This window comes from Sorex fumeus, unplaced genomic scaffold (assembly GCF_029834395.1).
Source record: "Sorex fumeus unplaced genomic scaffold, SorFum_2.1 ptg000178l, whole genome shotgun sequence".
Taxonomy (NCBI): Eukaryota; Metazoa; Chordata; class Mammalia; order Eulipotyphla; family Soricidae; genus Sorex; species Sorex fumeus.
Window position 1 is genome coordinate 1,897,186 of NW_026606235.1, and position 72,089 is coordinate 1,969,274.

A 72,089-nucleotide genomic window follows, 5' to 3' on the forward strand; every position below is an offset into this window, starting at 1 on the left:
TGCCTGGGTCTCTACAGCCCTGTGACCCTGTGATGCCACTTGGCCAGGCCCTTCAGGGATGGGGGAGCCCCAGCGCTGACTGCCACCCACAGACCAGGCCAATTGTCAAAGCCTCTAAAGGATGCTAACTGCCGGGCACCCTGGTCGCTGGGCTCCCCACTTCACAGCTGGGCAGCCGTGTCCAAGAGGCTCCACTCTCCAGCTCACTCTCCTCTCCTGTGGCTTGGCTGTCCCCTCCCTCAGACATCCTGTCCCTTGTCCCTTCAGACTCTACTTCCAGGTGTTCCAGGCTCACCCCCTCACTTCCTTCCTTCCAGCCTTTGTCAGGTGTTGTCACCTTCTCTGAGATTCCTCCCGTATCATCCTATAAAAGTTAAGGGGACTGGAGCAATCGCACCGTTGGGTAGGGCACTTGCCTTGCACATGGCCAACCTAGGTGTGATCCTCGGCACCCCATATGGTTCCCTGAGCCCCACCAGGAGTGATCCTTGATCACAGAACCAGAATTAAGCCTCAAATTCTGAAGGTATTCTCTCCCCACCCCCACCCTCCAAAATAATAAAAGATGGCAGAGCCCTAACGCCCCTTTCTCCCTCACTTGGAGTACTGTACTGAGCATTTTTCAGCTCCTGACATTGACTTATTCATTATTTATTGTCACAATCCCCCCACAATCCCCTAAAATGTAAACACAGAGATAGGAGGGGCCTCAAAGGGCCTAAGTTCTTATTTTACCTACAGGAGCCCAGGCATTGCATGGTCCTTTGGAGCACTGCTGGGAATGAACCTCATGCACCAAGCTGGGGGTAGACCCTGAGCACTGCCAGTGTGGCCCCCAAATCAAATATATATAAAGCTAAAATAAGTGCCACCAGGATGGGAGAGATAGTACAGTGGGTAAGGTGCTTGCCTTGCACTGGCCTACCCTGGTTTGATCACCAGCACTCTGTATGGTTCCCAGGAGTGATCCTTGAGCACAGAGCCAGGAATAAGCCCTGAGTACCAATAGGTGTATTCTCCCACCACCAAAAAAAGGAAAAAAAGAGTGTCTGAGGGCAAAATATGCCTGATTGTCCTGCATTCTTATCCCAAGGAATAAGAAAAGAGCAGACACTAGGACCAGAGAGATAGAATACAGCAGGTGGGACGTTTGCCTTGCACGCAGTCAATCAGGATTCAATCCCCGGCATCCCATATGGTCCCCCAAGCACTGCCAGGAGTAATTCCTGAGTGCAGAACCAGGAATAAGACCTGAGTATGGCCAGATGTGGGCCCCCCCCCAATCAAAACAAAACAAAGAGAGAAAGAGGGCAGATACTTAGAGGCCCTCAAATTTTTCTGAGAATCATTTAATTAAAAAAAAAAAAGAATCATTGAATAAACAAGCCCAAAATGTACTAGGCATCAGTTATATACCCATTAAGTCAGTAGACTCCATTTCAGTCATCAGGAAGCAAAGGTAAGTGGTGCTGTGTGAGCCAGAGACAAGGGGCTTCCCTGGGATGGGAGATGAGGATGGCTCTCTCGAGCAGTGAGGCCATTTAAGATGGGAAGGATGAGTAGGAGGCAGGCAGGTAGCCAGCAGAGGGGCCGGCCTGGGCAGAGGCCCTGGAGCTGCAGGGAATGTGGTGAGTGTGAAGGCTGATGGGAACATGGAGGATTTCTGGGCCCTGGACAGGCTGGGTACCGCAGCACTGCAGTATCGGAGAGCTTGCCCTCGCCCCTCTGAGACTGATGAGCGTGAGGAACGATTCAAAAAATAATAATAATAATAACCTTGTCCTCTTTGCATGAAAATTTGACCTCTGGTCAACTAGCTCTGTTTCCTTGGAAACAGATAAATATGTGTTCACTATGTTACCAGGCAACGTTGCAATGATCAAGAATGACACTCCACCCCCACCCCCGCTCCTGCTCCCCCAGGAGGAAGCCTGCGTGATCTTCCCGGTAATGAATGAGAAGAGGAGATCACAGAATGGGTTACTGTTGAGCTTCATGAAGATGCAGAGGATCACATGGAGAAATATTTATAGGCATGAGTATACACACGGGTTAGTATCCACACTTATGTTTCCTTTCTCTCAGCTCCAAGGCCGTAGAAGCAATGGCGCTGCAGAGCACCGAGCACTCCTGGCACTCTTGGTTTCTGAACCATTGTTCAATCGGAGGAACCAGGCAGACACGGCAGACCCAGGACTGGTGCTGGAAGTAGGCAAGGCGAGCCTGGAGTCTCCTGCAGTGCCAGGGAGTGAGGCGATGCTTAAATAAGTGAATGAAACACACAGAGAATAGTGGTGTGTCAGAGGACACAGGGGCCCAGGGAAAGAGAGCCCCATGGCAAATGGTAACGTTTGCTAGGCAAGAGAAATAAAGTCCGAGTGGGACTGTTACCTAAAATATGGTGAACAAAAATAAGGGGAGAAAAGATTGTCTTCAGTGCAAATTCCCCACCCAGAGCGACCCCCTTCTGAAAGAGGCAGGGCCTCATCCCCCAGTTCTTAGGTGTGGGCTGAGCACAGAGGTTTTCAGAGTTCAGGATGGGAGGCGGAGTGGAGAGGTGGCAGTGATGCTTCACAGTCGGGAGCCCGACAGAGCTGAGGTTATTCTCAACAGCCAGAGCACACTGATAGTAGGGCCTCTGGATCTGATGAAAGCCTACCTCGGCGGCCCTTCTCCCAGGACCCATAATCGCAGACTAACCATGAGCTAAACATCAGACAAATCCCAACAGCGGGGCGTTTTCCAAAAAGAACCTGAGCAGCACTGCTCACCAACGCCAAGTACATAAAAATTACCAAGTGCACTGAAGAGAAGGAAGGCGTGGGGAACTGCCACAGCTCAGGGGAGTGTTAAAGAGAGATGTAACAAGTAGGGCCAGGAGATGATGCAAGCACACAAGCACACATCCTGAGCATTATGAGCCCTGGGTTTGGTGCCTGGAACCACATGCCCCCACTCCAGCATCAGCAGGCTATGGGCCCAGGCACCATGCCTCTGGATGAGAGAAATTGGGAAGGATCCTCCTCCTCCCTGGTGACCCCTATTTTTTAATATTTATTTATTATTGAATCACCATAAGAACAGTTACAAAGCTTTCAGGTTTAAGTCTTGGTCATACAACGATCAAACACCCATCCCTTCACCAGTGCACATTTTCCACTACCAAGAACCCCAATATGCCCCCATCCCACCCCTCCCCCTGCCTGTGAGGCAGATGATTTTCACTTAACTCTCTCTCTACTTTGATTACATTCATGCTCGAGCGGGCCCAGTAACGTCTCCATTGGAGACTTGACAAAAGATGCACCATTATTATTTGGAATTTTCCCCCAATAATCAGACCTGCTGAAAAGGCATCATTAAATAATTTGTTTTCTATTGCTGGTTATTATAAAGAGTATATGACATATCTGGAGCAATAGCACAGCGGGTAGGGCGTTCGCCTTACACGCGGCCAACATGGCCGACCCGAGTTTGATTCCTCCGCCCCTCTCAGAGAGCCTGGCAAGCTACCGAGAGTATTCGATATGCCAGACACAGTAACAACAAAGTCTCCCATGGAGACGTTACTGGGCCCGCTCGAGCAAATCGACGATCAACGGGAGGGGCCTTTATATGACATATCACGGCCACACAACTTTGGATTTCTGATATTTTACTAATTAAATAAGGAGGGATTTCTGCCCAAAGCCATGGGTTCTGAATTGGGTCTGTGTACCTCTGGGGCCATGGCCATGCCGGAGAGCTGCTGGGGGTGGGGGCAACTCATGATCTCAATGGGGCGAAGGATGGGCTGGTTCCACCCCCCCCCCCCCCATCCCATGAGGCCACAGTTACCCCGTCACTGCTGGCTCATACCTGGCTGTTCAATAGGCTCTGAGGCGGTGGCCACTGTGCCACCGGGAGGGGGGGGGGGTTGGGGCGGGAGGGCAAGGCGGAAGGGACAAACACCCTTTCCCACCCAGTGGGTCATGGCACCATAGCTTAATGCATACTCCAGTCACATTTCTGCCAGAAGCCGCTAGGTTCTGAATTGGGTCCGTGTGCCTCTGGGGCCATGGCCGTGCTGGAGAGCCACTCGTGGGGGACAAGGTGACCCCTATTTTTCAAGTGTTTTGCATTTATTGACAGAACAACTAAATGTAGTTTGATATCTTAGACCACAAAAGGACATTTGGCCAACACTAAGGAAATCTGAATAAGATATGGTCTTTAATAATAATGAATCAATCTGGGCTTACCAGTTGTCTCAAGTATACCTTAGTTAAGTTTTAATATTAGCTATAGAAGAAATTGGATATGGGCCTGATGGGTCCCTTCTGTGCAGGAAAAAAAAAACACCTGATTTTTCTATTCATCAAAAATGATACCTGTAGGGCCTGGAACAACAGTACAGTAGGTAGGATGTTTGCTTTGTACAAGGCCAACCTGGAATCAATTCCCAGCATCCCATGTGGTCCCCTGAGCACCACTTGATCACTTGACATCCTGTTACTCATTGATTTGCTCGAGTGGGCGCCAGCAACGTCTCCATTCGTCCCTGTCGAGTGCTAGTGTAGCCCAGTGGCATCTGCTCATTCTAGGAACACGAAGAGCCTCAAATGATCGTTCAGGGTCTTGACGAAGAAGTCTGACCATCTTCTAGGTGGGCAGCCGCGCGATCTTTTGACATCCCGTGGAATCCAGTCGGTAATGGCTCTAGTCCAGCGGTCGTCTCCAAATCTCATTACATGTCCAGCCCTGAGCACCACTGGGAGTAATTCCTGAGTGCAGAGCCAGGAGTAACTCCTGAACATCACTGGACATGACCCAAAAAGCCAAAATAAAATAAAATCATTCCTTTAAAAAATTAAGTCATTTTTAAGACCGTAATTGGTACATTTCATGTGCACTGGAAGAAACTATAAATACATGCTGGGAAATCATAAATTGGATTTTCTGAGCCTGGTGACTCACGTTACTGGGCATGGCTGAAGAGAACGTTCCCTTGGACTGGAGCTTTTAAGCCACAATGACTTGGGCACCCACTAGGGAATCTCTGCTCCTGCGCCCACCCACCGTGCCGGCTGGCAGCCTGGTCCTGAGCAAAAGGAGCGGCTGGGGCTGGATTCACCTAGGAGCGTATTGACTTAACCATCCTGCTCCCTTCCCAACAGGTTGATGCTGTGTCTTCTCTGTTGAATCAGAGTTTGTGCTTGAGCCTAAAACCCTGTGTGCACTCTGCCAGTGACATGATTCGATGAACACTTTGAATACATTCTTCCTTTGGCTTCTCCTGGGTATAGCACACATGAGAGAACATAGAGACCACAAGGGAAAGTGTGTATAGTTGTGTGAGCATGCACGACATTTTCAGTTCATTTGTCACATATTCGTAGAAATGAATATGGGTCTGCAAAGGAGAGAATGGGGATGTCTAATTTTTGTTTTGTTTTGGTTTGATTTGGTCTGGGGCCACACCTGGCTGTACTCAGGACTTACTCCTGTTTCTACGCAATCATTCCTGGAACAATAATATGGCATGCTGGGGATCAAACCCAGTTCTAGTCACATGCAAAAGGTAAGCACCTTATCCACTATACAATCTCTCCAGCCCCAGAATGAAAACTTCTTATAGAACACTAGAACATCTTCCAGAATTTTCCAAAACATGGTGATTCATAACACAATTTTAGGTGTCTAGCGGGGGAAAATATGTTTTTATTATCTATTGCTGCATTACAATCCCTACTAAAATTTAATAGCTGAAAAGAAAATCCTCATGTATTGCAGTTTTGCCCCTTAGACTGAACTCAGCAGGGACAGCTAAGTCTGTTCTCCCAGGCACTAGTCAGGGTGAATGAATAGTTGGGAGCTGATGGGGAGCACTGAGCCCTACCCTGTGTCCTAGGATGTGGCTCTCACTATCAGGGTTTTCCTGTTCTCTATTACCTGTATTCTCCAAGTGGCTAGCTTGGACTTCACATGATGGTAGTTTCAGGTTGTCAGATCTTGATATGGCCCTGACCTTTCCCCCAGAGTATAAAAGAAGTCACTCTGCCTGAGCATTGGAACAGGCATTTCTGTTTTCTGTTGCTTTAATGCAGGCAATAGCCAGATAAGATGGAAGGGATAGTAGAGGCACATAGTAGAGGCACATATACAGGGGGATGGTAAAAGTCTCCCAACTCCTATAGTTTTCTATACACACAGACATATAATAGATAGATAGATAGATGCAAGGTTCCGTCCCAGTGGAAAACCAGCAGGACCGTACTACTGTTCAAGAAGGGAGACATCCATGACATTGGCAACTATCGCCCGATCTGCCTATTGTCTGTCATCTACAAGTTGTTCACTCAAGTCATCCTAAATAGGATTGGCAGAACACTAGATGAAGGACAACCATGCGAGCAAGCCGGGTTCCGCAAAGGATTCAGCACCATCGACCATTTCCACACGATAACCAAGCTCATTGAGGTTTCTCGGGAGTTCAAGATGCCGCTCTGTTTAACGTTCATTGATTTAAAGAAGGCCTTTGATTCTGTTGAGATGGAAGCGGTCATTGAAGCCCTAGCCAATCAGGGCATTCAAGCTCCTCCCTGAGCTGTATTGCGGATTCACTACCAGGATCTCACCATTCTACAAAGAAGTGATCATCGATGTCAAGAGAGGGGTTCGGCAGGGTGATACCATTTCACCGAAACTCTTCAGTGCCACCCTCGAGAACATCATGTGATGACTGGAATGGGAAGGAATGGGAGCGAAGATAGATGGCCGGCAACTACACCACCTCCGCTTTGCTGATGACATTGTTTTAATAACACCAAACATCAGCCAAGCGGCACAAATGCTGGCCGACTTTGACCGTGAGTGTGGAAAGGTAGGACTACAGCTGAATCTTACAAAGACAATGTTTATGAGAAACAGCCTCATTCCTGATGCCCCATTCGCTCTCAACGGAATGACCATCTCCGAATGCAACAGCTATGTGTACCTAGGTCGAGAAGTCAACATGACAAATGACCTGGCACCCGAGCTGCGCAGGAGGAAGAGAGCGGCTTGGAACGCCTTCAAGAACGTGGAAGAAATAGCTAAGAGGAAGAAGAACCTCCGGCTCCGGGCACATCTCTGTGATTCCACTGTTCTTCCTGCATTAACATATGCCTCAGAGACCTGGGCCCTACGCAAACAGGATGAGAACGCTATTCAGGTCTCCCAAAGAAGAATAGAAAGAGCTATGCTTGGAATATCACGTCTCACTCAAATGAGAGAAAGAATCCGGAGTTCTGACATCCGTCGACGATCAAGAATCAGGGACGCTGTCTCATTTGCCAAGGTGTCAAAAATCAGATGGGCTGGTCACGTAATGAGATTTAAAGACAACCGCTGGACTAGAGCTGTTACCGACTGGATTCCACGGGATGTCAAAAGACTGCATGGCCACCCACCTACCAGATGATCAGACTTCTTCATCAAGATCATGAACGATCGGTTTGAGGCTCTTCATGTTCCCAGAGTGAACAGATGCCATTGAGCTACACTAGCACGCGACAGGGACAAATGGAGACGTTACTGGCGCCTGCTCGAGCAAATCGCCGACTAACGGGAAGTTAAGTGATTAAGTGATTAAGATAGTAGGTAGATAGATAGATAGATAGATAGATAGATAGAGGGAGGGAGAGAGAGGTGTATTCATTTTAATAGCTGGTTTCCTTTTGTTTCTTTTTTGGGGCCACAACTGGAGGTGCTCAGGGGTTATGCCTAGCAGTACACAGGGGACCATATGAGATGCCGGGTATAACCCAGGTCAACGGGGCCCAGGTTGGTCACATGCAAGGCAAGCACCCTACCTGCTGTACTATTGCTTTGGCCCCTAATGACTGGTTCTTTATTTGAATGTGTTTTTGAAAAAAAATCTAACTCACTCATAAAGCCAGAAATAATATTGGTTAAAGTAGGGACTAAAAAATATGAATCTATATAAAGTTAAGAGAGCATAATCTGCTGGTTTTCTTCCACATTTAGTCTCCCTTTCTCCCACTGGGATAAAATCCTGTCACGCTGCACTCAGAATAAGAATTCTATATCTGAGGGCCAGAGCAATAGTAGAGCAAGTAGGGCACTTGCCTTGCACATGGGCAACTTGGGTTCAATCCCCAACGTCCCTAGAGTTCCCTGAGCCTGCCATGAATGATCCCTGAGTGCAGAGCACAGAATAAGCCCTGAGCACCACTGGATGTCATCCAAAGAAAGGAAAACAGACAAAAGAATTCTGTGTTTGACTCTCACTTTCAGGTCAATATACCCAAATGAAGAGTAAAGTCATCATAATGTTGGAGGAGAGAGGCCAGAGCAATGGTACAGAGGGGAGGGCGTTTGCCTTGCACACAGTCAACCTGATTTTAATCCCCAGCATCCCATATGGTTCCTGATCACCATCAGGAGTGATTCTGGAGTGTAGAGCCAGGAATGAGCCCTGAACATCACTGGGTGTGACCCCAAAACAAAGCAAACAACAACAAAAAAAAAAACAACAATGAAGGAGGGACCAGAAGGCAGTATGGGAAGGTGTGTGCCAAACAGAGGCCAACCAGGGTTGATACCCTGCACCATATGCCCTCCCCCGCCCCCAAGCACTGCTGAGTGTAGAGGTCCCCAACACTCTGGGATAATCTTCAGCATCATGTCACAACAACTGAGAGTCACAGATGCTGACCCACCCTGCCCCACTACCTCAATTCCCCCGACCCCCGCCAAATGTCACAACAGGTGGTGTGGCCAAGTGGATTTCTTCCTCCTCCTCCTCCTCCTCCTCCTCCTCCTCCTCCTCCTCCTCCTCCTTCTCCTCCTCCTCCTCCTCCTCTTCCTCCTCCTTCTTCTTCTTCTTCTTCTTCTTCTTCTTCTTCTTCTTCTTCTTCTTCTTCTTCTTCTTCTTCTTCTTCTCCTCCTTCTTCTTCTTCTTCTCCTCCTTCTTCTTCTCCTTCTCCTCCTCCTCCTCCTCCTCCTCCTCCTTCCTCCTCCTCCTCTTCCCCTTCTTCCCCTTCTTTTTCTCCTTCTTCTTCCCCTTCCCCTTCCCCTTCTCCTCCTCCTTCTCCTCCTTCTCCTCCCCCTCCCTGTCCCCCCCTCCTCCTTCTTCTTCTCCTTCTCTTTCTTCTTCTATTTACAATTTTTAAAAAATCTTAGGGAAACAATATGAGGTTCCAGGGACTGAGCCAGGTAAGTGTGTGCCAGGCAACTGCCTGCTCTTCTGTACCATCTCTCTTGACATTCTTGTGTCAGGATGCAAACCTGGAGGCTGGAAGCTGAGTAGTCATCATGAAGCATGAAGCCAGGACTCTGTTAGAATGGGGAGTGCAAAATAGAAGAAATCTGGGTTCCAGGTCATCATGAAATGGGGACAGTCTCCCATACTTGATCTATAAGAGAAATTTATACTTCTCCCCTGTATATGCTGCTATCTTGTGGGGCTTTGGAGCATGCAAATGAACTATTCCTATTGATCATGGTATGTCAAAGACAAATATAAACAGAGCAAAGTTGAAGCAGTAGGCAAACCCTGAGCAGGTATTTGTGTGCCTAACATTGGAAAATATATATTCGGGCCAGAGCGATAGCACAGCGGGTAGGGCGTTTGCCTTGCACACGGCTGACCTGGGTCCAATCCAGGGCATCTCATATGGTCCCCCAAGCACAGCCAGGAGTGATTCCTGAGTGTAGAGCCAGGAATAACCCCTGAGCATTGCTGGGTGTGACTCAAAAAGAAAAAAAAAGAAAATGTATATTCAACCCAACCCTTTGTCACAGAGAAGAAAACGCCAAAGTCAGTCTATCATCTGTCCCAAAGGGTAATACAAAATGATCACCTAGGTAGGGCTGAGGTTTTGCTAGATGAAGGAGTCAGGGAGGAAGGAAAAGTATTCCTGGAAAGGGAAAGAATATGAAATGAGTCCAGAGACAAAGTAATAGTGATGAATTACTTGTATGTTTATTTCATCTGACAGACACCTTGATACCCGCCTCATATGGCAGATATGACTCCAAGTGCTTTACAAACATTGAGTCACTCAGTCATTTATCACATGATGCTTTCAGTACGCCCATTTAAAAAAATACAAAACAAAAAGGAAGCTAAGGCACATTGTGCTTAATAGCTTACCCAAGGTGACAGAGCTAGTATGTTACAGAACTGAGGTTAAAATCCAGACCTGGGGCTGGAGAGAGAGAGAGAGTGCAGATGATAAGGTACTTTCTTTATGTGGCCCACTCTGGTCTGATTCCTGGTACACATATGGTGCCTGAGCACTGCCAGGAGTGATCCCTGAGCACTGCCAGGAGTGGGCCCAATACCTACCCCCTAACCCCAAATAATAAATAATAAAATCCAGACTCTAACTCAGTGCTCATAACCACTCTGCTGGATCCCATTATCAATTTCAAAGCTGATGCAGAATTCGGGGAGGGTGCATTAGGAAAACTTGAGTTCAAAAATGGAAGACATAGATTCTGGCCACGCCGAAGCTAGAGGAAGCGGCTCTGATTCTGGTGGATGTTGGAACTTCAGACAGATCTGAAGAGCCACGGCTGACGCACCCCATGCCTGCTGCTCCCCCACACCATTTCAGCTCCTGCTCTCAAGCCTCTTGCTGAGTTCTGTTTGAGTTTGTTTACTTGTCTTATGTTTACCTTCTGGCACTAGCTGGGCTCATCTGGCTTGTGAAACTTTATGGAGAATTGCAGGTTTCACAGTCACGGGAGTTGGCTCAGGGATTTGAGGAAATAACTTGGTGACTATACTACACACACACACACACACACACACACACACGCGCGCGCGCGCGTCTTGATCCAGTTGGACTGGCAGTCCTCCCTTTCCACCTGATTTCTCTGCAGCTCGCAGCCTTGAAAAAGGAAAAAAAAAATCTGGAAGATGCAACTCCTGTCTGGCCTGAAAAGAAAAGAAAGGAAGGCAATAACCACATTCTGAGTCACTGCAAATATGAGCACCTTTGCTGTGAGGACAGGAAACTTATCTTTCCTTCTCTCTGTGCCCTTGTCCCCAACACTCAGAGTCTGGTGCACTGCAGGTACCTGTGAGTCTCAGCCAAGCTCTTGGGAGAAGGGGGGCCCAGAAAGAGAGGGGATGAAACAGCCTAGATGGGACCCCCTCCTGCGTGCTGGCGCTTATGTGATTTACCTCACTCTAGCACCTGTGCTCACACACAAATAGGCAGTTATATGGGCACATGCACACATACACACGCCATACACACACATACACACACACACATTCTAACAGTTGACAGGGCTGAGATCAGACAGGCACCGTACCTCCACGGCATGCTCGGGCTAGCTGGGGCCAACAGACACTCTCCCCACTGTCTCATTCTGCTTCCCCACTCTGGGGTCAGGGACTGTGTGGTAAGGATGTAGGACAGTGGCCAGTTGGGCATGAGACAAGTGTGGGGGGGACCCCTGTACAGAGGGCACCTCTGTGCAGTGCAGAGTGCAAGAATACTTGCAGATTTGTATTGCACAGAAAGAGATTTCTGGGATGGGCTTACATGGATAGGACACAGCATAGATGCTGCTCCCTGGGAGTAGATCCAAAGCAAAAATTGAGGGAAAGTGGCATCTGGGTAGTGGTCCCAGGAAACAGGAAGAAGGATGGGGGGAAGGGACACGGAGCAAGGAAGGCGTGCAGGAAGGGCTTCGAGTGCTGGCATGAGCATGGAGGCTCAGCCCTTTGGGCCTGGCCATACCCAGGAACCCGGGAGTGTAGGAATTTTGCTGCCAACAGGTGTAACTTTGTTGAGGGCAGTTCCTCATGCTATGGCCTGTCCTCTGCTCAGGTCACTCATGGTTCGCACATTGAAGTCGAATTGCTTCCTATATTCTTGAGCATATATGACAGAGGCTAATGTTTCAGGGATAAGGATGAAGCCCTGGTGCTTTCTCTGTAGGATGCCATGTGCAGAGGACACTTAGGACCTGTGAATGCACAGACTCAGGCACAGAAGGAGACCAACAAGACCACTGGGCCTCATGCAAGTTTTGAAACTGGAACCCTGGGGTTTGATCCCCAACACCACAAGGTCCTTGAGCACAGAGCTGGGAGAATCCCTCGAGTACTGCCAGATGACCTAAATACTAAACAAAAATCAGGTGCACACACACAAAAAGCCTGGGAGTCATATTGATGTCTGGCCTTGCTTGCCCAGGTCAAAGAGAGGTCTGCGGGTAGGGGTCAGCAGCTGCAGGGCAGCTGGTGTTGGGCCACCCCTCCCACCTGTACCCCAGGCTTCCTCCACTTGCTGTGGTGACAGCAGCGAGTATTTGGGGGTGGGGCAGAGGTGGCGAATCTCAAGGCCTTTCACCACACAGAAGAGTCTCTCCACTACTCTTCCCCCTCATTTGTTTTTTACAAAGTAGGAGTGAGGGCTGAAGCGCCCCAGAAGGGAAAGGGGACAGCACCCAGGGGAGGGATAGATCCTAGACATAGGGTCAGACATGGAGGCTGAGTTAAAGGACCCTCTGAGTCCACTTGTCCTATCTAGGAGACGGAGATAGAGCTCTGTCCCGTGCCTTAGAGCAGATCACCATCTACTCCTGTGTATTCGCCTCCCTGTCATCCCAGAGAGCACAAAGGCCTTCTGCTCTCCCCCGTGGCCTCCACAGAGCTGTTGGAAAGCAGTCTGGTCATGAGCAAGAGAACCCTTAGAGAAAGAGGTCGGGGCTATGGCTTAGTGGTACAGTGCAGGTCTGGCCTGGTGATGCCCTGGACTACATCCACACCATCCTGGGAGAACCAAAATCTTAAGTATATAAAAGATGTAGACAGGGTCTGCTTGGAGAAATCAGGCAACCAGGGCTTCTGCAGTTCTATTTGTAGAACAGTGAATTTTTTTTCTTTAAGAACAGTGAACTTAAACCCTTAATAAAGAAAGAGACCCGGGACTTGAGATATGGTACTGTAGGTGGGGCACTTGCCTTGCATGCATCCGACTAAGGTTCAATCTTTGGCTTCCCATATGATACCCCAAGCCCACTAGGAGAGATCCCCGAGCAAAGAATCAGGAGTGAGCCCCTGAGCACAAATGAAGGTGACTCTCCAAAACAAACAAAAAATAAAATAAATATGATCGAGAGACCCACGAAATGTGTCTTCAATAAAATTGGACTTCTTTCTCAGGTCAAAATATATCTGGCAGTTGAGGCAGGAAGCACTGCTGCTTCATCAATCCCAAGAGACCCGGTTTCCTTTCATCATTTTGCTCTACCATTCTCTCCCTTGGGATCCAGGATGGCTGCTGCACCTTCAGCCTTTATAATTCTATTCCAGCTAATAGGAGGACAAAGGGGAGATACAGGAGCCCTCCTCCTTCCTTTACATCAGGAAGGTGCAATGGTGGTGGGATTAGTGTTGGAATACTGAACATAACAAATCATCATGAACAACTTATAAAAATAATAAATAAATACTAGTTAAAAATTTTTAAATAAAAGGCACCATCCAGAAATTGCACAGGTCACTTCCATTCATAGTCCATTGGCCAGGATTTAACCACCTGGTCATGCCTACCTGCAAGAGAGTCCAGAGACATAGTTTTTCACCATGTGTGAATGGAAGAAGGGATACTGAGGGATAGCATGCACTTCTGTCACAGCTACTGGTTTGCTGGGGCAACTCTTACCACCATTTGTGCCATACCATCTTCATTTGCAAATTCATTCATTCATTCATTCACTCTTTCTACATGCATATGCACCAGGCTCATAGTAGCACTGTAGCACTGTCCTCCCGTTGCTCATCGATTTGCTCAAGTGGGCAGCAGTAACATCTCCATTGTGAGACTTGTTGTTACTGTTTTTGGCTTATTGAATACACCACTGGGAGCTTGCCAGGCTCTGCCGTGCAGGTGGGATACTCTCCGTAGCTTGTCAGGCTCTCCAAGAGGGACGGAGGAATTGAACCCGGGTTGACTACGTATAAGGCAAACGCCCTACCCGTTGTGCTATCGCTCTAGCCCAGGCTCATAGTACAAAAGATTATCTATTTTTGTTTTGGGGGGACACCCCCAGTTGTGCTCAGGGATTACTCCTGACTCTGCACTCAGGGATCACTCCTAGAGGGCTTGAGTGGCCATATGGGGTACTGGAGCTCAAACCTGGGTTAGCTGTGCATAAGGCAAGCACCCTGCATGCTGTCTTATCTCTCAGGCCCCTAGAAAATGACATTTGACCCACTTGATTGCCAATATACCATCTTATTATATCCCATGAAGCTGGTGTAAGGTCTTTATTGCTCACAGCCATATTTTCCAGAGTGGAGTCTAGTTCACAGACTCATACTATTAGCTGCCCAGGAAGGTGATGGGTTATCCAGTTGGGCTTTTGTATTTGAAGTTTCTTTCAGAAGTTCCTTTTCTTTTCATGGCCCCCTGACTCTACCAGCCCTATCCCTGTGTACCAAGTGTGTGAAATAAAATGTACTCTGAGCCAGAATCCAGAAAGGAGAGTTAACAGTAAATGCAAGTGCAGCAAAACAAGTTAGCCACAAGAAATGGCTTTCCAGGATCCGGAGCCATAGTATAGCAGGTAGGGCATTTGCCTTAAATGCAGCCAACCCGGGTTCGATTCCCAGCATCCCATATGGTCCCCCAGCACTGCCAGGAGTGATTCCTGAGTGCGGAGCCAGGAGTAACTCCTGAGTGTCGCTGGGTGTGACCCCCCCCAAAAAAAAATTAAAAACATGAGAAAAAGAAAAAATCGCTTTCCAGGGTAATTAGACATAGGCAGGGGAGGCCAAGGATAGAGTGCCAGCCTCAAACTGCCAAGCCCTCCTAGCCACATCTCTGCTGAATGTGGCAGCAGATGGCCCGCTGGAGTCCCTGCCGGACCCTCCACCCCTTCAAGTCAACTGCAGCAATACATGGCCTAGGAGAGCAGGTTCTAATTCCAGTTCTGTTTCTTACGTGTTGGGCAGGTCTTAGGAAAGTCCATGCTCTTTGAGGCCCAGTTTGATCTTTGTAAGAAGGGTTCCTAGCAGATCTACCCATAATGATCTGTAAAATGCAGCAGTGCCTACCACAGGGGAAGAAATTCATAGAAATTTTAATATCTCAGTAATTTTTCACAGGGCACCATGCCCAAAGAATGAACGATTGTTTGCTAAGCAATAACTTTAAAACAACTTAATGTTAGTAGCTTATTTAGTATTCAACAGCTATTACTGTGTTTCTCTCAAAATGAAATTGTTTGCGCAGTGCTTCGGGGTGTCTTAGTACATGGTTTGGGAAATGCAAAAGAGATTTTTGGGGGGGAATGTTGTTTATAGGGGTCATAGCCAGCAGTTCTCAGGGGTCCCAAGGAGCCACACCCAGAAATGCTCTGGACTAACAGTGTGGGCTCAGCAGAGGAGTCAGTGCTCGGGGGTTACCTGGGCGACATTTGGTGGGGCGGGGAATGACCTGCATGTGGTGCTGGGTATCAAACTCAGGGCCTCTCACATGTTAGGTAATATGGTCTACCACTGGTGCAATCTCCCAGGCTGGAGCCTCCAGGCCAGATATGTTTATGTATACCAAGGATTTAGTTCGATACCAGATCCGGAGTAATGATCATTCCATGCCACTTATTCTACTTCGTTCTGAGATCACCTTCTCCCTAGTTGCTTTGGGGTCTCCTGCCACTGGCTCCCGACAATGCTCCAGCTTCCAGCCCTTCACCTCTTGATATCTGCTGCTGTCATTCTTTGGGTTGCTCCCGTGTAAAGCTTGACATATTTTTCTTTTTTTTTTTCTTTTGCTTTTTTGGGTCACACCCAGTGATGCTCAGGGTTACTCCTGGCTCATGCACTCAGGAATTACTCCTGGTGGTGCTCAGGGAACCATATGGGATGCTGGGAATCGAACATGGGTTGGCTGCGTGCAAGGCAAATGCCCTCCCCGCTGTGCTAACACTCCAATCTCCTGACATCTTTTCTTCTTTCTTTCTTTGTTTCTTCCTCTTTCTTTCTTTCTTTCTTTCTTTCTTTCTTTCTTTCGTTTTGTTTTATTTGGGGGGTCACATCCAGCTCTGTGCTTGGCCCAACTGGCATGTGGCCAAAATAATACCATGGCAGTTCTAAGGTCTACCTAAGAGTCCCTTCAAGGTTCCACTTGTTTTTTTCACCCCCTTTTTATTGCCAAGAGAATAACATGCCCCAGTACCTAGCCAATTTAGAAGAAGAACCTTAAGAGGCCCAGGGAGCAGGCTCACATCTGCACAGTCCAGCATAGTTTTGTTTAGCTTTTGGTTTACAGTTCGAGTGATTGTGTTGATGTGAGTTGCAGTGGCCACGAATTTGGGAGCCTCTGCATCAGGGACAACAATCACAATGGCTGCATGCTGTGCAGCCCTGCCTGGACCCAGGCCATTTCTCAATGCTTGGTGCTCCCTTGCATTGCTTGCCATCTGCAGCATCTGTCAATCTGCATCGTTCCTCCACACCGTCTGCCAATCTGTGTCATTTTGTTTTCATTGTAGATCTTGCCTGTCAGTCCGGTCCACAGACAGGAGAGATCAGCGCTGTCTGCCTGCCTATACGTGTGTATGCATATTACCCATCCCTTCCCTTAGCCATTCCCGTTATCTGAATCTATTATATCCCATGTAAGTGAGATTTAAAGTAACCAGTTAGGGGCTGGAGCGATAGCACAGCGGGTAGGGCATTTGCCTTGCATGCAGCCGACCCGGGTTTGATTCCCAGCATTCCATACGGTTCCCTGAGCACCGCCAGGAGTAATTCCTGAGTGCAGAGCCAGGAGTAACCCCTGAGCATCACCAGGTGTGACCCCCCCAAAAAAAGCAAAAAATAAAATAAAATAAAGTAACCAGTTGGCTGGGGGCCAGAGAGATAGCACAGTGGGTAAAGCATTACCTTGCAAGAGGCAGGTCCAGGTTTGATTCCTGGCACCCCATATGGTCTCTTGATCCCACTAGGAATGATTCCTGAGCACAGAGAAAACCCTGAGCGTTGCTGGATATGACCCCAAAACAAAACAAACAAATGAAACCAAAGAGCTGGTTTTATTTGTATCATCTCTCTGGTAGTACAGTGGATAGTACAGTGGGTAAGGCACTTGCCTTGCATGCATCTGACCTGGGTCCCATTCCCAACATCCCAGTTAGTCCCCCAAGCAATGCCAAGAGTGATTCCTGAGTGCAGAGCCAGGAGTAAGCCCTGGGCATTGCTGGGTATGAGCCAAAACATTAAAAAAAATACAAGTCAGTCAGAGAGATAGCATAGGGATTAAGGTGCTCTTGTTGCATGTGCCCAATCCTAGTTCAATATCTTATATCACACGTTGGTTTCCGGGATACCAGCAGGAGTGACCCCTAAGCACAGAGCCAGGACTAAGCCCTAAGCATAGTCAGGTATGGCCCACGAAGAAAAAAAAATTAATTAAAAAAATTTTTTTAATTTTTTATTTTAAATTAAAAATGATCAATTGAATTGTCTTGGCTATTTTTTAGGTAAAATTTTTTGATTAAAAAATTTTATTTTAAAATATTTTACAAGTTTAAATTAAAAATTTAAATTAGATTGCTTTGGTTATCTGTCCCCACCCTTGCTGTCTCTGTAACAAGATCTAATTGCATCACATTGTCACCAGAGCACAGGCACCCTGAGAGCAGTCTCGTTCCCATCACTGACTCAGACAGTTGTCCCAGGAGGACAAGGTCATTTGACTCCTGGCCTAGAGGGAGGGTCTGTCCAACAACACTCATTTCTGGTCATGGTGTGAAGGTGATAGGCAAGGGTTTCTCAGATACTCTCTGGCTCTGAAGAGTGACAGCCAGGGAGCTGGAGAAAGAATTCGGGGTTTTGACACTTGTCTTACATGCAGCAGATCCTGGTTTGATCCCGGACACCACACAGTGTCCCCCTAGCACCTGCAGGGGTGATCCCTGAGTACAGAACCAGGTATAGTAAACCCTGAGCACGAATGTACATTGCCTCAAATAATAACAACAATAACAACAATAATAACAGTTAAACCGGGAGAAATGGCACTTAAATTTTTATCTGCATGTGGCAATCAGAATACACCCGAGACTGTGAGTGAATCCCTGTGTGGAAGGAATGGGATGTTTCTTACTACTCATTTTCACAACTCTTTTGAGCCTTGTTATACCTAAGATAGAAAGGATGAAGCTCAGGGTCTAAGAGAGCCTGGGTCACACGCAGGAGTTCCAGCTTCCTGTACAGAGCCCAATTCCCTGCCCTGCCCAGGGTGCTCTTGAAAGAAGCTCCATTGTGGGGCAGTGGAGATGGTGCAGCAGGGAAGCCCTTACAGAGCATCGACCCGGGTCCGAGCCCCAGCCAGGAGTGATCCCTGAGTGCAGAGCCAGGAGTAAGCCCTGATCACAGTCGAGTGTAACCCACCCCCTCCCAACAAAAAGGAGCCCCCATGTCCCTCAGCAGTGTTCAACAGGCAACTGGACAGAGTCCACTGCTCAGGAGAATTCTAAGCACCACTTTCTTCCTACTGAGTCCCGATCCGAGCGGCAGGCCTGAAGCTTGGTGGTAGAGCATTTGCCTTGCATGGGTGAGAGCCTGGGTTCCTTCTCAGGCTCTGCAAGACAAATAACCAAAAAACCTCTGTGTCCTGATTTGTCTCACTGCATCCTATACCTCCAGCCTTCTCTCCCTCTTCCTGGGATGCAGTGAGGACTGTGCCCAATAAAATTAATGGGGTATGCTGTCTCACGTAACAGGAGACCCGGGGTGATTCCAGACTCTCTTGTCTTCACAGCCTTTGTCAGGATTGCAAAATGATTGCCTCAGGCAACATATCCACATGCAAGGCAGAAAGGAGAAAAAAGGAATAATAGAAGGGAAGTGCCAATCCCATCCCTTCCCTTATAGGCAGGCCCAAGAATTATTTCCTAGAATTATGACAGTACTTTCTGCCTCCATCTCACTTGTTAGAAATGGGTCTCATGACTTCCAGGAAGTGGGGTACTTGGAAAGTGTGCCTGTCATCTCAAGCCTATAAACAGATGAGGAATGAAGAGAAAAAAAATTTTTTTTTTTTTTGCTTTTTGGGTCACACCCGGTGATGCACAGGGGTTGCTTCTGGCTCATGCACTCAGGAATTTACTCCTGGCAGTGCTCAGGGGACCATATGGGATGCTGGGAATCGAACCCAAGTCGGCCGTGTGCAAGGCAAATGCCCTACCCACTGGGCTATTGCTCCAGCCCCAAGGAGAGAAATTTGAGGGTACAAATGTAACATCATGCCCAAATGAAATTCTACATATTTATTCATATATATGCCTACATATGCATGTCATGTAACATGCACAAGCACAGACATACTGTTCTCCTAATCACAGTTATCACACCTTCACCATCTCTGTGGTCCTGTTGGCATCAGATTTGGGTTCTGGAACCCCTGAGAACTCTGGATCCCACAGAGGTCCACACACCGGAAGCTCCCCCTCACCTTCTTATTCTATTCAGAGCATTGGAATCTTTAAAAAAAAATGATAACTTGCATTTTCCGATGGGAGTCACTTCCCGCTCTCATTCACTCCATCTGCAGGGACTAAGCCAGCATCTGTTCCCGCCTGAAGTCAAGCTCCGATTCAAGTCCAAGGTCCCTCTGGCCCATCACCAGGTGAAGGTCTCTCCCAAGGACATGGAGATGAAAACCACAGATGCTTCAGACCCTGATCTTCAGCAGATGCTCTCATGGCTGAGAAAGGAGCTGGTAAGGCTGGACTTTTTTGACTCTCTCCCATCACCCCCAAAGTTCCCTGATTCCTCCCCCTCCCAACCTCCCCCTTGGCTGGGGTGGAGACCACAGGTGGGGGGTGTAGGTCCAGCAGGCATAGGGGGCGAGGGGATGCTCTGGGACCATGCAGTGCACATCACTGTCCCGAGTGCTGGGATAAGTGGGTCATGGCCTATATAGAAAGACCTCGGTGGGCGCTTGTCAGGCTGCTCTTACGCCAAGTCCCCGCTATGCAGGGGCTTGGCTGCTTGTGACTCCCAGAGACTAGCTTTACCTCCTCCTCCTCCTTGAGCCTCGGTGTCCTTGTCATTAAATGTGGATGACAAAAATGCCAGCCTTGCAGGGCTGATTGTAAGAATGTGGCGAGGAGCCCATATAAGTCTCCACCGTGGCATATATACTGAGGCTGCTTCCAGCCTAACGCAGGCCAGCATGAAGGCCATCCTTGGTGTTCGTCTGGATCTGCTAGAGTTTTTTTTTTTTTTTTGACTGTATTCACCCTTTTATTTTTTTTTTATTTTATTTTTTTTTTATTTATTTATTGAATCACTGTGGGAAAGGTTACAAAGCTTTCAGGTTTATGTCTCAGTCATGCAAATATCAAACACATTTCCCTTTACCAATACTTATTTTTTACCATGAAGAACCCCAATAAAACCCCACCCCCCACCCCTCTCCGTCCCTGTGAAGCAGATGAATTCTAGTTAACACTCTATCTGCTTTGATTAGATTCATTGTTTCAATAAAAGATTCACCACTATTATTTAGAGTTTACACCCCCCCCAAATCAGACATGCTGAAAAAGCATTGTGAAGTGATTTGCTTTCTACAGCTGGGTTCAAGAATTAAATGTTGGTTTTGGATTTCTGCTATTTTACCTATTGACCCTGGAAGTATTTCTACTGAAAGTCAGATAGTTAAGAAATTGGTTTCTGTGTTCTGGAGTCCTGGCCGTGCTGGAGAGCCGCTCGCGGGGGGCAACCGGTGGCCTCGGTAGGGCGTGAAGGGCGGACCGAAACGCCCCCCTTCCCATGAGGTTTTAGTCGCCCCCACACTCCCGGCTCATACCTGCTGTCCACAAGGCTCCCATGTGGCCGCCATCTTTCTTTCCAGAGAGGAGAGGGCGAATGGGGCAACACCCTTTCCCCTCCGGCAGACTTGATGGCCTGGATCAATGCAGAGTCCGTTCACTTTTCTGCTCCAAGCTGCTGGGTTCTGCATTAAGTCCTTGTGCTTCTGGGGCCGTGGCTGTGCTGGAGAGCCGCTCGTGGGGGGCAACTGGTGACCTCGGTAGGGCGTGAAGGACGGACCGGAACGCCCCCCTTCCCATGAGGTTTTAGTCGCCCCCACACCCCCGGCTCATACCTGCTGTCCACAAGGCCCCCATGTGGCCGCCATCTTTCTTTCCAGAGGGAGGAGGGCGGAAGGGAGCAACACCCTTTCCCCTCTGGGCAGAAATGATTGCCTGGATTAACGCATAGTCCTTTCACTTTTCTGCTCCAAGCTGCTGGGTTCTGCATTAAGCCCTTGTGCTTCTGGGGCTGTGGCCGTGCTGGAGAGCCGCTCGTGGGGGGCAACTGGTGACCTCGGTAGGGCGTGAAGGACGGACCGAAACGCCCCCCTTCCCATGAGGTTTTAGTCGCCCCCACACTCCCGGCTCATACCTGCTGTCCATAAGGCTCCCATGTGGCCGCCATCTTTCTTTCCAGAGAGGAGAGGGCGAATGGGGCAACACCCTTTCCCCTCCGGCAGACTTGATGGCCTGGATCAACGCATAGTCCGTTCACTTTTCTGCTCCAAGCTGCTGGGTTCTGCATTAAGTCCTTGTGCTTCTGGGGCCATGGCCGTGCTGGAGAGCCGCTCGTGAGGGGTGACTGGTGACCTCGGTAGGGCGTGAAGGACGGACTGGAACGCCCCCCTTCCCATGAGGTTTTAGTCGCCCCCACACCCCCGGCTCATACCTGCTGTCCACAAGGCTCCCATGCGGCCGCCATCCTTCTTTCCAGAGAAGAGAGGGCGAATGGGGCAACACCCTTTCCCCTCCGGCAGACTTTGATGGCCTGGATTAACGCATAGTCCTTTCACTTTTCTGCTCCAAGCTGCTGGGTTCTGCATTAAGCCCTTGTGCTTCTGGGGCTGTGGCCGTGCTGGAGAGCCGCTCGTGGGGGGCAACTGGTGACCTCGGTAGGGCGTGAAGGGCGGACCGAAACGCCCCCCTTCCCATGAGGTTTTAGTCGCCCCCACACTCCCGGCTCATACCTGCTGTCCACAAGGCTCCCATGTGGCCGCCATCTTTCTTTCCAGAGAGGAGAGGGCGAATGGGGCAACACCCTTTCCCCTCCGGCAGACTTGATGGCCTGGATCAATGCAGAGTCCGTTCACTTTTCTGCTCCAAGCTGCTGGGTTCTGCATTAAGTCCTTGTGCTTCTGGGGCCGTGGCTGTGCTGGAGAGCCGCTCGTGGGGGGCAACTGGTGACCTCGGTAGGGCGTGAAGGACGGACCGGAACGCCCCCCTTCCCATAAGGTTTTAGTCGCCCCCACACCCCCGGTTCATACCTGCTGTCCACAAGGCCCCCATGTGGCCGCCATCTTTCTTTCCAGAGGGAGGAGGGCGGAAGGGAGCAACACCCTTTCCCCTCTGGGCAGAAATGATTGCCTGGATTAACGCATAGTCCTTTCACTTTTCTGCTCCAAGCTGCTGGGTTCTGCATTAAGCCCTTGTGCTTCTGGGGCTGTGGCCGTGCTGGAGAGCCGCTCGTGGGGGGCAACTGGTGACCTCGGTAGGGCGTGAAGGACGGACCGAAACGCCCCCCTTCCCATGAGGTTTTAGTCGCCCCCACACTCCCGGCTCATACCTGCTGTCCATAAGGCTCCCATGTGGCCGCCATCTTTCTTTCCAGAGAGGAGAGGGCGAATGGGGCAACACCCTTTCCCCTCCGGCAGACTTGATGGCCTGGATCAACGCATAGTCCGTTCACTTTTCTGCTCCAAGCTGCTGGGTTCTGCATTAAGTCCTTGTGCTTCTGGGGCCATGGCCGTGCTGGAGAGCCGCTCGTGAGGGGTGACTGGTGACCTCGGTAGGGCGTGAAGGACGGACTGGAACGCCCCCCTTCCCATGAGGTTTTAGTCGCCCCCACACCCCCGGCTCATACCTGCTGTCCACAAGGCTCCCATGCGGCCGCCATCCTTCTTTCCAGAGAAGAGAGGGCGAATGGGGCAACACCCTTTCCCCTCCGGCAGACTTTGATGGCCTGGATTAACGCATAGTCCTTTCACTTTTCTGCTCCAAGCTGCTGGGTTCTGCATTAAGCCCTTGTGCTTCTGGGGCTGTGGCCGTGCTGGAGAGCCGCTCGTGGGGGGCAACTGGTGACCTCGGTAGGGCGTGAAGGATGGACCGGAACGCCCCCCTTCCCATGAGGTTTTAGTCTCCCCCACACCCCCGGCTCATACCTGCTGTCCACAAGGCTCCCATGCGGCCGCCATCCTTCTTTCCAGAGAAGAGAGGGCGAATGGGGCAACACCCTTTTCCCCTCTGGGCAGAAATGATGGCCTGGGTTAACTCATCGTCCGTTCACTTTTCTGCTCTAAGCTGCTGGTTTCTGCATTAAGTCCTTGTGTTTCTAGGGCTGTGGCCATGCTCCAAACTTAACTCTGATTTTCAGGGAGAAAGATTGGGTGGTTTACTTCTCATTGATTACTTTGTATATAGAGAGATGTTTCAAAGATGGCGCTGGGGGGCGGGCTGTGGGCGTGACTTCCGGGATCAGAGGTTACCTGGGAGGTGTAGTCTGGCAGATTTGAGAAAAAGTTCTCGTTCCCGCATACTCGAGCTGTGTTTGTAGAGGCTTCTGGTCACCAGGGTTCCATCTGGGGGAGGCGGGATGCGGCGCCTACTCCATCTGGAACTTGCCGGTGCTCTCGGCTCTTTTTGGAACCTGTTTTTTCTTTTTACTTTTCCTCCGGGATCCCGCACCCTCCATGTGTTCCTTCTCTTATTCTGAACGTTTCAAAGATGGCGCTGGGGGGCGGGCTGTGGGCGTGACTTCCGGGATCAGAGGTTACCTGGGAGGTGTAGTCTGGCAGATTTGAGAAAAAGTCCTCGTTCCCGCATACTCGAGCTGTGTTTGTAGAGGCTTCTGGTCACCAGGGTTCCATCTGGGGGAGGCGGGATGCGGCGCCTACTCCATCTGGAACTTGCCGGTGATCTCGGCTCTTTTTGGAACCTGTTTTTTCTTTTTACTTTTCCTCCGGGATCCCGCACCCTCCATGTGTTCCTTCTCTTATTCTGAACGTTTCAAAGATGGCGCTGGGGGGCGGGCTGTGGGCGTGACTTCCGGGATCAGAGGTTACCTGGGAGGTGTAGTCTGGCAGATTTGAGAAAAAGTCCTCGTTCCCGCATACTCGAGCTGTGTTTGTAGAGGCTTCTGGTCACCAGGGTTCCATCTGGGGGAGGCGGGATGCGGCGCCTACTCCATCTGGAACTTGCCGGTGCTCTCGGCTCTTTTTGGAACCTGTTTTTTCTTTTTACTTTTCCTCCGGGATCCCGCACCCTCCATGTGTTCCTTCTCTTATTCTGAACGTTTCAAAGATGGATCTGCTAGAGTTTTTCAACTGGGGACCATATGGCTCCCAAACTACCGAGACTATCCCACCCACGTGGCAGAGCCTGGCAAGCTACCCGTGGCATATTCGATATGCCAAAAACAGTAACAATAATGGGCCTCATTCCCCTGACCCTGAAAGAGCCTCCAATACGGCAGCATTGGGAAGGACGAGTAAGGAAGGCTGCTAAAATCTCAGGGATGGGATGAATGGAGATGTTACTGGTACCCGCTAGAGCAAATTGATGAACAATGAGACAACAGCGATACAGTGACAGTGGCTCCCCTGTGAGCCCCACGATATTCCCAGAGAGACATAGATGAAAATCATGTAAATGAGATACCACATGGGCCTGAGACTAAGAGATGAAGTGACAGGACAGAGGCTCATGCTGGGGGCCCAGGAAGGAAACAAAGGCAGAAGGAGCCATGGTTGGGGAAAAGCTTAAAAACATTGCCCTAGAATACTAAGCCTGGCAGTTGGGGTCCTGGCCATTTATTGGGCAGTGCAAGCCCAGAGTGGTAAGAGGGAGGGAACAGGGAGTTCCTGGAGGCAAAGGTCAGCCATCTGCAGGTGGTACATTTGGTTCCCAGCCTGGCGCCTTAGAGGCGCACAGAGGCTCTCTCTGGACCTCATCTACGTGGCTGCAGGGTTCTCTGTATGGCCCCTGGAGGATCTGCTCCAGGGAAGAGCAAAGGAGGCAGTGCATCTGCCCAGCTCACTCCTGTCTGCATTCTGCTGCTGACAAAGCTCTATCCTGTGAGCGCTAACACTTCCCAGGAGCACCAACACTTCTGGACTTGACTCTTCCACCACTTGACCCCCTTGCTGGCTGCAGAGAGAACCAGCTCTTTGCTTCTCCTTGTGGAGTTTTGTCAAGTCCAACAGTGGAGGCACTTTCTAGAGTACATGGACAGCGGGTAGGGCGTTTGCCTTGCACGCGGCCAACATGGCCGACCCGAGTTTGATTCCTCCGCCCCTCTCGGAGAGCCCGGCAAGCTACCGAGGGTATCTCGCCCGCACGGCAGAGCCTGGCAAGCTCCCCGTGACGTATTCGATATGCCAAACACAGTAACAACAAAGTCTCCAATGGAGACGTTACTGGGCCCGCTCGAGCAAATCGATGATCAACGGGAGGGCCTTTATGGAGACCCTAGCCAAGAGAGAGAAGGTCATTCTGGGACCTTCGGAAGACACTTAAGATTGGTGTCCCAGTACTGGATCTAGGAAAGGACCGGCAGGACAGGACCACGATGACCTCTTGAGTTGCCGGGTGGCATCTAATCAGCTGGGACCTGGTTCTTTGTCTTAAGCTGGTGAGAGGGATTGTCCTCAGGGATTTCTCACGTCACGAGGGACTTCAGCAGCTTCTTAGGGTTCACAGGCTTCCTGAGGCTGGTGATGTCCCTCGCCCATATGCATTGGGCCTCCTGCAGGGGTCTATTGGTCCCTGAAACACAAGTGTCAATCTTCTCATATTTAATTTTTAAGAGAGAGAGCAGGCAGGGTGGGAGGCTGTGAGGGAGACAGTCCCCAGGCCCACTCACCTGCCCCCTGTCAAACCAAGAGGGGTACCTGCTCTCACTGGTTCCCCATGGGACCTTCCCAGGGAAGCGAGCCTTGGGCTCCTCAGGTGATTGGAACTGGTGGGTCTTCATTATGGTTCCACCTGACCTCCTCCATCTGAACTCCTCCACCTGATCTCCTCCACCTGACCTTCTCCCTCTGACCTCCTCTACCTGATTTCCTCCATCTAACCTCTTCCACCTGACCTCCTCCATCTGACCTCCTCCACCTAACCTCTTCCACCTGACCTCCTCCACCTGACCTCCTCCACCTGACCTCCCCTACCTGACTTCCTCCACCTGATCTCCTCCACCTGACCTCCTCCACCTGACCTCCTCTACCTGACCTCCTCCACCAGACCTTCTCCCCCAGACCTCCTCCACCTGAATTTCTCCACTTGACCTCCACCTAACCTCTTTCACCTGACCTCCTCCACCTGACCTCCTCCATCTGACCTCCTCCACCTGACCTCCCCTACCTGACTTCCTCCACCTGATCTCCTCCACCTGAATTTCTGCACCTGACTTCCTCCACCTCTTTCACCTGACCTCCTCCATCTGACCTCCTCCACCTGACCTCCTCTACCTGACCTCCTCCACCTGACTTCCTCTACCTGACCTCCTCCACCTGACCTCCCCTACCTGACTTCCTCCACCTGATCTCCTCCACCTGAATTTCTGCACCTTACTTCCTCCACCTCTTTCACCTGACCTCCTCCATCTGACTTCCTCCACCTAACCTCTTCTACCTGACCTCCTCCACCTGACCTCCTCCACCTGACCTCCTCCACCTGACCTCCTTCACCTGACCTTCTCCACCTGACCTCCTTCACCTGACCTCCTCCATCTGACCTCCTCCACCTAACCTCTTCCACCCGACCTCATCCAAATAACCTCTTCCACCTAACCTCTTCTACCTGACCTCCTCCACCTGACCTACTCCACCTGACCTCCTCCACCTGACCTCCTTCACCTGACCTTCTCCACCTGACCTCCTTCACCTGACCTTCTCCACCTGACCTCCTTCACCTGACCTCCTCCACCTGTCCTCCTTCACCTGACCTTCTCCACCTGACCTCCTTCACCTGACCTCCTCCATCTGACCTCCTCCACCTAATCTCTTCCACTCGACCTCATCCAAATAACCTCTTCCACCCAACCTCCTCCACCTGACCTCTCCCATGTGACCTCCTCCATCTGACCTCCTCCACCTGACTTCCTCCACCTGACTGTGAGGGAAGGACCGAGCATGCATCTGTGCCTGCAGTAGCAGAAGAACAACTCAGCATCCTAAATACTGTGATGGACTACAGTCCCGCATCTTCCCTGCTTATCTGGGAGACATGCAAGTTGTCAAGCTCTGGTAGGGTCTGAGAGAGGGGAGGGAACTGCCAGCCACCTTGTAGACAGGTGACACAACCTGAAGACCAAGCAGCACAGGGTCAGAAGGAGGATAAAAGGAGCACAGCGCAGACTTGGAGCAAATCCATCCAGAGTGCGCCTCCTGTAGGAGCTCTGAGCCAGGATACCACCCTCCTACAGGAACCAACTGGATCAGGGCCAAAGACAGAGGTCTGCCAGCAACTTGAACACCGCCTCCAGGCTGGATGCCTCATTGCCTTCTCTGGTTCACACATTGAGAGTCAGTGCTGAAGGTCAGCTGGAAAAATTGTATGGGAGGAAATCCCTAAAGTTGAGAAAACACAGTCTCAACATCTCCGCAGGGACTGGCAGGGACAATCCCATTCTTATGGAGGTGTCACCCGAGCTGAGCAATGTGAGTGCCAAGTGCCCAAACATTTATCCCAAAACTGACTTTGCTAGCCGCCCACTTTCTTGGCCGTAGTAGAACCCCTGGAGTGGAACAGGGAGGCTTTGTCTCCTAGTGTGTAATTATCATGCCAACATCTCTCAACAAAAGTGTGTCATGAAAGACCACTGATTTTATTTCATGTCATTAGTTTGTTGAATCATTGGTGCCAGGGATCAAACCCAAACTTGTGATGTCCTACCAACTAAATTATATCCCTGATTTCCCTCCAAAAAAAATTAAAATAATGACAGTAATTCTCTCTTGGAGACAGACAGATTGGGAGTAGGTACACCCACTGGGCAGCTTCCAAGGGTAAACTGAATTCCCAGGGTTTGCCTCCAACTCTGCTGTATCTGGCTTGGTCACATCAATACTGTTCTTAAAATTACTGTAAAAATTATCAAGAACACCAAAAGGGCCTGGAGTGATAGTAGGGCGTTTACCTTGCATGCGGCCAACCTGGATTCAATTCCCAGCATCCCATATGGTCCCCTGAGCACTGCCAGGAGTAATTCCTGAGTGCAAAGCCAGGAGTAACCCCTGTGCATCGCTGGGTATGACCCAAAAAGCCAAAAAAAAAAGCCAAAACACTCTCATTTGTGAGAGCTATATCTATCAATGTTGACTGAACTTAAAATGCCAACAGAGAAAATGTTCAAATTTATTTATTATATATTCGTCTCTCAAAAATAATAATAAACTCATTACAAGTGAATATTTTGTTTTACATAATTTTCCAAAGAAAATGTCAATGAAAAATGTCATCTATTTAATCTCCTTAAAGTTTTCCTTAAAGAAAATGGCCTCGTCCTCATGTTTGATTCTGTATTCAATCTGGTATCATATCATATACCATGTAGTTTCTGGACAATTCCACACTATGCTTATAAGATGATGAACGTGAACAAGGCAATAATATCTTAGTATTTTAATACAAGTTTTGTTTTCTTTTTTGGTCACATCCAGCGATGCACAGGGGTTACTCCTGGCTCATGCGCTCAGGAATTTCTCCTGGCAGAGCTCAGGGAACCACATGGGATGCTGGGAATCGAACCCAGGTTGGCTGCGTGTAAGGCAAATGCCCTACCCACTGTCTATCACTCCAGCACCTAATACAAGTATTTTAGACCTCAATAATCCTTTGCAAGAGTTTTGGGGATCTAAGTGTTCCCCTGGCCTTAAGATTCACTGTTCTTTATCTGTATTGCAAACCACGATGCCCAAAAGGAGAGAGAGAGAGAGAGAGAGAGAGAGAGAGAGAGAGAGAGAGAGAGAGAGAGAGAGAAATGCCTGTCATAGAGGCAGCCTGAGGAGGAGGTGGGGGATGATGGGAGGGAACCTGGGGACATTGGTGCTGGGAAATGTACACTGGTGGAGGGATGGGTGTTGGAACACTGTGTGACTGAAACCTAATCATGAACAGCTTTGCAAGGGTCTATCTAACAGTGATTCAATTTTAAAAATCTTGGAAACAAATAAATAAATAAAAAAGAATCACTGTTCTAGAAGGCCTGATTGCTAAGTGTATTCCACCTCATTTTAATCTCATTTTAATATAAAACCTTGATCACTTCAATGAACCCTAAAGTCATTACCAACTTAATACTTAATAAAGAATTTGTTAGTTACTGCAAGCATTGAATAATTAGCAGATTGTAAACGATCATAATACTATTTAGTAATATGATCGTGAAGATAAAGAACTATGCTCAAAGTCTCACCTTGGAGCGCTGATTTATCCAGGGGCCTGATTTATTCATTCGTCCGTTCACCAAAGCCTTGACAGGTAAGTCGTTTGCTTTTCGCTTTGGAGTAGGAGAAGCTGAGTCTTGGTCAGCATCTGCGAGGCTGTAGATAAGACACTGATGGCGGGGGCGTGGCTGGCAGGGTCCCGAAGTACCGCTTAAGGGCTTGTTCTCTCTCCTAGGCCGAGATGCAAGAACAAGACCGGAGACTCTTGCTGACACTCGGGCATCTCCAGCACGTCCTAAAGGCGCTGCGCACAGAGAGTGCCCGCTGGGAGGACGCCCGTGGAGGGGCCTCCCCCATTAGAGCTCGGGCAGGGTCTGACCGGCAAAGCTCGCAGGTCCATCTCCTCCAGAGAGTCGGCCCAGCTCCTCTCAGGGGCAGACAGCAGACGAAGCTCTCTCCCTTAACCAGCCAGGGGAGCCTGAGGGTGGCCCTCCCCGCCCCAGATCTCAACTTTGGCTGTGATGTTATTGGCAGAGAGCACTGAAATGGGAGTCTGGGGATCTGGCTTTAACATTTCCCTCTCTCCTTATTTGTTGTGTATCCCTAAATCCATCACTTACCTTCTCCGGGTCATTATTCCTTTTTTTGTCACACACCAGGGTTTTTGGTATGGGACAAATTAGATATAGGATGTAAGTACACTTTGAAAACACAAATATGTTATTTGGTTTCTAGCATATAATGGCAACCCTACCTTGTGCGATGTTTTATAAAATGATTTCAGAGTTCCTTGTGGATATGTTTATCTAATGTTGCTATAGTGGCTATGAGTGTGTGTGGGGGGGAGGGGGAACCAGACACTCCCTTCGTGCTGCGTAATACTGGAGATTAGTTTCCTATCTTCCCAGAGGCCTTCTTATTCCCCTTTACCTGCAAACAACAGTTTGGGGCCAGTGATAAGGCTCAGCAGTAACATACTTGCCTTGCAAGCATGGGACCCTGAGTCCAATTCCCACAATCTAGGAAGGAAAAAAAAAGCTGGAAGCAATAGTTGTGCATGTGACCCAAACTGGCCATTTAGAATTCATGGTCCCCCCCCACCCCACCCCCGTTGGAGCAATAGCACAGCAGGTGGGCCTTTGCCTTGCACACAGCTGACCTGGGTTCAATTCCCAGCATCTCATATGGTCCCCGAGTACTGCCAGGAGTAATTCCTGAGTGCAGAACCAGGAGTAACCCCTGAGCATAGCTGAGTGTGACCCAAAAATCAAAAAATAAATAATAGAATTCATGATCCCTCTAACAATATGATTGGTCTGATGCATGACCATGTGACCTAAAAAGCCAATCACAGCCCTTCTCTGGGATTGCTATTTGGATGTTCAGTTGCATAGCTAGGTGTATCTGTGACCACTTTCCCTGGCAAGTGAAGACTTGTCTGCATTTGGGAAGAAAGAGGTTAGTGCTCAGAGAAAAGTACAGAGAGGAATGCACAGGAAATGAATAGAGAGGATGAGGGCTGCCTCTTGTTGGACCCTAGCTCTGCCAATTACTCTTGCCTTCTTTTCAGCAACTAAATCAGTGAATTCTATCCCCAATACCACACATAGCCATCTGGTTTTTTTTTTTACAGTAGTGTTAATATTATTGAATGGGCATACAAAATTACTGTCCTATCACTGCCACAAAACTGCCAAAGACCCTCCACTACTTTTCTTATGTCACCATAGACTGACTGCTTTTTTCTTTTTTTTTTTCCTTTATTTTATTTTATTTTTTTTAAAGTTGTAGATTTACAATTTTTTGTGCTTTGGTTTCAATTATACAATGATCAGATACCCATCCCTCCACCAGTGCCCATTTTCCACCACCATGGATAATATCCCTCCCACCCCCATCCCCCCATCCCCCCTGTCTCTGTGGCAGGGCAATCCCCTGTGTTCTCTCTCTCCTTTTGGGTGTTGTGGTCTGCAAAAAAGGCATTGAGTGGCAAACATGTTCAGTCCATAGTCTACTTTCAACATGCATCTCCCCTCCTGGGAGGATCCTCCAAACATCCTTTATTTGGTGCTCCCTTCTCTATCTGAACAGCCCTTTCCTCTAGGATACCCGGCTGGCCTCTAAGTTATGGAGTAATCCTCCTGGTGCTGATATCAGCTATTCTTGGGTATTAATCTAATACTTTGTTACTTTATATCCCCCAGATGAATGCAATCTTTCTATGTCTATCCCTCTCTTTCTGACTCATTTCGCTTAGCATGATACTTTCCATATTGTACCACTTGTATGTAAATTTCATGACTTCATCTTTTCTAAGAGCTACATAGTACTCCATTGTGTAGATGTACCAAAGTTTCTTTAACCAGTCATCTGTTCTTGGGCATTCAGGTTTCTTCCAGTTTCTGGCTATTGTAAAGAGTGCTGCAATGAACAAACAAGTGCAGATGTCACTTCGACTATACATTTTTGCCTCTCTGGGATATATTCCCAGGAGTGGTATTGCTGGGTCAAATGGGAGCTCAATTTCTAATTTTTTGAGAATCATCCATACTGTTTTCCAGAAGGGCTGAACCAGTGGACATTCCCACCAACAGTGAAGGAGTGTCCCTTTCTCGCCACATCCACGCCAGCATCGGTTGCTTTTGTTCTTTTGAATGTGGGCCAGTCTCTGAGGTGTGAGATGGTATCTCATTGTGGTTTTGATCTGCATCTCCCTGATGATTAATGATGTAGAGCATTTTCTCATGTGCTTTTTTGCCATTCGGATTTCTTCTTTGAGAAAGTTTCTGTTCATTTCATTGCCCCATTTTTGGATGGGGTTGGATGTTTTCTTCTTGTGGAGTTTAACCAGTATTTTGTATATCCTGGATATCAACCCCTTGTCAGATGTGTATTCGGTGAATATCCTTTCCCATTCTGTAGACTGTCTTTGTATTTTGGTCACTGTTTCTTTGGAGGTGCAGAAGCTTCTTAGTTTAAGATAGTCCCATTTATCTATCTCTGTTTTCACTTGCTTGGCCAGTGGCGTGGCATCTTTGAAGATACCATTAGCTTCAATGTCATGGAGGGTTTTGCCAACTTTATCTTCAATGTACCTTATGGTTTCTGGTCTGATGTTGAGGTCTTTAATCCATTTTGATCTTACTTTTGTACATGGTGTTAGGCAGAGTTCTGAGCCTATTTTTTTGCATGTAGCCGTCCAGTGATGCCAACACAATTTATTAAAGAGGCTTTCCTTACTCCACTTCACATTACTTGCACCTTTATCAAAGATTAGATGAGTATATGATTGAGGAGAGATGTCAGTGTATTCAACCCTGTTCCATTGGTCTGCAGTTCTGCCTTTGTTCCAGTACCATGCTGTTTTAATTATTACTGCTTTGTAGTACAGTTTGAAGTTCGGGAGGTTGATTCCTCCCATTTTCTTTTTCCCAAGAATTGCTTTAGCTATTCGTGGGGGCTTATTGTTCCATATAAATTTCAAGAGTGTTTGCTCCATTTCTTTGAAGAATGTCATGGGTATCCTTATAGGGATTGCATTGAATTTATACAATGCTTTCGGTAGTATTGCCATTTTGACAATGTTAAGTCTCCCGACCCATGAACAGGGGATATCTTTCCATTTCCTCATGTCCTCTTTTATTTCCTGAAGTAGCGTTTTGTAGTTTTCTTTGTACAGGTCCTTTACTTCCTTAGTTAAGCTGATTCCTAGGTACTTGATTTTCTGGGGCACAATTGTGAATGGGATTGTTTTTTTCATGTTGCTTTCTTCTCTCTCACTGTTTGCGTATAGGAAAGCCATGGACTTTTGGGTATTGATTTTATAACCTGCAACTTTACTATACGAGTCTATTGTTTCTAGGAGTTTTTTGGTGGAAGTTATTGGGTTCTCTAAGTAGAGTATCATATCATCTGCGAATAGTGAGAGCTTGATTTCTTCCTTTCCTACCTGAATGCCCTTAATATCTTTTTCCTGCCTAATCGCTATTGCAAGTACTTCCAGTACTATATTGAACAGCAGTGGAGAGAGTGGGCATCCCTGTCTCGTCCCTGATCTTAGAGGGAAGGCTCTCAGTTTTTCCCCATTGAGGATGATGCTTGCTGTAGGCTTGTGGTAGATGGCTTTAATTATGTTGAGGAAGGTCCCCTCTATACCCATTTTGGCTAGGGTTTTCATCATAAAGGGGTGCTGGATCTTATCAAATGCTTTCTCTGCATCTATTGATATGATCATATGCTTTTTATCTTTTCTTTTGTTGATATGGTGGATTATGTTGATTGATTTCCGAATGTTAAACCATCCTTGCATCCCTGGGATGAATCCTACTTGGTCATGGTGTATGATCTTTTTGATGAGTAGTTGGATTCTATTTGCTAGTAGTTTGTTGAGGATCTTTGCATCTGTGTTCATCAGGGATATCGGCCTGTAATTCTCTTTCTTTGTGGTATCTCTGTCTGCTTTTGGTATCAGTGTGATATTTGCTTCGTAGAAACTGTTTGGAAGTGTTTTTGATATTTCAATTTCGTGGAAAAGCTTAAAGAGCATTGGGAGTAAGTCCTCTTTAAAGATTTGGAAGAATTCACTAGTGAATCCATCCGGGCCAGGACTTTTGTGCTTGGGGAGACTTTTTATTACCATTTCAATTTCCTTGATGGTGATAGGTCTGTTCAGGTATTCCAGGTCTTCTTGGTTCAGCCTTGGGAGTCTGTAGGAGTCTAGGAATTTATCCATTTCCTCGAGGTTTTGATGTTCCGTGGCATAAAGCTTCTCAAAGTACTCCCTGAGGATCCTCTGAATTTCTGTGGTTTCTGTTGTAATGACCCCCTTTTCATTTCTGATTCGGTTTATTAGGGTTTTCTCTCTCCCTTTCTTTGTGAGTTTTGCTAGAGGCTTATCGATCTTGTTAATTTTCTCGAAGAACCAGCTCTTGGTTTCATTGATCTTTCGGATTGTTTTTTGGGTTTCCATCTCGTTAATCTCTGCTCTGAGTTTTATTATTTCCTTTCTCCTGTTCGGGTTGTGCTCCTTTTTTTGGTCCTTCTCCAAGCTCTTAAGCTGTGAGGTTAGGTTACTTATGTGTGCTCGCTCCTCCTTCCTGAGGAATGCTTGTAGAGCTATAAACTTTCCTCTTAACACAGCCTTTGCTGTGTCCCATAAGTTTTGGTAACTCGTGTTCTCATTTTCATTCGTTTCTAGGAATCTTTTGATTTCCTCTTTGATTTCCTGTCTAATCCACTCGTTGTTCAATAGTGCACTGTTTAATTTCCAGGTGTTTGATTTAGTTTTCTGTTTTTGTGTGTGATTTACTTCTAATTTCAGAGCATTATGGTCTGAGAAGATTGTTGATACAATCTCTACCTTCTTAATTTTATGGAGGCATGTTTTGTGGCTCAGCATGTGGTCTATCTTGGAGAATGTTCCATGTACGCTTGAGAAGAATGTGTATTCAGCTTTTTGTGGATGAAATGTCCTGTATATATCTACTAAGTCCCTTTCTTCCATTGTTTCCCTCAAATGAAGTATGTCCTTGCTAAGCTTGAGTCTGGTTGATCTATCAAGAGGTGACAAAGCAGTGTTGAAGTCTCCCACTAGTATTGTGTTGCTATTGATGTCTTTTTCCAAATCTATGAGTAGTTGTTTTAAGTACTTTGCTGGTCTCTCATTAGGTGCATATACATTTATTATTGTAAGTTCTTCCTGTTGTACAGATCCTCTGATCAATAAGAAATGGCCTTCACTGTCTCTTATGACCTTCCTCACTCTGAAATCGATGTGGTCTGATATAAGGATGGCTACCCCAGCTTTTTTATGGGAGCTGTTTGCCTGTAGGATTGTTTTCCAGCCTTTGACTCTGAGTCTGTGTTTGCTTTGACTATTGAGATGCGTTTCTTGCAGGCAGCAGAATGTTGGGTTCAATTTTCTAATCCATCCTGCCACTCTATGTCTTTTAATTGGTGCGTTTAGCCCATTGACATTGAGAGAGATTATTGTTATGGGATTTTGTCCCATTGTTCTGTTAAAATTTGGTGTATTTGAGGGGCCTTTCTTGCCTTAAAGTAGCCCATTTAGTTGTTCTTGTAACCATGGTTTTGAGTCTATGAAGTTCCTGAGCTGTTGTTTGTCTGTGAAACTGTGTGTTGTTCCTTCTATTATGAATGAGAGTCTTGCTGGGAAAAGTATTTTGGGGGAGGCATTTATTTCATTGAGTTTTTTTACTATGTCCCACCACTGTTTTCGGGCCATGAGGGTTTCATCAGAAAAATCAGCTGTGAATTTTAAGGATGCTCCTTTGTAAGAGATTTCTTTCTTCGATCTTGCTGCTTTCAGAATTTTGTCTCTGTCTAAGGTTTTGGTCATTTTGATCAGAATGTGTCTTGGGGTGTTTTTATTCGGATTTCTTCTAGCTGGTACCCTTCGGGCCTCCTGAATGTGGTCACAAGTTTTCTTCAGCTCTGGGAATGTTGTAGCAATGATGTCTTTGACAGTTTCTTCTTCATCGAGGTTTTCTTCCTGTCCCTCTGGGACTCCAATAATTCTTATGTTACCCCTCTTGGCTTCATCACGATCTTCTCTTGCCATCTGTTCCCGAATTGTGAGTCTCTTTTCCATTTTCTGCTCTTTTCTGGAGAGTCTCTGAAGTTCATCTTCGAGCTCACTGATTCTGTTCTCAGCCGCTCTTATTCTGCTGCTGAGGCCTTCCACTGAGCTTTTCAATTCGCCTACGAGATTTTTCAGGTCTGACATTTCTGATTGCATTTTCCTCATTTCTGCCTTCAGATCCTCTTGTCTTCTATTGGCATTGCTTTCCATTGTTTCTTTTAATTCCCTAAGCATCCTAAGTAGCTCCCTTCTGAATTCCTTGTCAGAGAGGTTGTCTAACACTACAGTACTGTTGGTGTCATCTGGGCTAGACTCTTCAATATGAATGTTTGGTGGGCTTTTGCGTTGCTTTACCATTGTGAGAGGTGTGGTTTAGTCCTTCACGTTCAGTGTTACTATTCTGCTTGATATGCAGTGTGAGTTAAGATAGGCTTATGAGTTATTGGCTACTGTGTTTCTAGTGGCTGAGCTAAAATAGAGAAGTTTCCATCTAAGAAGTTAGCTTATGATTCCTATGGCATATGTAGTGGGAAAATATTTCGTGGCCGCTAACGCGGCCGCGGCTCCGGAAAGAGTCCCTGGCACTGGGCGAGGAGTTGGGGATGTCTCCTGTTTGGAATTGGAGCCGTTCAGCTTTGTTGCCCAGAGCTGGGCCTCTGTGCCCGTCCCACGCAGATCAGGGGTTGAAAACCGGCTGTCTAGGGGCTGTTTCTAGCTGCGCGTGCCCAGAGAGGAACCCAGGCCCTTGGGGGCGGGCTGTACCTGTTGGAATTGGAGCCGTTAGCCATCTGTTTTTGCCTGTGTTGATTTAAGTACGATTTTCCCCATTTGCCACCAAAATGAACTTGAGGACTACAGATCTGAAGTTCAAAGATAAATGATTAAGAACAGCGATCTCTTAATGCTGTAATGCAAGGTAATAAGGCATATAATGAATAGAAGCTCAGTTATATGAAACAATGGGGTCATAATTGAAAATTTGTGTCTGTCTCTAAGAGCAACTTTAAAATGCTGTAAGTGAAAATTAAAATGTTGAGATGGTCTGATGTTGATAGGCCTTATTTAAAAATTTACTTGCAGGAAGAGAGCCACAAGCTGCAGAGATCCCTCCAGACCCCAAAGTCATCATCCAGTTAAAAATTTAACTCCAGTTCTATCACCCTATTTAAATTTTAGAATTCCTGGAGCAACATCTCATACTCTAATGCCACTGATATACCAAGAGTAGCACACCACATTTGATGGGGTGTAAAGTAGAAGGCAACTGGATCTCAATCAAAAAAATATTAGCACACAAGACCCAACCTGTAACAACATGTGAGTAATCTCTTATGCAAGGGCTTAATGTCTCCAGAGTGAGGTACAATACTCTTCACACACTTTCCTCTTTGGAAACTTGTTGGTTCATTTTTATTGGATTATTCATAACAAACAATATAAAATAAGTCATTTAGGATCTGCCTTTGGAGCAGGCTTGGATGGTGATGGGGATATTCAAAATAATGGTTGGTGGGAAGGTGTAATGGTGGTGGGATTGGTGTTGGGAATGTTGAATGTAATAAATTATTGTGAACAACTCCAAAAAATAAAAATAAAGAAAAATTAAAATAAATGAATAAAAATAAAAATCGACTTGCATGCAGTAGATAAAGCAAATTTACTGCATTGAAAGGCAATGGTGGACTGATAAGATTGTTATATATCCAATGGTTAGAGTTAGACTAACCTAGGATATATTCTGATATATTTTCATGATATAAAAATAACTCTTTATCAAGGTTAAATAACATACTAGCACATCAGGTTGAATGATATCAAGGTTGGATGATATTCTAGCATATCAAGGTAGAATATCAAGGTTGAATGATATTCTAACACATCAGCTCAACTCTGGAGACATTATGATAAGTGTCTCCAGTCACAAGGGGACAAGTGCTGTCTGATCCTATTTACATGAAGTGCCTAAAGCAGCCAAATTCAGAGAGACAGAAAGGAGAATGATGTTCATCAGGGGAAAACAGGCAGGCTTGTTAGTAACAATCGTCAAGAGAGCTATCTGTCTGCCATTCAGAGTAGAAACAGCCTTGGGCTCCCGTGCCCAGTGTCAACCATTCACTGTCTCTCCCAGCTTCCTGCAGTTAGGCCCATAGATTAATACCCTATGCCAGAAACACCCCTATCAGTTGAGAAAGACAGACCTGAAGTCTCTAGACCTGAATCTCTGCTGGGTTATTTATTATTCTCAACTGAACTTGTCTGTTCAATTCCCTATCTCTGGTCACAGCAAACTCTGAGCCCAGATGGGGGGCACCGGGGGGAGGCATGAAAATGATCTCCTTGGCGTGAGTTTCTTAAAGGCCCAGGCAGTGAACCATACCCATCTGTGACAGACAGTGGATAGCAGAGAGAGAGAGAGCACTGAATTCTTGCATTGTGGTCTCAAAAAGTAAAATCCAGAATTTTCTCACAAGGACATGGGAAACAAGGTTCTGCACCCAAGTCTAACAGCCAAGGGTGAAGAGAGTCGGGGGCATGGATGGGGAAAAGATGGATGAAATCGTGCTGAAAGTAGACTATAGACCAAACATGATTGCCACTCAATGCCTCTTTTGCAAACCACAACACCCAAAAGTAGAGAGAGAACAAAAGGGAATGACCTGCCACAGAGGCAGGGTGGGATGGGGGTATGAGAGGTGGGAGGGATACTGGGATCCGTGGTGGTGGGAAATGGGCACTGGTGGAGGGATGGGTATTTGATCATTGTGTAATTGAAACCCAAGCACAAAAATTTGTAAGTTTACAGTAACTGTACCTCATGGTGTCTCACTAACAAAAATTAAAAAAAAAAGGTGGATGAAATCAGAAATAATTAAAACAGAGCTTGAAGAAGTTCAAGATGTGACACCTTCAAGACTGGAGGCAGGACAGGCAGTGCTGGGTGTTCACTGTGACTTGTGAGAAGGGTCTGAGGTTCTCTATTCCGGGGTGCCAGCTTCCATTGTTGCCCAGGGATAATCCTTCCAAATTCATAAGCTCTGGCTTAATAACAGCAAGTATCAAACTATCCCAGACCTTAAAATAATAGCAACCATATCAGTGTTGCAACAGGTATTTTTCGGTTCTGGAGACTTCTGGATGGTTCTTACTTTAGGTTTCTCATGTGGTCATTGGTAGCCATGGCTTGATTCATTTCAAAACTATATTTCCAAGTCTGGCAGGGGACACTGGCTATTGCCTAGGACCTGGGTTGAGGTTGAACACTTACACATCTGGCCTGAGCTTTCTCAAACCCTGTGGCTGGGTTTCAAGAGCCAACGAGAGACCAGAGGAGGAGACTGTATAGCTTTTATGACCTCTGCTGGGAATGCCACAGTATGGCATGTCCTGGATTTCAAGCTGTAGAATCCAAGCACGAAGGCAAGTTCATAGTCAAGGGGAGGAGAATTCAATGCCACCTTCTGCTGGGAGGGTCCGTCTGTTTCAAAATATGTTCCTCAAACATGCTTTTCCAGTATGTTTTCAAGCCAGCATACCACGTAAGGCTGGCTGTCTTCTTTCGGTGGGGCACTTAGTGAGAGGAATAGATACCAACTCAAATGCAGGTTAGTGTCAGGATGGAGGCTAAGTGAGACAAAGGTAGGATCTCATCAACATCCAAGAGCAGGGGCTGGAGAGACAGCATAGCAGGTAGGGCATTTGCTTTGCATATGGCTGACCCAGGTTTTATTCCTGGCACTGCACATGGTCTCCTGAGCCCTGCCAGAGTGATCCCTGAATGCAGAACCAGGAGTAAACCCTGAGCACTGCTAGGTGTGCCCCCCTCCAAACAAAACAAACTAACAAATATCAAAATACAAGAGCAGAACTTAGTGGAGGGAAAGGGTTGTTCATCAATTTGCTCAAGCAGGCACCAATAACGTCTCACAACAAATTATGAGATTTATTGTTACTGTTTTTGGCATATCAAATATGTCACGGGGAGCTTGCCAGGCTTACTCTCGGTAGCTTGCCAGGCTCTTTGAGAGGGGCAGAGGAATCAAACCCGGGTCAGCTGCGTGCAAGGCAAACGCTTTACCTGCTGTGCTAATCTCTTCAGCCGGGAAGGAAAGGTATGTCTGAATATACACCAGTTACTTTGTGACTTCAATGTTACTGTGTTACCAAGAAGCACCGCAGGTTGCTTTGACAAACCAGCCTGGAGATCTCACTCCCTTAACAATATTCCAACCTGGTTCATGCTTCTTGTCCTATGTATAGGATGGCCAACACCCCAGTGACCCCATCACTATCTGGAACCTTGCCAGATTTCATAGCAGGGAAGGTACATTGGAAGAGTTGCATACTGGCTTTTTTAGACTTGAGCCAGAAAGTGATCTAAGTCCCTCCTGTTCACAGCCCAGAGCTGAAATGTCCACTGCATCAGATCTGCCAAGTGGGACGCTGGGAATAAAGTTGCCATAAGCTCCTGCAGATGAAGTCTGAGTATCTGGCTCGAGTTTCTTCTGCAGGAGCCTGTCCTACCTTCTGGCTCCAGTTTCTCTTGGCTATGTCTGGGCTTTACTTGCTGGCTTCTCTGCGGCTTTCAGTTTTTGCTCCCACTGCCAAAGATTTCACTCTCCTGCTATTTCTCTAAGACAAAGTCGTTGAGATGGAATCAGCTCAAGCTTCACTATCTCAATACATCATAGATTTATTACACCCAGTAGATTTATTTTGCCCTCCTTCCCTCCATCTTCCCCATCCACCTCCTCGTCCTCTATACCTTCACTTCCTCCTTCCCCACCTCTTCCTGCTCTTCCTCCTTTCCATATCTCCTTTCTTCTTTTTTCCGTATCCTCTTCTACCTCCTCCTTGCCCGCTTTCTTCTCTTTCTCCTCCTCAGTGACCTCCTCGATCTCTTCTCTGTAACAATCACCACCATTACCAATACATAGTTATGTAATAAAGTAACATGAATGTTTTATGCCAGAGATACAGCTCAGATCCTTGCCTTGCACACAGCCAACACTGGTTAGATCCACAGAACTGCATATGGTGCTCCTAGCACAGAGCCAGGAATATATGTGCTCCCCACCCCCAAAATAATAAAACCGACTCAAAAGAGTTCACAGTTTTGACACCAGACTGCCTAGGTTTGAATCACAGATCTGATTTTAATGAGCTCTGTGAATTTAGGTAAATAACATGACTTTACTTGCCTCGGTCTCATCCTCTATCAAGTGGGGGGAAAAGAGAAAATTATCTCCTGACTAATTTGAGCAAATGAATTGAGTCAACATGTCCTCAGCATCTAAATGTTAGCAATTATAATCGATGATAAAAGCTTCCTTTTTAAAATGTCAAGATGGTGTTATAGTTGCAGGTACAGACTGAAAGCCTATGTTCAAACCCCAGATCCTCTAATTATGTGCCCTTGGGTGAGTCATGAAATTCTCTGTGCCTCTGAGATTTCATTCTCTATAGAATGGGGGTAATTTTGTTCCCTGTCTCCTGAGTTTGTAAGGAACAAATGAGTTAATAAAGGTATAAGATTTACAGGAGAGTCTGCAGCCAATAAGCATTTATGTAAGCGCTTAATTTTCATTCTCAATCATCTCTCTCATCTACCACCACCATCTGAAATTCCATATAGATAAGTAGATGGATTTTAAGTAAACTCAAGGCTTATTTCTGGCTCCGTGCTCAGGAATCATTTGTCACGGGTTCCAGGGACCATTTGTGGGGTTGCAGATCAAATCTGGGTTAGGTGCATGCAAGGCCCTACCTGCTGTACTATCACTCCGCACCTAGATTTTAGTGCCCTAAATCTACTCTTGAGGTTTGCAAGACAATAGTGTTTACTTTTTCATGGGTGAAAGAATTGAGGTTTGATAAAGTCGAGCTGTCCAAAATAATGAAACGAGCATACGGCAGCAGTGGCCTTGGACCTCAAATCAGCTCCATCAGATCTACCCTCCACAGAAAAGTGGTTTTTTGGTTTTTTTTTGTTTTTTTTCTTTGCTTTTTGGGTCACACCCAGCGATGCACAGGGGTTACTCCGGGCTCTGCACTCAGGAATTACCCCTGGCGGTGCTCAGGGGACTTTGTGGGATGCTGGGAATCTAACCCGGGTCAGTCATCTGCAAGGCAAACATCCTACTCACTGTGCTATCGCTCCAGCCCCCACAGAAAAGTGTTCTTGGTTTTGATACGTGGTTGCTCTCTGGGTCACCAGTGGCAGGTGGGAGGGTGTGCTTTGGGAGCAGGAGGCAGCAAGCTGAGTCAGGAATCTGTCCAGGTCACTTGACTCCTCTATTTCCCGTCAAATGTGAGGCAAAGCAGCAGCATTCCGTGTGCAAAAGGAGGAACCTCTTCCTGTTCTCTCCAACACTGTGCCTGGCCTTCTCCATCCCTCAGGTTGTACCCTCCCCCCCACACACCAGGTACCCATAGGGGGCGTGGCCTCTTCAGAAGTGAGCCTGGCCTCTGCAGAAGTGGGCGTGGCCCAATATGGTTCTGGCTGCCTCATTAGTTGTTACTCACCTAAGGGACCTCTCTGATAAAGAATTCAGATATGAAGTAATGAAGATGTTCAATGAACTCAAAGAAACAGTGACACAGTTATCTGTGTGCAAATGGAAGTCAGACCTAGGCCAGCACTCTTAGGAATTGTGGTTGGTAAGGCATGGCCGTACTCCCAGGAGTGTACCCTGGGGATCTTCCCTAATACTAGCATTCTCTTGAACTCTGATTCTTGTGTGGAATTTCTGTTTTATCTCTGCACATTCTAGCTCTGCTCAGCAGGACCACAGTTCTGCTCCTGGCGCTCAAGTCTGCTTCACTGCACCTCTTTTGGAAGCTCTGTGAGAGGAGCTGCTCTGGCCTCTGCTAGTTTCTGGTGCTCCCAGAGGCTAGAAGACTGTGGGCTCTATCAGGACCTGACTCTAGGGCCAGAATGATAATACATCAGGTAGGGCCTTGCACCTGGCTGCCCAGGGTTCCATCCCCAGCATCCCAGATGGTCCCCTGAGCCTATCAGGAGTGATCACTGAACACAGAGCCAGGTATAACCCCATAGCACAGCCAAGTGTGACCCCCCCAAACAAACAAAAAGACCTGACTATAGTACACATCTCTCCCATTTCTGTCTCTGTCCTTACACTGCCTTCTCCTTTGTGTGAAAACAGTTTTCTCTAATGAAAGTATCTATGACTGGAGGCCGGAGCCATAGCACAGTGGGTAGTGCATTTGCCTTATATGTGACTGACTCAGGTTCGATCCTCCACATCCTATAGGGTCCCCTGAGCACCGCCAGGAGTGATTCCTGAGTATAGAGCCAGGAGCAATCCCTGAGCACAGCTGGGTACGACCTCCCCACCAAAGGAAAATAGCTGTGACTGATTGTATTTAGGGGCAACCCTGGGTAACCCAGGATAACCTCTCATCTTGTGACCCTTAATCACATCTGCAAAAATAAATAAATAAATAAATAACTCCTCTGGAACCAGAGAGAGCACACGGGAGGGAAGGCACTTGCCTTGTGTAGAACTGTGCCAGCGGCGCAAACCTGGTTCTAATCCTGATACCACATATGGTTCCTTGAGCACTGCCAAGAACCCCTCCTGAGTAAAAAGGCAGGAAAAGCCCCTGGGCAGCACCAAGTGTGGCCCAACCCTCTTCCCCAAAATAAGTCTTCTACTAGTTTTGATAAACTAACACTCCAAAAACCAGAGATTAGGGTCTACGGAGCATTTTTCAAGATACCAGTAGGCATCAATGAAGGGAAACTTCGCTGAGTTTCTCCTGTGAATAACTTGCTGGCTAATGTACAGAGCTAACAGAATTGTACATAGGTGGAAATGTCCTTGGTTCTTACTGGAAAGACATACACTTTTGGAACATTTATTGAGACACCATAAGCTATCACCTGGCTGGGTAGTACATGCTAATATTCCCAGTTGCCAGAGGAGAAAACGGAGACCCAAAGAGCAATAGCTCCAGGAGCAAAAGAGAAAAAGCAGCTGATGGGGTTCAAACTTGGGCTGTTCACGGGCGCCATCTGGTGGTCAAACAGAGTGATTGGCTAGGCACATGCTCTGGGCTGCAGGAGCCGTTGAACGCTTGCTTTGCTGTTGGGGGACATCTTGAGAGGACCATGGACGACGAGGATTTCTGATTCTTGAGATCTGGATTTGAATTTCAGTTTTGAACTGACTAAGTGATCTGGGCCAGGTCACTTCTCCTCCTCTGATCTTCCATTTAACATGAACCAAAAACGACATCTCAGAACTGTGCAGAGGACCTTGGGAAAGACTGGGATGCTTAAAATGACCAGAGGAAATGGAAAGAAACGTTGTTTGCGATCCAAAAGGCCTGGATTGCATTTAAATGAAACCTATTAGTGTCTCTTTACTACCAGACACTGATCCCCTGTGGGAATGTAACTACAAACAAATACAAATGTATATTTCATGCAATTAACATTCAAGTGTTCCAGCTTCTCAAAGTCATTTATACAAATAATTTACATAAAACACTTTGTGCCAGGTACTTTCCAAAGCCATTTAATGGAGGGCACGAGCGTAGCTACAGGGAACAGAGAATGAGGAATAGGAAGGAACTGAACCAGAAGCCTGAAACTTAACCGTTTTTCAGGTATACTTTGTTGGGAGGGGTACACCTGGTGGTGCTAAGGGCTTTACTTCTGACTCTGCACTCAGGGTTCATTCCTGGTGGGGCTCAGGGGAACATATGAAGTGCCAGGGATCAAGCCCTCTTGGCCACATACAAGGCATATGCCTTACCTGCTGCTTTATCACTCCCGCCCCATTTTAAAGTATTCTTGTAGTACTGTAGCACTGTCCTCCCATTGTTAATTGATTTACTCGAGTGGGCCCAGTAACGTTTCTGTTGTGAGACTTGTTGTTACTGTGTTTGGCATATCGAATACGTCACAGGTAGCTTGCCAGGCTTTGCCGTGTGGGCGAGATGCTCTCAGTAGCTTGCCAGGCTCTCTGAGAGGGGCAGAGGAATCGAACTCAGGTCAGCAAACGCCCTACCACCGTGCTATCGCTTCAGCCCTAAGGTATTGTTAATTTTAAAAAGAAGTTTTCTTTCACAGTGACTAAATTGAAATAGCTTGAACTGACAACCCATTAGCTAGTTTTAGTACATCATACTAACTCATACTTAATATGAACTCATACATATTATGAGTTCTACATCATCTTATTTCGCATCAGTACTTCAAGTCAAATTAGTAGGAAATTTAAATATTTTTCTATGTATTCATATAATTCACTTATTCTAATTAGATTGGGTTGGAGCAATAGCACAGTGGTAGGGCATTTGCCTTGCGCACAGCCAGCCTGGCTGAGCCAGGTTCGATTCCTCCGCCCCTCTCAGCGGAGAGCCTGGCAAGCTACTGCGAGTATCTCGCCCGCACAGCAAAGCCTGGCAAGCTACCTGTGACATATTCGATATGCCAAACACAGTAACAAGTCTCACAATGGAGATGTTACTGGGCCCACTCGAGCAAATTGATGAATAACGGGAGGACAGTGCTAGAGTGCTAATTAGATTATCAAACAATCGAAGAGTCTATTCATTATTTGGGTTTGAAATGTATCTGGGTTAGGGTGTTTGCCTTGCTCGCAGCTGGCACGGCCAACCCGAGTTCGATTCCTCTGCCCCTCTTGGAGAGCCCAGCAAGCTACTGAGAGTATATGCCCGCACGGAAAAGCCTGGCAAGCTCCCCGTGAAGTATTCGATATGCCAAACACAGTAACAAGTCTCACAATGTTACTGGGTCTGCTCGAGCAAATCGATGAACAACAGGAGGACAGTGACAGTGACTGTTCCTCTGATGGAACTACTTCTACCATTTCATCGGCTTCATTTTACAAGTGAGAAAAATAGATTTAAGGGACTAAACAACCACCCCAGGTACCCATTAACTAGTAAGTGGAAGAAATGAGACTTCATCCTGGGGACATTCAGATACCAGGTAGAGAGGCCAGACAACCCTTTCACAGAGAATCCACAACGCCAGGTGTGACCCAAAAATCAAACACAAAAACACAGAATTAGAGCCCGGCCCCACCTGTCAAATCCAAGCAAGCAGTTGGTCAAAAGCCGGAGCTCTGACCACAGTGCAAGTGTGATAGAGCATGAACTCTGGAGTTGCAACTGGAGTGCCCCACCTGCCCGCGTCCCTCGCCCCGCCCCATGTCAGGCTGTGGCCACGCCCCTCACCTCGTCCCGCCCCATCTCAGACCACGCCCACCCCTTCATCTCGCCCCGCCCCAGCTCAGACCACGCCCACTCTCCGCCCCTCGAAACCCCATCTCAGATCACCTGGGGCCCCTTCGCCCCGCCCCATATCAGGCCACGCCCCTATCCCGCACTATATAAGGCACACCCACTCCTTCGCCCCGCCCAGTCCCGCCTCGCCCCACGCCTGTGGTGCACTTGCTGCCGCCTCAGTGGCTGTGGGAGCGCGACGCCGAGCTGCTGACAGAGACTCCTCCTCCTGCCAGCGCAGGGACACGCCTTCCCGAGGCCCCGCGCGGAAAGTAGGGACGCTGGGGCTGAAGGCATGCTGAGGGACGGGGCTGAGGGACGGGGCCGGCGGCCGGGCACGCAGTCCTCGCCCGGTTCCTCTCAGGCTGAGGGAGCGACGCCACCGCCGCCGCCGCCGCCCTCGGTTCTTCCCTGTGGGCTGGACGCGAGATCGGGGTCCTCCTCCACGCGCGCTCGCGGGCCCGGGACTGGCCTCAGTCTCCGCTGCCCGCGCGTCCAGCCCGTTCGGAACTGAGGCGCCGCCTGTGAGGAGCAGCCCCGGGCGTCCCGCCGCGCGCGTCCCGAACTTCTCGCTCGTCGCCCCCACACCTGACGGGGGCGGGGGGGGCGTGGGGCTTGCGTTCTCCGGGCTTCACGGGGTCCCGGCTCGGCAGGGTCTCCCCGGAATAACAGCCCTGAGCGGACGCGGTGGAGAGCAATGGGGAGGCAGGGGTGTCGTCTCCGGAAACTCGGGGTGTCGCGCGCAGGTCGCCCCCCCAAGTCGGAGTCGCGGGAGCGGCTTGCAAGAGAAGCCGCGGATCGGCTTGCGGGGTCACCGGGCTTGGGGTGGGTGGCTTGGCTCTGGGGGCGGCGGAGACGGACGTGGAGCGAAGACAACACACAGCCCCACATTTTAAACGTCCTTAAAACGCCGCCTCTGTGTGGGCTTCGCTGCTGCTGTTGTGGTGTTTTTTGTTTGTTTGTTTGTTTGCGCAACCTTCTCTTTTTAATCAGAGCGTTTTGTGGGGTGGGGTCTGAGGACCACCACAGCCAGCGGTGTCAGGAGACCACGTGGGGTGCCGGGGATCGAACCCGGCTCAGCCGCCGGCAAGGCAAACGCCCTCCCCGGGAATGGAACCCAGCTTCACTGTCGCTTCAGCCCCGCTTTCATGAGAATATTTCACAGGACAGCGGGCTGGGCCTGAGCTGCCTCGCCCGCTCGCCCGCGGCTGACCTGGGGTTAGTCCCAACCCTGCCCGGGCGCCCGAGCCCCGCCAAGAGTGAGCTCGGGCGTGGCCCAACAAGCAAACGAAGTTTTTTTAAAAGTAGACACTAAAAACGATTTTGTAGTGGCTAGTTACGATTATTGACATACGAGCAATTTGATTCTTCTCTGTAAGTCAAAGTGTTGTACCTCCCTTTGCTTAATCGTGGGACCTTATGGTGCTGTTGGAAATTACAATGTGTAGAAAGGTGCATATATTCTTTGCCTTGTTTTGAATGAGGGCATTTCCCCCCCCCCCCCCACCCCGACTATTTTAATTATTTTAGTTTTCAGGGGCATAGGTGAGCCACTTAGAGAGGTGCTCAGTGGCTATTCCTGGTTCTGTGCTCAGGAGTGACCCCTGGTGGTACTTTGGGGACCGCAAGCGCTTGGGCGCAAGGAACCTTTATTCTTTTCTTCCTTTTCTTCTTTCTTTCTTTCTTTCTTTCTTTCTTTCTTTCTTTCTTTCTTTCTTTCTTTCTTTTTTCTTCCTTCCTTCCTTCCTTCCTTTCTTTCTTCTTTCTTTCTCTCTCTGTTTCTTTCTTTCCTTTCTTTTTTTAAATAATCAGATTTTATTTGAAGGTTTTTTAAAGGAAAGGAAGAAAAGGAACTGGGAGAGTGGAGAGTAACGTGTTCAAGAGAGAGCACGAGCTTTCGAATGGGGGAGAGGAGGGTGGAAGGGGGGAGCCCCCTACACACATATTCCAGCATTAGACATGAAAGCATGAAACTACACATCTCAAGAGGAGAGATGCAAGGACACATGAGCTCAGACACCACATGTGCTCGGCCACGTGGGTGCAAGCAGCGCAGGGGCTGGGCAGCATATGCACCTATCATTTATTTTTAAACATTTATTATTATCATTTCTATATTTTCACATTTCTCTAGCACTGTAGCACTGTCCTCCTGTTGTTCACTGATTTGTTCAAGCGGGCACCAGTAACTCTCTATTGTGAGACTTCTTATACGTGTGGGGGGGGGAGGGAGGGCTTTCCAGGTTCTGCCATTCAGGTGAGATACGCTCATTAGCTTGCCAGGCTCTCCGAGAGGAATGGGGGAATCGAACCCAGGTCGGCCGCGTGCAAGGCGAACACCCTACTCGCTGTGCTATCGCTCCAGTTCCATTTCTAAATATGAAAATTTGATTTTACTTTATGGTCCTTCGGAGTCACATTTTAACTTCAAAAATTAATGCGTTGTTGAATAAACCAAGGTACATTTAAAGAGAAGGAGCCAGAGGGATCATACAGTGGTTAAAATGCTTATTTTCTATGGGGTCATAAAAAATGCTTGTTTTCTATGGGGTGGTTAAAATGCTTATTTTCTATGGGGTTCAACCCCAGCTCAGCATATGGTGCCCCCAAGTGCCCCTGAGCATCTCCCAGAGTGACCAACCTCACCACCACCCCTGCAATGAGTCAATACTTCTCAAAGTCTTAAGTTTTCTGTGTGTGCACTTTTCTTAGTTTTCTATATCCTATTGTTCTTTTTTCTCCTACATTTAGCAGAGCGGGTAGGGCCGACCTGGGTTCAATTCCTCCGCCCTCTTGGAGAGCCTGGCAAGCTACTGAGAGTATCCTGCCGGAGGCAAAGTCTGGCAAGCTACCCGTGACGTATTCGATATGCCAAAAACAGTGACAAGTCTCACAATGGAGACGTTACTGGTGCCCGCTCAAGCAAATCAATGAACAATGGGAGGACAGTGCTACAGTGTTCCTCTATTTACTAATTTGAAGATAACACAAATTCTTTGTAGGATAAGTAAAGTAAAATATAAAAAGAAATCAGTAATCAGAATACATTCATTTAAACCTAGTGTGTTCCACAATCTAAGAGAGTTCTGTCGCCTACAAATATTTTTGTATTTTAAATGGGTTTCTTCTTTACATGAAAATAGTTTAAACTGAATATAGATTGAATTAGAAGATAATCTGGGTTTAATAAAATTAATGAAAAATGGTTCTGGTTCCTTAAAACTTAGCATGGGAAGGATTTTTTTACATCAGTTTAAAAATGTTTTTAATGTTCTTTCTAGTTCATTAAATAAAACTAAGAAATACAAGCAATATGTTCTACACTCAAGTGCTTATGAGTAAGCGGGGACCATTGGCCAAAATATGGCTTGCAGCTCACTGGGAGAAGAAACTCACAAAAGCTCATGTATTTGAGTGTAATCTAGAGATAACCATTGAAAAAATTCTGTCACCTAAGGTATGTCATTAAGATTATACTATTATTTGCCTTGACTTTCGGAGAAGAAAAGTAAAATAAGTGTGATTATTATAAAAAACATTTTCAAAGAAACTTTACTTCTCAAATAGTATCTTTTAATTCCTATCATATTTACTGCCTGAAAATAAATATATATCAGCCATAAATTATATGGTTATAGTTGTTTTGGCATAAAATCTGGAATAATTATACAGTGAAATGCAGTAGACTTTATATTAGTTTACTTAATATTCATAATAGCTTTGTAGATTTTTTTAATAACCTCACTGAATGTGATAGTTAAAAGGATCAGTTATTGAACTGATCAGATTTCATTGAATTCCTCTTCCGTTGCTTAGTCATTATGTTGTTTGGCAAGCTGCATAATTTACCTGGGTCTTTGTATTTTCTTCTGTAAATTGAGGCTGTTGTCAAAATAATGTACAAAAAGCCCTAAGGACAATTTCTGGCACCAGAAAAAGTACATAATAAATTGTAATCATCATTAATAAATTGAGGTTCAGAAGAGCCAAGATTTGAAATCAAGCCTGACTGCAGTGTTTATATTCTTCCGGTAAAACCAGGAATAGTTTTGGTGGTTTTTTTTTGTTTTTTTTTGCTTACCTACCAGAATTTTACTATATCCACCAGAATATAAATATATTCTTTTAAAGATAAGAAATTCGTATGATTTTTTTAATTTTCAAAGAACAGGATTTCTAATTTTTAATATTCTAATATTTCAAAACTATTGAAAGGTGAAAATTGCACTTCGAACTTCAGGACATCTGCTTTTGGGAGTTGTTCGAATATATAATAGGAAGGCAAAGTACCTTCTGGCAGATTGCAATGAAGCATTTCTTAAAATGAAGATGACATTTCGTCCAGGTATACATGCTATATCTGTTTGTCTCACTTGTCTTGGTCCTTCTGTATTTTTATTTTGGTTGTGATCTTGTAATTGGTTGCTCTTTATAATTTCAAAATGACTATAGTGAATCAAAGTTTCCATTGAGAAAAAGAGTTTTGTAACAGAAAGTACAAGAAATTTTTACTCAATATCTAGTCTAGGAAAACCTTTCTGGAGGGGATAAAATTTGAGCTTATACTTAAAGATGGGTAACCAGCCCTGTAAAAAGTCCTGGAGACAATAGCGTTCAGGCAAAGGGAACTTTACAAGACAAAGGTGAAAAAATGCTTGACTTGTTCAGGGAACAAAAAGACCAGTTTGGTTAGAGAATAGTGAAGGAGGGGAAAAGTGTCCTTAGATGATACCACTGATAGGTTTGTAATACTGCAGAGGCCCTGATTCAAAATTTGGATTTTATTTCAAAGCACTGGGGAAGTCACTGAATTGTTTCTAACATGGGAGCGATCTAGTCTGGTTGCATTTTAAAAACATCACCCAGACTGCTTTGTAGAGAACGAACTTGAGGGGCAAGTGTGGATTTGAGAAACCAGTTAGGAGACTCAGTGGGAAGAAACGGACATTTAGTTGAGAATTTCCATTTTATATATTATCATTGCTTATTGAATGTGGTTTTGATTTTTTTCAGGACTAGTTGACCTTCCAAAAGAGAATTTTGAAGCAGCTTACAATACGATCACATTGCCAGAAGAATTTCATGATTTTGATAACCAAAATATGAAGTAAATTATTATTTTAAATTTTCTTGGTATTTTATTGTTTTCATCTGCAAATTTCATGAATGTAGATGGAATGTAGTTAACCAAAAAATGTACATGCAATTAGCAAAAGAAAATTAGTTTGGAATTTTTATTTATTTATTTGCTTTTTGGATCACACCTGGTGATGCACAGGGGTTACTCCTGGTTCATGCACTCAGGAATTATTCCTGGTGGTGTTTGGGGGACCATATGGGATGCTGGGAATTGAACCCAGGTCGACTTTGTGCAAGGCGAACACCCTACTCACTGTGCTATCACTCCAGCCCCTAGTTTGGAATTTTTAAATACAACTCCAAAATTGTTTTATTTGCTGAATGTAGATTGCAATATTGACAGTGTTTTCAGCCATTCAGTTAATAAATATTTAATGAGTGCCTTCCATAAAGCAGACACTATTCTAGTTAGGCACTAAAGAGATAGCAAGAAATAAAACATAGTCTCTGGTCTTGTGAATCTTGTAAATTAGTTGGGATAGATAGCTAAAAAATCGGGCTGGAGCGATAGCACAGCGGGTAGGGTGTTTGCCTTGAACTCGGCCAACCCGGTTGGCCCAGTTTCGATTCTTCCGCCCCTCTCGGAGAGCCCGGCAAGCTACCGAGAGTATCTTGCCCTCACGGCAAAGCCTGGCAAGCTACCCATGACGTATTCAATATGCCAAACATAGTAACAACAAGTGTTACAATGGAGAAGTTACTGGGCCTGCTCAAGCAAATCGATATAGTGCTACAGTTAAAGATAGAAAATGAGCAAGTGAATATACAATATACTCATCATGATTTGTATTGTAAAAAAATAGTAAATAAAGTAAATGATAGAGTTATCAAGAAAGACTTTTCTTAAAATATCAGAACAGAAACCCAAAGGAGGTAAAGGAACAAATCATAAAGCATTGAAGAGAAGATTGTTCCAGGTAGAGCAGATGAAAAGACCCCAAAAGAACATATCAAACATTTTTAAGAAATAACAGAGAGGCTCAAACTGGGGATGAGGTTAGAGAGATAAATGGATTGCTGATGTCATAGAGTATTATAGTCCAGTGGTTCTCAACATATGGCCCCAGTAGGTGCCCAGGATATTCCAAAGGGGCCACAGGTGAAAATCCCGTAAATGTGGGCACAAGACTAGGGGATGAATGGGATGAGAGGAGATGCACAGAAAGGAAATAAAGCTGTAAGAGAGTTATAGTCTGAAAAAATCTTGAGAAATACTGTTGTAGACTATACTACGAACTTTTATTTTTCTCAAATAGGAAGCATAGTAGGGTTTTCAACAGAAGAGTGATGGGATCTGACTTGATTTCAACCTGCTTACTCTGAAGCTAGGGAGGAAATGGAGAACTACTCTGAGATTATTGCAGTAGGAAGTGCAGGCTTGTGCACTTCCTACTCCACTCCATTCTCATTTTCCAATTTTTATTTTATCAAGGTGCTAGCAGTCAAATTAGCTAAGAGCTAGATAAGACTTGAAGAGAGAGAAGGGAAGAATGAACTAATTTCTGGCATAAGAATGAAATTACCATCAATAAGATTAAGATACCTAGGAATTGTGAGGCTTAAGAGGGATGAAGGCAGGGCTGGGGAGATCATCTCAAAGCACCCCCAAGTTCAATCTCTGTCAATGCATGTTCCTCTAGCACCATTGGTGTAGCCCTGATGGTGCCCATCTCTCTTAGGCCCATGCACTGAACTCTTCTGCCTTTATAACAGAGGCTAGAACCTCTGCCCCCACCATCTTGCCAAAAGGGATAAAGGCAATACAAGTTTTGGACACGTTTATTTCTTCTTTTGGGGAGGTGAGGGAAGAAGGATGAACCCAGAGTCTCATACATGCTAAGCATGCACCTACATCTATGGTCCTTGGACATAATTTTTATTATTATGGTATCAGACATCTGAGTTGGTATGCATATATTATTGGTATAAATGTATGTTATTATATGTATGAAGATTATATACATCTGAGTTAGTATGTAGTTGAATATCTGGGTCTAAAAATCAGGAGAGAGGTTTGAAATACCCCACAAGGAAGTATAGGTTTAAAATAGAAAGTAATGTGAGGACTGAGTATTGCTTTGTTGTCTACAGTTGAGGAAGAACTAATAAAAGATATGAAAAAGGTATAGCTAATAAAGTAGGAGGAAAACCAAGAGTGTAGTGTCCCAGAGGCCAAGAGAAAACATATTCCTTAAGAAAGGAAGTAAACATCTATTTCAAGGGCTGTTAGAACAAGTAAGATAAGGACTGAGAATTGACTATTGGATTTGGTTGACAAGGAAATCATTTCTACATGTGTCTATGTCTAGTGTTTATAAATAATTAAAATTAAAATCCTTATTTAAAATATACCCATTTTTACAAGTGATTTTTTTAGTATATTATAAAAATCACTGTATTCTCTTTGCATGTTTTTCTCACTCTTGTATTTCTCCATAGTACTACAGAAGTTTCAGAACACTTCACTCTGAACCAAAGTAAACCTGAAGATATCACACTTCGGGAAGATTATAGTAATGATCTACTTTTCCAAGCTGGAAGCTTTGGTAAGAATATTTGAGAAATAAAAATTATAAATTATCATCATTATATTTACATTCTGTTGCACCAATGCTGATAGAAATAGGTACATCTATGACAGTGGAAGTATCTTTAGAAAGAATTTTTTATGATAAATAATAAATTTGTTATTTCCTTTTTCTAGCATAGGTGTCATTCCTAGTCTCAATCTTACAGTGCACTTTTTTCCTATATTCATCCATTTATAGTATACATACTCTATGCCAGATGTCACAAACATGGGCAGTTTAAACATTCATTTCTTCCCTAAAGGAACATCAGATTGGGAGAGAGACATACATTCAAACATTTGTTGCATATAAATAGTTGCTATATGGTTATGTATGTAGATATATAGTTAAATATGTATATAAGGTATTACATGTGTACTGCATATGATACTTTCAGGATGATATTTATTCCAACATATTATATAAATTGTGAAATAAAAATTTTTGAAAATAATTTATGGAACTAAGGGAATTATCTCAGTGGCTTAGAGTACCTTTCTTTCAAGCTTAGGGCTGTGAATTTAATCCCCCATGCAACCACACATGCTAAGCAGGAAACTACCCTGCCAGCTCTGTTATTTGTGATCTCCAGTTCTGCGCGTGATTTCCAGCTCCATTCACAGCAAGGTTCATGTAAGTATCACAACATAGGGGTGCAATTATGATCCTGAACTGAAATATGTGTGAGAACCACAGCCTGGAAGTACAACCACAGCCTGGAAGTACAACTGCTGGTGAGCGCATGTGTGATTCCTATGGTGACTTCCAGTGAATAGTAGTACTACAGTCAAATGTTTGTGAGCACAACTAAAGAGTGTGATTCCCTAGTAAGCATGAATGTATATCTCAACTGAAAGGGGTGCAGCTTTCTGTAAGCACCATAGCTGAGTGAGGTATAAGTACTGCAACCTGTACAATCCCCTATAACCACCGCAGCTAAGTGTGTGAGCATTTAGATGTAGAACCCCTGGTCATCACAGTAGTATGAACAACAATGAAAAGAAAAACAGAAGGGTGGAGGAAATAAAAATATAACACAATAAAATTAATCAAAAGTTTAGTGAGAAGGTTATGCTATACAATAAATACACATTGATTATGAAAGAAATTGTTGAGTGTATTTTAGATTCAAAGCTACATTAGATAGCTTTGGCTGTACAGCAGTTGTCTTTTCCAATGGCATTTAGCATATTTTATTATTTTCCCCTTACACTCTTTTCTTTTGTATTGTTTTTGTCATTTTTATAGTGATAATAGGAGGCATATATACACCTTAAATATAGTGTTCACTGAGATCACACACTTTTTGGTTGTGGTTCTTACTGGGCGTTATACACTTCATCAAGGTACTTGCATAGTTTAGCTTTGTACTGCCCTCTTGGTTGTAATATATGCTGGAGATCACACACTTTGTTGTGGCTCTGAAGATCACAAAAGGCTATGTTCTAGGGATTGCATTCAGTGTAGGGGCAGTGCTGGGCATAGGACTCATGCAAGGCAGGTGTCCTACCACTCATCCTTTCCGTCTTGTAGAGTGATATTATTATATACTTTCTATATTAGTTTGAAAAGTCCATAAGAAAAGCATCTATGTTGTGTTCATATTTAAATGTCTATGGTACCCAGAGCAGTGGGCTTCTATAGAAAGATAGCCTAAAACGGTCTTGGATTTAATGAAAGAAGATGGTGAAAAAAATACGAAGTAATGCTTGAACTATATCTCTAAACTCCACTTCTGACCATTTTTTTTTCCTTTCATAACTATTAGGATTTACAGATTTTGTTTTTCAAATGATCTGTGGCAAATGGCCAATTTTGCAATTTTTTGTTAACTTCCAATATGTCATGGATTAACACATTGTAGAACACAATACAAATTATTTACTAGACAAATTTAAAACTTAAAATGAGACTAAGTATTTTGTCACTAATTCAACATAAATAAAATTATTTTTATGTATGAATTCTTTTTTTGGGGGGGGGTGTGGTGTTTGGGGCCACACCTGGTGATACGCTGGGCTCTGCACTCAGGAAACACTCCTGGCAGAACTCAGGGAACCATATGGGATGCCAGGGTCTCCCACATACAAGGCAAGTGCCCTACCCCTTTACTGTTACTCTAGCCCCCAATAAAATTATCGTGCTTTAAGCCATTTTAAACATTTACCTGGAACTGGTATATTTTCCAGCACCATTCTACAGATCATTCTTCTAGGTGCGTGATATTTTACTGGCTGTAACACCAAACCTTGAAATGTAAAAGATAATAATAATCATATTCTCTACTCACATTTCCATATAAAAGATTCTTATTCAGGCCTACAACTTTAGGAACACTTTCAATTTTGCTTTCTGTAAATATTAGATTAATGCTGATGTTTTAAAATCTGAAGTGTCTCTTGGTATTCTATTTCCCTAGTCTCCAATACAGTTCTTCAGTCCTAAAGACTTGTTTGTCCCATAATACCTCTTGCACATCTTCTTCCAATATCTTCCCACATTTTATATGTGTACCAAAAAATTCACTTATCACTTAATCACTTAAATTCCCGTTAGTCGTCGATTTGCTCGAGCGGGCGCCAGTAACGTCTCCATTTGTCCCTGTCGCGTGCTAGTGTAGCCCAATGGCATCTCTTCGCTCCGGGAACATGGAGGGCCTCAAACCGATCGTTCATGACCTTGACAAAGAAATCTGACCATCTGGTAGGTGGGCGGCCACGCGGTCTCTTGACATCCCGTGGAATCCAATCAGTAACAGCTCTAGTCCAACGGTCGTCTTTAAATCTCATTACGTGACCAGCCCATCTGATTTTCGACACCTTGGCAAATGAGACAGCGTCCCTGATCCTTGATCGTCGACGGATGTCAGAACTCCGGATTCGTTCTCTCATTTGAGTGAAACGTGATATTCCAAGCATAGCTCTTTCTATTCTTCTTTGGGAGACCTGAATGGCGTTCTCATCTTGTTTGCGTAGGGCCCAGGTCTCTGAGGCATATGTTAATGCAGGAAGAACAGTGGAATCAAAGAGATGTGCCCGGAGCCGGAGGTTCTTCGTCCTCTTAGCTATTTCTTCGACGTTCTTGAAGGCGTTCCAAGCCGCTCTCTTCCTCCTGCGCAGCTCGGGTGCCAGGTCATTTGTCATGTTGACCTCTCGACCTAGGTACACATAGCTGTTGCATTCGGAGATGGTCGGAGATGGTCGTTCCATTGAGAGCGAATGGGGCGTCAGGAACAAGGCTGTTTCTCATAAACATTGTCTTCGTAAGATTCAGCTGTAGTCCTACCTTTCCACACTCACGGTCAAAGTCGGCCAGCATTTGTGCCGCTTGGCTGATGTTTGGTATTATTAAAACAATGTCATCAGCAAAGCGGAGGTGGTGTAGTTGCCGACCATCTATCTTCACTCCCATTCCTTCCCATTCCAGTCGTCGCATGATGTTTAAAAAATTAATTGCCCCCAAATTCCTTTTATTCTTTTTATTTTTAGAAATTAGAAAAGATTATTGGAAAGTAGAAGAGAAAGCAAAAAGAAGTACCCATGAGGGAGGAACTTAGTAGTATAGGACTAAATTCCAAATTCCTTTTATTTTTAATGTAATTTTTCTCTGCCTAAATAAGTGCCTTAAATTCCTCTGACTTACTGATAGATATTCTGCCTATTTTCAAACATTTATTGCTTGCTTTATTCTATCAACTCCTTGCTTTACTCTTTTCTCTACTCAAGCAAGTGTCTCACGAGATAATTCAATTTAGTTGTTCTCATTTCTATGTCTTCTTCAATTTAAAAATGTGGGAAGAACATAGACTAATAGACCTGAGTTTGATTCTGACAATTTTCTATTGAACAAATCTTTAGTCCATCATAATAAAGGGCATAATAAAATGCCCCTTTTCAGCTCTTACTTTCTATTAGATGTAAGCCTAAAGAGGAATTTTCAGTATGAGTAAAAATTCATGTTTTTTTCTCTGCTTTGCCCTGTCATGTTACTATGACAGAAAGCAATGATACCTTTCTGTGGATGTGTTTCCTTGTTTGTACAAGGGCAACAAAAGTATCTTCTATTAATATAATATAGTGCAAATAATTACAGTTAATGTTAGCTAACCAGTTTTACCATCTTTTTCAACTTTCTTCTCTCCAATTGCTAACACATTGATCATTCCCAGTCATTCAATAAAAATTTGTTGGATGAATATTGTAGGCCCATTCTTTAATATCTTACCAGCATTTTTGTTGCTAATAAGGCAACTATGCTCCTTATATTTCAAATCTCCATTATAAAGAAGCAAATACAGGCAATTGTCCTGGAAATAACATGAAATTACACTTACTTAAGAAGTGCAATTCTTTTTTTTTTTTCTTTTTGGGTCACACCCAGCAATGCTCAGGGGTTGCTCCTGGCTCATGCACTCAGGAATTACTCCTGGCGGTGCTTGAGGGACCATATGGGATGCTGGGAATAGAACCTGGGTCTGCAGCGTGCAAGGCAAGCATCCTACCCACTGTGCTATCGCTCCAGCCCCAAGAAGTGTAATTCTTGTTTTTTTTTATTTTATTAAAAAAATTTTTAATAGTGAGACATCATGAGGTACAGTTGCAGACTTACACATTTTTGTGCTTGGGTTTCAATTATACAATGATCAAATACCCATTTCTCCACCGGTGCCCATTTCCCACCACCACGGATCCCAGTATCCCTCCCACCTTCCATCCCCCCATCCCACCCTGCCTCTGTGGCAGGGCATTCCCTTTTGTTCTCTCTCTCTTATTGGGTGTTTTGGTTTGCACAAGAGGCAATGGGTGACAATTATATTTAGTCTATAGTCTACTTTCCGCATGCTTCTCCCATCCTGGGAGGATCCTCCCAACACCTTTATTTAATGTTCCAGAAGTGTAATTCTTAATTCTTGTATATCTACCTAAAGTAGAAGAAATTATTTTACTTCCAACAATTAACATATGTATAAATTCAACTATACTACAACTGAAAATTCTACCCTGATGTTTTCACTTCCCACCCCATATTGCACAAGAAACAACATTAAACTAAAAATCCAGTCTACGCTCATTAATGGAATAACTTTAGTTGATTAATTCAAATAATATTTAACTCATTTTTTTATATCTAAGATATCTGTAAGAAGATAAATGAGGAGCATTTCTCTTGGGGATTTGCCCACATCTCAGCTGTAGATGTTCTGCTCCCAGCTCTCTCCGTTCTAAAGAAGCTGGTGTTCTCTTGATTGCTTAAGTTTGTCTCTCCTTTTTCATATTTCCCTAAACAAAACTATTCAATATACACAAAAAAGAATATAATTTCTTTTAAGCCTAAAATTCTATGTTTGTCTAACTCACTTATTTTTGATGTTATGTTCATTCAGGGGAGGAATCTGAAATTCTCAGAAGACATAGTTTTTTTGATGACAACATCTTGCTGAATTCCAGTGGTCCTTTACTTGAACAGAGTTCTGAAAGTGTCATTGGAGAAAATGTTCTGTTCTGTGACAGTAGAGATGGATTTGGAGATGAAGGAGCTGCAGGAGAAATGATTGGTATGTTTCAAATCATATAAAAATTGGATATTTTTAAAAAATGGATATTTATGTTATCAAATTACTGAAATAAATTAAACTTGTTAGATAAAATTAACGGGCTGGAGCAATAGCACAGTGGGTAGAGCGTTTGCTTTGCACGTGGCTGACCCGGGTTCGATTCCTCCCCCCCTCTCTGAGAGCCCAGCAAGTTACCAAGAGTATCTTGCCTGCCTGGCAGAACTTGGCAAGCTCCCCATGGCATATTCGATATGCCAGAAGCAGTAACAAGAAGTCTCACAATGGAGACATTACTGGTGCCCATTCAAGCAAATCAGGAGGACAGTGCTACAGACAGTGATCCAGATAAAATTAACATTTAACATATGTTTCAGTGTCATTAAATCATTACATATTTTATGCAAGGGTTCAAATAACTAGATTTAGGTAAATGGCCAACTATTTAAATATATCTTCCATAAGAGTTATAAAATACTGCTTTTTGTACTTAGAATTCCTAAATTTTAGAGAGAAAGGAGTAAAGTTTGTATATGTCTTATAAAATATGCTAAATCATGTACAAAGAACCATTTTTCTTTCCTCCACCCCTCTCAGAGAGCCCGGCAAGCTACCGAGAGTATCTCACCCGCATGGCAAAGCCTGGCAAGCTACCCGTGACATACATATTCAGTATGCCAAACACAGTAACAAGTCTCAAAATGGAGACATTACTGGGCCTGCTTGAGCAAATCAATGAACAACGGGAGGACAGTGTTTTTGTTTGTTTCAGAAATGATAGAACAGCGTTTACTTTATTTTTATATTATGATATTATAAAGTAATCATAGAAATGGTATACAGAAACTTGAAAATAGAAATGTGTATATTTTATTTTTTATATTTCTGGTTTTGTTTTGTTTTGGGGTCACACCCAACAATGCTCAGGAGTAGCTCCTGGCTCTGCACTCAGGAATTATTCCTGGAGGTGGCTGAGATCCATATAGGATGCTGAGAATCAAGCCCAGGTGAAACACATGCAAGACAAGAATTCTACCCACTGTAGGATTCACACTTCAACCCCAAATGTATATATTTTAAAGACATTGACATATCCAATGTTTTAAAAAGTTCTCGATGGGGCCTGAGTGATAGTACAACAGGTAGAGCCTTTGCCTTGCACGCAGCTGATCTGGGTTCCATCCCCGACACTCACATGGTCCCCCAAGCACTGTCAGGAGGAGTAACTTCTGAGTGCAGAGTCAGGAGGAACTCCTGAGCATTGCCAGGTGTGACCCAAAAAATGAGGGAAAAAAATTCTCTGATAGGGTCAGAGCGATATTACAGCAGGTAGAGTGTTTGCTATGCACACAGCCTATCAGGGTTTGATCTCTGGCATCCCATATGGTCCTCCCCAGTTCAGAAGTAATTCCTGAGCACAGATCCAGGAGTAACCCTTGAGGATCACTGGATGTGGCCCAAAAACAAAAACATAACATTTTTTTGATAATTACAATTTTTCTGAAATTTGAAAATTTTGGGGGGGGAAACATAGAGACTCCACCTCAGATCTCTACCAAAGGAGTTTGAATGTTCTTATTTCTTGATTTTAAATCTAATGACTTTTTTGTTGTTCATTTGTTTGGATTTTTTGTTTTGTTTTGAGGTCTTATTTCTGGCTCTGTGCTCAGAGAACATTCCTAGCAGAATCCTAGGACCTATGTGGTGCTGAAATATGTGTGCACCCTAGCCGCTAATGCTATCTTACCCCTTTAATGTCTTTCTAAGAAGACAACTATCTTATGTTAGTTTAGTATTTCCTGAATAAACATCTAAAATAGATTTTAATAAAGAAAATGAAATATATAAATTTCTTATTATCCTGCATAAAACTTGACTATGTAAACACATTTATTAAGTAGGACTTTCATTTTTGTATCCCTCAATTCCTTGCATAGACTATTAATCAATGTTTAGTGGGCAAATAACAGATTCAGCTCAGTGTGACATAACTGTTCATTGTATCCTTCAAGATAATCTTTTGCAAGATGATGAGAATCTTTTTTTAGAAGATGCAGATTTGAACAGAGAAATTTTCCTGCCTCCTAAGCCTTTACAAACAACAGTAGGTATGTTGAAATTTTTATTTCTGTAAAAAGTGAACAGAACCTAAGATTCAAACTAAGTCTCAAAACTTTATGGTTTAAGAAGCCTCATAATATAGTGGAAATAGTAAAGAATATTGTCTTAAACTCTCTTAGTCTGATTCTAGATCTTACAGAAATGAAAGATGTGCAATATACAAGGAGATGGGAGAAAGATACAAATGATGGGCATAACCAGGATTGGGTTAAATAAACAGGATTAGGTTTATTTGAAATATGAGCATTTAAAATACTCTACCAAAATGTTTTGGGCTGAGTTAGTTCAGGTATTAAAGTGCTTTCCTTGCATAAAGCTGACCCCAGTTGGATTCCCTAATACCACATATATTCCTATGAGTACCACCAGAGGCCACTCCTGAACACAGAGCCAGGAATAGCCTAAGTTCTTCTGAGTTAGCCCAAACTTCCTCCCCACAAAAAAAAACAACAAAAAAAAATTCTTATGTTTGAAAACAATTAAAATAACATTGCATGGTAAAAAAAATGTTTTGAATTAGTATGGTTATTGATAGTAATGTGATATTTAACCATTGACACACAATTTGAGTGAAATTTGAAATGAGATATTTTCTACATAAAACTTTTGTGAAAGTACCTCAGATAACTTGAGGTCTGACAGCCTTATTGTTCTTAAGAATTAAAAATATCTGTAAAGATAGTAAATGGGTTAAGGAGCTTTCCTTCATTTGACTGTTCCTTATTCTATTAACTGACACTACATGTGTTCCCCTAAGTATTTCCACGAGTAACCTCTAAACATAGAACCAGTAGTAGACCCTGAGCACTGGTGGTAAGACCCCAAATCCTAGTCCCTAAGAAAAGATTTTAAAGTACCGTGAGGGCCTGAAAGATAGTCCACTGGTCTGTAATACATGCTTTGCATGCAAAAACACTGGGTTAGATCTCTGGCACCACATGGTCCCCAAGCACCAAGAGTAACCTTAAATATAGGGCCAGCAGTATAAACACTGCCCTTCATCCCAGTATAATTTTGTTTTGTTTTGTTTGAGAGCCACACCCAGAGATGATTCTCCGGGCTTCCCCTGACTGTTTTGTGCTTAGGAATCACTCCTGGCAGACTTGGAGGACCATATAGGATGCTAGGGGTTGTTTCTGGGTCAATCACATGCAAGCACCCTATCTACTGTACTATTTCTCTGGCCCCATCTGTTTTTATTTTTCAGTCTTTTTGATATTACTTTGCTTTCTAACAGTGTAGATATTTAGAATGTGAAAATAAATAGGCAATGCAAATGTAGCTATGGTTCTTTAATGGGTCAACTAATAAATTATTTAACAGAGTAAGTAAAAAGTTTAAGCACACATATGGAGTCAAATTTATATGAGTTATTTACAGTGATAACTGAGCCTTATAAACCACATGTGGAAAAGACACTATGGTTGTCTGAGCCTCTTTATTTATATGTTAAGTGCATAACTCTAAGAATTTAAGTATGTCTCTAGTAGCAATGTAAGCCTTGAAATAATTTATATTTTACTTTGACTTTTATCTAGTTCTCTAGCTTTTAATATAATCTTTTTATAATCTTTTTAAAACAAGTATTTTTATGTGAATACTGATTAGTAGAAACAGAGCCAGAGATCATATGTCTACTTGAAAATGAAGAAATAAATGCCATCACACTATCAAATGAAGAGGAAGGATTTACCCTTGAACCAATTGATATTTCAGGTAAGAGTTTTTATCCTACTTTTAATTTTGAACATACTTTTAGAAGCTATGATATATTTGAATGGTCCATGAAAATTTGGGAGTAGACAACCTAATACTAACATTTCTTTCTAACTATGTCTTGTCTCAAATCTTCACCCATTCTGGGAAACCTAACCTTCCCTCTCTTTGCATCTTTGCTAAGGAAAAGCTTGACTTCCACTTTCTACCTGACAAAATGACTTTAATTACCCTTAAACCTAGCCACCTGCAGGGTAGAGGGGCGGAGGTAAAGGGAGGAGTACACACTGGACATATACCAAGTGATGCTTCAAAAAGTTATTATATATATATGTGTGTGTGTGTGTATATATATGTACATATATATATATATACATATTCTAAGGAACTTCCAAATTGACTGACTTGGATCCTGAGAGATAGTATAGAGGTCAAAACACTTGCCTTGCAAGCAAACAGCTCCATTTCAATCCATGACACCATATACGCTCCATTACTCAGGTACTGCCAGGAGTGATCTCTAAACAGAGTCAGAAGCAAGCCCTGAGCATCACTGGGTATGTCCCAAACTACTCCTCTTCCCAAATTAAATGATACATCTCTCATTATACTCTCTGCTCTATATTTCCTCAGTTGTCCACTAGAGTACTTCCTAGCAGCTGAAGGAACAGTACAGAAACGTAGAGCAGCTGCCTTGCAAGTGTATAGTCACAAGTTCAAATCACAGCATCACACATGGGCCAGGGGTGATTCTGGTTTTTGTGCCTGGCAATTCTGCTGACTCTGTGATCCTTTCTGACTTTAACACAGCCAGATGTGTGTAAGCATAATGCCTCCAAAAAAAAATTCCTCTTACGCACCCATGCACATTAAATAACACTTTACAAATGCCAGCTATTTTCTACTCATACACTCTAGCTGAGCAAAAACCTTAGAAAGCATAATTTTCAATAGAGTGATGGGTATTTTTATCCCAGAACAACCCAGTAGGTTGTTTTATTGTAGGTTTTATTGTATCGATGTTCTTAGCAATGCATTGCCTAGCATACCATTTTACAAAGCAATATGACCAATCATATTTGTGTTTATTTCTTTGTTGTTGGCATTTAATTTTTTAATTGCAATTCTGTAGTTTAATATGCTATTAATGATTTGCCCAAGCAAATCGAAGACCAACGGGATGACAAGTGATAATGATTTCTCTATATTTGTGTTCATTTCTTTCTATTTAGACATTGCTGAGAAAAAGAAAAGTAAAAAGAGGAAGTTGCTCATAGATCCAGTGAAGGAGATCAGTAGCAAAACTATGCATAAACAACTTAATTCCTTTACGGACACTCTCATGGTTTTGGAACTTGCACCTCCCACTGAAAGACTGATGATGTGGAAGAAGAAAGGAGGAGTAGAGACTCTTCTGTCAACTGCTGCGCAGGATTTGACTCATGCTGAACTGAAAATGGTAATGTCTTCTTTCTATTTATGTGGGTGTGATACTGGATTATGAATAAATAAAAGTTTATTTATAACCATATATCCAATAGAATTTAAACTTTTTAAAATACCCTTACTTTTGAATTCATTTACTGGATAGGTATACAGAAATTGTAGTTTTAAGTTTTAGCATATGTGTTTGTTTTATTGAATTGCTTATCTTATATAAAAATGTGTATTTTTGCAGTTGTTTACAAAATTTTTTCTGTCCTGTGACTTTAAACTTACAAGAAGTTTGATACAGAAGGAATCAGTAAGGGAAGAAACAGGAAATAAAACCACAAAAGGTGAGACATCCTAATGCTGTTGGTGTTGAGGTCAGGCACAAAAACAAAAAGTTCATTTACACTATAAAATTTAGATGTTATTTAACTCCCAATTTACAGATTTAAATGTTCTCTCTAGATGGATATTTAAACTTATGAAATAATTTTGTTAATTTTTCTTTATAATTGCAGATTAATTTTTGTTGAACGAACTGTAGACAAATTATTTTATCTGTATTATGTAGACTATTCTTAAACTCACTCTCTCCAACCCTTCCGACCCTCATATGTTCTTCTGATAAACCTTTAACAGATGTTTTTTATATCTAGTATAATGTTTTACTTTAAAATCACGGGGACCAGAGCAATAGTATAGCAGGTAGGGCAGTTGCCTTGCACATGGCCAACCAGGTTCAATATCTGGCACCCCATATGGTCCCTGAGCACAGCTAGGAGTAATTCCAGTCTGTAAAACAAGGAATAAGCCCTGAGTTCATCAGGGTGTGACCATAAAAACAAAACAGGACAAAAATAACAGAAGGCTGGGAATATACTTGATGGGATAGAGTGCATGATTTTCATGTAGGAGCCCCAGGCTTGAGCCCAGCACTTCATGGTTCCCTATGTACCACTGGGAAAAACTTCTGAGCACTGCAAGCTGTGGCCTCATAACTAATAATAAAATAATAACAAAATAATTAGTATTTAAAAATCACCTATTTGTAAGATTAACTTTTAAGTAATCACTGCAATTAACTTAAGACAGATATTTTCATTTATCTAAGTCACTGTCACTGTCACTGTCCTCCTGTTGTACACTGATTTTTCTCAAGCAGGCCCAGTAACGTCTCCATCGTGAGACTTTGTTGTTACTGGGTTTGGCATATCGAATACGTCACGGATAGCTTGCCAGGCTTTGCCCTGCGGGCGTGATACTCTCGATAGCTTGCCGGGCTCTCTGAGAGTGGAGGAGGAATCGAACTCGGGTCGGCCATGTTGACTGCATGCAAGGCAAACTTACCCGCTGCGCTATCGCTCCAGCCCATTTATCTAAGTAAATATGAATTATTAATAATTGCTCATTATTATTATGACCATTATAAAGTAATGTAAAAACAAATTTTGTGGAAGTATACTTTACTTCCTGATCACTCTTTCTGAAAGCATCAGCATGTGCTAGACAAATATACCCAGAAAAACTTGAGCAATCTATGTTGTTATGAGAGCAGATTAATTTTTTGGAGTGAGTGTGGAAGACATTAAATGATCTCCACCATCTATGGTGAAGTATATATGTGATGAAGAGTCAGAGGAAAGGAAAGGGGAAAAAAATATGTGACATTTAGGGAATTACAGGAAGAGTCCTGTGCAGTTTGTTTAAATTCTTGGTGTTTTATTTCAGAAGTGTATAGTTGTTGTAACAAACATATTCCACTTTAAGTCTGAAAGATATTTTGGTGAATCTTCCTTAATAAATCAGAGACCTCCATGACAGAAGAGCCCAGTTACCAACAAGAGTCCAGTCAAAACGAAGCTTGGAAGGAAGCGATTGATGGATCTATTGGTGGTTCTTATGAGGATACAAGTAGAAATAATAACTCTGAGGTAAGTTAACCAGAGCAAATACATTACAATATTCTGCTTTTCTGACATAGATGTAGTGAAGAAGCTTAGAGATTTGGATATATCTTTTTGCTTGTTTGTCTTTTTGTTTTTCAGTCACAACAAGGCTGTGCTCAGATTTACTCCTAGTTCTGTGCTCAAGAATCACTCTGGGTGATGCTTGGGAGGTTGTATGTGGTGACAGGGTCAAACCCTTAGTTACTGTACTTTCTCTCTGACCCCTATATATTTCCTTATACTCATAGTTTATATTCATTTTATTTTATTCTAGAATTTCTTTAGTAATTAGCAATCACTGTCACTCTCACTGTCACTGTCCTCCAGTTGTTCATCGATTTGCTCAACCGAGCCCAGTAACGGTTCCATTGTGAGACTTTGTTGTTACTGTGTTTGGCATATCGAATACATCATGGATAGCTTTCCAGGCTTTGCCGTGTGGGTGAGATACTCTTGGTAGCTTGCCGAGCTCCCCGAGAGGGGAGGAGGAATCAAACCTGGGTCAGCCACGCTGGCCGCATGCAAGGCAAACGCCCTACCGCTGTGCTATCACTCAGTTATTAGAAAACGGTCATGGTCACGGTCCTCCCGTTGTTCATTGATTTGCTTGAGCGGGCCCAGTAACATCGTGAGACTTGTTACTGTGTTTGGCATATCGAATACATCATGGGTAGCTTGCCAGGCTTTGCTGCCCAGGCGAGATACTCTCGGTAGCTTGCCAGGCTCTCCGAGAGAGTGGAGGAATGAAACTTGGTCGGCCTGGAGGGATAGCGCAGCAGTAGGGTGTTTGCCTTGCACGCAGCCAACATTAGAAAACATAGTTGAAAAAAAAGGACTTTTTCAGTAGAGGCTGGGATCGGGAGGTTGGGAGAGAAACTGGGGACATTGGTGGTGGGAAATGTTCACTGTGAAGGGACAGGTGTTGGAACATTATATGACTGATACCCAATCATGAACAACTTTGTAACAGTGTATCTCACTGTGATGCAACTTAAAAAAATAAATAAAAATTAATTTTTATCTTAAAAGTTAAAAATAAAAACTTTTTCAAGGCCCAAGAGGTAGTAGTGTGGATAAGGCTGACCTAGGTTTAATCCCTGGCACCACATATGGTCCCTCAAGCATGGCCAGGGGTGATCGCTGTGCACAAAAGCAGGAGAAAGCCCTGAGCACTGCTGGATGTGGCCCAAACACCAAAAATACATTTTAAAACTCTTAAATATTTTTTCAGTTGACACTTTGTCAATTTTACAAATGTAAATATTGCAGCAACACCAAAGAAAAATGTACTTGTGTGGGACTGGAGAGATAATACAGCAGAGGGCACATGCCTTGCACACAGCTAACCTGGCTTTGATACCCTGCATCCCATATGGTCCCCTGAAAACCACCAGGATTTATTTCTGAGTGCAAAGTCAGAAGTAAACTCTGAGCATTGCTGGGTGTGGTCCAATACCAAAATCAGACAAACAAACAAACAAATATATATATATACTTGTGTTTTTCTCTCTGTTCCATCATCACTATATTTTGATAGTCACCCAGGAAATTCAAAGTTAATCCATAATGAAACTAAATGCTCTTAGAAGAAAAGACAAATTCATAATTCATTAAATCAAAATATGTTTGACTAAGTATTTTATAATATACCAGATACTGAGATAACTGGATCTCAAATACTACACTCTTCCTTATTTGGGCATGGGCATATCTTATGGTGTAGCTTTGAAAATTATCATTAGGCAAGTTTGTTTAATTTACTATTTTAACATATTAAGAAATAGGTTTACCCAAGTGCTTGAAGTGAAGGAAAATGATGAATACATTTATTTTTCATCTTTCACTTCTTAATCCTAAACTTATGCTTTAAATTTTAATTTCCTTCTTATAGTCTGTGAACAGATGTAAAATAAAGTGGGAAATCAGAACACAACTGAAGGAACAAGAAAATGTTGATTCTTATTAATCACTTTCACATCTTTTTAACAAAAGTTTTACATAACTTAACTGCACATTAAGTTTTATGTAATCATATTAAAGGATAAAATGAGGGCCAGAAAAATAGTACAGTGGGTAGGGTGTGTGCCTTGCATGCAGCTGACCAGGTTCAATCCCCAGCACATATGATCTCCCAAAACCTATCAGGACTGATTCTAGAGTACAGAGCCAGGAGTAAGTTCTGAGCATTGCCAGGTGTGGCCCCAATTTTTTTTTAACTGAATCACCTTGAGATACAATTACAAAGTTGTTCATGATTGGGTTTCAGTTATACAATATTCCAAAACCCACCCCTTCACCAGTGCACATTTCCCAACACCAAGTGTCCCCAATTTCCCTCCCATCAACCCCTTTCCCCCAACCCCTTACAACCTGCCTCTATGCTGGTACTTCTCTCTCTCTCTCTCTCTCTCTCTCTCTCTCTCTCTCTCTCTCTCTCTCTCTCCAATACAGATACTAAAAAGTTATCATATATATGCCTTTACCTACTCTTAGCACTCAGTTCTTGTTCAGAGTGATCATTTCCAATCCAACTATCATTGTCATAGAGGTCTCTTCTCCATTCTAACTCCCCCTACCCACCTCCAACTTGTGACAAGCTTCCAGCCATGAACCAGTTCTTTTAAAAAGATAAAAATGCAACTCTGGCCAAGAATAGGCCCTGAGAACCAGCAGATATGAACCAAAATCATCACCCCAAATAAAATATAATGCTACGCCTTATATTCACTGCAAATTTTTTTTTAAAAAAACTAAAATGGAAAACGTTAACTATTTTTTAACTTAACACATGTGAATAACACAGATGGCAGCTGGGAAGTGAAGTTTGGCAAGAGTTTAAAGATGGAAAAGGGGCCAATGGGTTCCATAGTAATTAAAAAAAGGAAGATAATAGGAATAGGAAATTCCTGGTTTCCTCTTTCTTATGCTCCCCCCCCACACACACACACCCCTTAATGTTTTCATTCCCCTTCCAGAAGAGAGTTTTTTCTCCCTTTCCCACCATGGCAGCTTCAGTAGTGGTGATTGCATCCTGTCATGGCCCTAGGTAGGAATCTTTATATCCCTTTCCTCTTTCTCATCCTCCCTGCTTACAGATCTTCCTCTTCCACCTCTACTGGCATGAGAATAGAGATAGAGGGCCAATACCTTACAAAATTTATCAAAAGAAAGTTCTCAGCATAGTAGCAGAAAACTTTTGAGTGGGGGGCTGCAGTGGTGAAGGAAATAGGAGGGGGAAAGATGGGCAGCAAGGAAATCAGTTTACAAATTCTCATTTATAGGAGGCATTTGGGAGATAGGCACGTATAAGTCAGTGGAGAACTACCTAATATTCTTCAGGAATAATGTTTTGAGAATGAGGTTGAATCTTAGAAATTAGTATTCTTATGATTATATCACTTAACAAAATATGATTGTTTCTGTAATAACTATAATTACTTTGATGACTTACCTTTTTTGCCTAATTTATTTTATTAGGATAGTGTTGAAATTATTTGTTCACCTGCTGTGGAATCAAATTCTACACCCCAACAAGAAACTGAAAATCGCCGAGTTGAATTGGTAGATATATATTAGAGTGTTAAGAATGTTCTTTAAAAAATGGTTATAAAATATTTAACTCTTACCTAAAAATTAGGTTTTTGGCTCTTAAAATCTAGATTTATGATTTAAAGATGTGTTTGATTTTAGTTCACAAAAAACATATGTAGAATTGCTTTAACCTTTCCCCCACTACTTTGCTTTTTCTTGTTTTTATTTTGTTTTGTTTTGTGATCACACACAGCGACACTGAGGGGTTACTCCTGGTTCTGCGGTCAGAAATTACTCCTGACAGTGCTTGGGGAACCATATGGGATACTGGGGATGGAACCTGGATCAGCCACATGCAAAGCTAACACCCTATCCACTGTATTATCGCTCTGGTACCTTTTCTCCTTTATGTTGAAACTTCCAATAATTTACAGAAAGGTGCAAGGTTTTTATGTTTATCAAAGATAAGCTCTGGTTTAGAATATTAAGAATTGTTGGGCTGGAGAGATAGAACAGCAGGTAGGTTGTTTACCTTGCATGTGGTCAACCTGGGTTTGATCCCCAGCATCCCAGATGGTCTTCCAAGCACTGCCGGGAATGACTCCTGAGTGCAGAGGAAGGCATAACCCCTAAGCATCATGGAGTTTGGCCAAAAACAAACAAACAAAAAAGAACCAAAAATATAATAATAAATCTGCCTAAAATGTTGAGAATTGCTATTTTAAATTATTCTATCATCTCCAAAGAAACAGAATTATACTGGGGATGACCTATGACATTTGAAATTTTATTTACAAAAGTATAAGCATTTTTTCCAAGCTACTTTTATGCCTCAAGACCAAATCTATACAAAACTTTCAGAGATCAGAAAAAATAAAATTATCTGCTAAAAAAGCTAAAGTTCATGACAAAACCAGAAGTAATATCTGACTATCTGATACAATACATATCACTGCCTTATTTCTTTAGTTCTTGTTCTCTAGTATGATGGCATTTTTTAAGGGTTTAGTGAATTTTGAAATTTTATTTTAGTAAATAAAATAACTGGCACCTGTCCTGCATGTCAGACCACAGACTAGAGGTTATAAACAAGGCAGTAGCTCAGTGGTTTTCAGCTGTTTTACGCATGCAAAACCAACACCAAACAGCAGACTGGTTGAATAATTTTGCATTTGATTATCTTTTCATATGTAGAAATAGATTCAATTCTCTGGATTTTCAGGAACTGAAAAAAATACCTGAACTTTTTACCCGAAACATCCAAAGAGCTGAGCCAAAAATAGGTTTTGCCTCTCTTTTCCTTGCTGTAGACACAGATTATCTTCATACATAGTCAAGTAAACCATGACATAGCACAAGTTCAGCTATTCTAACAATTCACAGGGCTTTACATACAATAGATTCAGCTGGATGATGTCTAGATAGATCAAGTGGAGAGGATTCAGCAAAGTACATACACTATTTCTTCACAGTCTTTCCTGTGGAGGTTTAGCTATGAAATATAGGTAAAACTGCAGTCTTATAAGTCTAACACAGTGGACCATCACTTTTCATGTATGAAAAATATCATTTGTATATTTAACAACAAAATATATATTAATAATTGGGTGAGCTCCTTTATCCCAGGATAGACAATATAAGGAAGGATACAACATATATACGACAAGGAAGTTGGGACAGTTGGTGAGAATAGAGAATCATGAGAACTTAAACCTGAAGAGAATATTCTGGAGCTTTCTGAATTCAACTTGGAGTTCGTAAAACTAA

The 72,089-nt window shown here is 44.3% G+C and overlaps 2 protein-coding genes across 2 annotated transcripts in view; both read left to right on the forward strand.

The window, feature by feature from the left end:
- The first annotated feature begins 1,652 nt into the window (after positions 1-1,652).
- On the forward strand, positions 1,653-29,899 carry CUNH20orf202 (chromosome unknown C20orf202 homolog). Its single transcript, XM_056107885.1, is given in 5 exon segments — positions 1,653-1,740; positions 1,838-1,947; positions 19,572-19,739; positions 29,671-29,814; positions 29,816-29,899. Coding segments are annotated over 5 exon segments (594 nt in total).
- A 19,731-nt stretch (positions 29,900-49,630) lies between these two features.
- The window catches only part of RAD21L1 (RAD21 cohesin complex component like 1), a 28,137-nt gene continuing 5,678 nt past the window's right edge, over positions 49,631-72,089 (forward strand). Inside the window, exons 1-10 of the mRNA XM_056107886.1 lie at positions 49,631-49,774; positions 50,533-50,662; positions 51,331-51,424; positions 53,896-54,002; positions 59,410-59,580; positions 61,590-61,685; positions 63,307-63,414; positions 64,647-64,873; positions 65,093-65,192; positions 66,652-66,776. Of these exons, the coding sequence (XP_055963861.1) occupies positions 49,631-49,774; positions 50,533-50,662; positions 51,331-51,424; positions 53,896-54,002; positions 59,410-59,580; positions 61,590-61,685; positions 63,307-63,414; positions 64,647-64,873; positions 65,093-65,192; positions 66,652-66,776 (1,302 nt within the window). The remainder of the gene's footprint in view (positions 49,775-50,532; positions 50,663-51,330; positions 51,425-53,895; positions 54,003-59,409; positions 59,581-61,589; positions 61,686-63,306; positions 63,415-64,646; positions 64,874-65,092; positions 65,193-66,651; positions 66,777-72,089) is intronic.